This window comes from Lissotriton vulgaris, chromosome 9, assembly GCF_964263255.1.
Source record: "Lissotriton vulgaris chromosome 9, aLisVul1.2, whole genome shotgun sequence".
Lineage (NCBI taxonomy): Eukaryota > Metazoa > Chordata > Amphibia > Caudata > Salamandridae > Lissotriton > Lissotriton vulgaris.
The window spans coordinates 678640600-678712688 of NC_141697.1; the positions used below are offsets into that span (position 1 = coordinate 678640600).

The following is a 72089-nucleotide window of genomic DNA, read 5'->3' on the forward strand; positions in this document are numbered from 1 at the left end:
GGATCTTTTCCTGGTTTTAAAGTCAATGTAATAACTGCCTTGTTCCAAGAATCCGGTAGCAGGGAGGAGCCTCTCAGTATGTCATTAAACAAACTTATCCAGATGGGGATAACTTAATCTGCTAAAAGGCCATAAACCTCATTAGGGATCAGGTCTGGACCTGCCGCTTTACCCTTCTTGATTTTATTAAGGGCATCTAAAATGTAACTCCCTGTAATGTCTTGGTTAAGCAGCGATAAACTATCAGTGCCTAACCGTGGGAGCTGCTTTCAAGCCAACCAATGATCTAAAGCGAGCTCATCCACTTCTAAATACTCCTGATACAGGGTTGAAAGAATTTGATAAACTCCAACTCTATATCACCCTTATCGTCAGAAAACTGGCCACCATTTTCCAGTCTGATTTTCCTGATATAATGTTGGGACCTTTCCATTCTGCTCTTCAAACTAACAGTTTCCCATAATTCTCACCTTGGCCAAATTCTCTCATTTTACTTGCTTCCAATTTCTGTAGCATAATTCCTTTCATTACCAGCCTATATTCCCACTAAGGATCCTCAACATGCCCCACTAGGCTTTCTTTTTCCACCCCCTGGACATGATCCGCCTTTAGGTTTGCTTCAGCCTTTATTAGCCGCTCCTCCAATGAGGCTAGTTTTTCCTTTTCCAATCTGACCCAAGCTACCACAGCACCCTTCAAAAACCCTCTCAACTAGGCTTTAAATGAGTCCCAGACAATATGTCGGAGCAGACTCGAGATTTTGCTTAAAAGAAATAACCAAATCCAATTTAATCTTTTCCATAATATCTGATTTAAGAGCAACCTTCTATTCAGAGTCCATCTACTAACTGACGAACTTACACGAAGTTCCAAGTTTAATTCTATTGCTCTGTGATCTGACAGATGAATAGGCAGATACTCCATTTTTTTTATTTTGTTCACCTCTGAAAGATTCATAATGATATAATCAATCCTTAAGAAGTGGCCGTTCTTCTTACTAAAATAGGAATAATCCCTTGCATCTCCCCTTTTTATTCGCCATACATAGGTTTAAATTATCTAGCATAGCGGAAAGACAGGCCTTAACCCGAGGCGCATTGATTTGAGTGTTAGGCGATGAGCTATCCAACTTATTATTTAGAAGTAGATTGAAATCCCCACCGATTATCAAGCGGGCTTCAAAATTAAGTAAAGACGTACAGAGGTTGTTCAAAGGAGTAACATCATCCTCGTTTGGGCAGTAGTAACTAGCCAGCCTAAAATAGCTGGCATTAGTTTTTATTTCCGCTACTACCCAATGCCTTTTAGCATCCACTTGCATTCTATTCAATTCTATTCCAGTGTTTGCTTTAATGATTATCGCAACTCCCTTAGAGAAGCATTGTTGGTCTGTAGTGTTGTATATGAATTTAGGACTCTAGTGTAATTTTCCCGATTCATGCCCATATATAGGTATAAATCACCCTACCCTTATATAGGCATGGAAATCATAACCAAATTTAGACTTAGCCCATGCAGTCCAAATACGGCATGGCTACTTCGACTAGTTCCGAAAATCCACAACGATTTCTTGGAAGAACCCGCCTTCAGCAGTCAGGGACTTCCCCTTGCTTGAATATTAATTTATCCAAGAAATCATGGAGTTTTCAGAGAACTGAGTCTTTGATGACGTTATTATGTCCAACCTTACGTCAAACTCGGCACCTCAAAGGTATAAATATGCCCACACTTGCCCAGGCAAGGACACAGTGGTTTGGAGCAGTTCGACTATCTATCTACACGACACCGCTCATCGCAGCAAGTGCCAAAGGAAGCTGGCCCTCCAGCAGACGCACTGAGAGATGCGGTCTTTTCACCTGCCGAGAAATCCAGCTCCAGTGTTTCCAGGCTACCCTTGCGGGTTACTATGAAATCAAATCCTGAGAGATACAAGACCTCCTACATTCTAAAGCCAAGGTACGGAGCTGATTAGACCCTTAGAGAATTCTTGGAGAGATTCTTGGCAAAGAATACTAAACTTAAGCTACACCTCACTTACTTCTTCCCTTGTACTAGACCTAGGTTAGGTACACCGGGGTAGGCGTATTTTAGAAGCACCAGTTGAGTACTTTTAGTCATTATTTATTAATGTATTTATTTTATGTTATTTTATATGGCTTAGAAACCATACCATGCTTTTACAGTTTTATTTTATAATACTCTTTGTATTGTACACATTGTACTTTACAACCAGTATTACAATTGTAGCAGTTCATTCCCTCTGCATGAAAAAGAAGACTGTTCAATAAATACTTTTATTGAAAACGCCCGTCTCTCTATTTCTCTGCAACTCTGGTGAAACGAAGCATGCACGATTGACTGAGTGAAATAGCTATCTATTGTTTCTGCGACTCTAGAGATACATTTCTTATTCTTGGGAAACAAAATTGTGATGTTTATGCGGTTGTCGGAAACTAATCCCTTCTTGTGAATTCGAGAACGTTTCTAGTGACCTCTGAGCTAGCTGGACACTCACAATTAAGTCTAATATATTCAATAGAGACCTAGTCGACCTCAGTCCTATGTCTAACCTATAGGATATATTATTCCAATGCGCAGAGCCTATTGGGAATATAGGAACTACACTACATGGCGCCCAACATTTGGTAGGCGATAATTTAACGCTCGATACTAGAGTAACTCAGTCGTGCTTTACACGCCAATAGACGTCTGGATTGGGTGAAAGGAAAATATCCGCCAAAACTGAGTAGGACGAAAATCCTATGTATTAGTTTTTGGTTTGTTCAACGTTGAAGGATACAGTGTTCCAAAAATATTGTGCACGTAATCTTTGTTCACTTGAAACTTGTTCTGCAAACTTTTGGTCAACAAAATGTAGGATAGTGAAGACGAGAGGGAAAGAGCTGCAGCAGCAGCTCGAGCAGTTTTAGACGACACAAGTTTCCAACAAAATAACCCGGATGCAATATTGATCCCGGTAAATGTAAGAAAACTATAACTTACAAACTCATAAATAATGGAGTATCATCGAGAGGTGGTAAAGTAATCTTTGTTATAGAGGCACATGAATATCGGCAGACAGAGGTATTCTATTCATGGATTCAGTGTTCTCCAGCAAATCAAAGAACACACGAGTTCCACTACTACAAAGTAGGGGAACATCCAGCGGAATACGTTCCTTACGAGGATGCTGAAATTCCATTAACTTACCAAGAGCATCAGACCAAGTTGACCTCAGTCCTACGTCTAACCTATAGGATATATTATTCCAATGCGCAGAGCCTATTGGGAATATAGGAACTACACTACAGTAGCGACCACCTTATCCACCCACTTCTGTTTGTTACATAATTCTTAAACGATGAGTCTCCTGGAGCATGAAAACATTAGCAGAACTTCCCTTCAGGTATTGAAGGACCAATCGTGGTCTCCTTTTGACCCTCAATCCATTCGCATTCCAGCATAATATACTCATACATTCTCTTCTTAACGGCCTATCCCTATCCCCCATCCTTAATATTCCTGGTCACACTACTTCTAAGGAAGTTGGTTATATCAAAAGAGGACACTTTTTTCATTTATTTATTTTTGTTGTCATTTTACCCTCATGCTCCCCAACACCACTCGTGAACCCCCCTACCCATCCCCTCCCCTCCCCTGGGAACCCCCCCCTGACAACCTATTGGCTGCTGCCAATTCGAGCCGCTATCCGACAACCGCCCTCTATGGTTTACGATAGATAGACACTAACCCCAACACAAAAGGTAAAAGGAAAAAGAAAAAAAAAAAATATATATATATATATATATATATATATATATATATATACTCCTCGGGGTAACGGAGAGGCTTCGGCACGGTATCGATCGCGGGGAGACCTTTGCACTCATTTTTTTGGATTTGAGTGCAGCGTTCAATACTGTGTCTCATTCCATTCTTCTTGACTCTCTCCGCTCCCTTGGTGTTGCTGGATCTGCTCTGGCCTGGATTGCCTCCTTTTTAGGTGGGCGCACCTTTCAGGTGTTTTCGACAGAAGCTGAATCTGCTGTCTATTCATCGGCACACAGCGTACCCCAGGGGTCGATTCTCAGCCCTTTGCTGTTTAACATCTATATCAGACCCCTTGCTACCATCGTGGAGGACGCCGGTTTAACAATCTATTCGTATGCCGACGACACGCAGATTGTGTTCTCTCTCTCCAGCAGTGATGGCCATGAGGTCTCTGCCTTGAAATCTGGCCTGTCACGCGTTGCTGCTTGGATGCACGACCATCTGCTCAAGCTCAACGGTGACAAGACCGAGGTTGTTATCTTGGGCAAGAACAAAGATCTGTGGGGCCCTCGGCATTGACCCTGTGATATGGGTCCTCTGCCGAATCCAGCCCCCGTAGCCCGCAACCTCGGTTTCCTCATCGACGATAGGCTCTCTATGAGACAGCAGGTAACAAAGGTCGCTGCAAACGGTTTCTCCACCTTAAGATGGTTGCAGAAGATCCTATGGATGCTACCTTGCTCTACTCGGAGAACTGTCGTCCAGGCTCTTGTGATCTCCCGCATTGACTATGGGAATGTGCTTTATCTTGAGGCCGATAAGGCCACAATAAATAAGCTTCAGGAGGTGCAAAACTCGTCAGCTCGTTTATTGTGTAATGTACCCCGGAGATCTTCTGCAGCTCAGGCTCTGAGTGACCTTCATTGGCTTAAGGTCCTGAACCGCGTAACATTTAAAACCTTATGCCTTCTTTTTAAAATCCGGCAGGGCTCTGCTCCTAAATACCTGCAGAACCTGGTTCAAGTCTATAAGCCTGGTCGCACTCTAAGATCTTCCACTGGTGGAAATTTCCTGGTCCCCAGAATAAAATTGGCCAAAATGGGTGGCCGCACGTTTTCCTATCTTGGCCCAAAGATGTGGAAGTCTCTTCCGTCGGCTCTGAAAGCCGAGACTGATCTCCTTCCTTTTCGAAAAAAACTGAAGACTCTTCTGTTTAATTGATCCCTCTGCACTGTTTGTTCTGGTTTGGGCCTTTTGCTGGTTTTCTTTCTTCTATCTATCCCTGGCGCCGGGAAACCCATTGAGGGTAGCTGCGCGCAATACAAGTTTAAATAAATAAATAAATAAATATATATATATATATATTTTTTTTTCTTCCCCTTTATTTCCCCTTTTTCTTTTCTTTTCTTTTATTTACTAACTCAACTGCTTGACTTGTTGCTAGTCAAAAAACGCTCTACCTCCTCTGAGGAGTGGAAATTAAACATTTTATTGACCCACGTTACTTTAAGGAATGCCGGGAACCTTAGCTGAACTTGGGCACCCAACTTTTCAGGGGATTTATCCATTTACCTAGCTCCCACCGTCTGTCTTCCCTCGCTCTGGATAAGTCAGACCTTATTTTAAATGCTAAATCCTGAACTTGAATGGTTTTCAATTTGAGAGCGGCCCCTAATAATGTTTCCTTAAGGGAGTACAATTGTATGTACACCAAGATTTTCCTGGGCTTCTTCCGACCAGGGTTAAGCCTGAAGGGGTCCCGCTGAACTAGTTGGATTTCTTTGTTCCAAACCGAGGCAGAAGCAAGTTGTGGAAAAGATTTCAAAAGGATTTCTATCACAAAAGCTTTAATGTTGTCCCCTTCCACTCCCTCTTTTATATCAAGATATCAGGATGTTATTCCTTCTTGAATTGTTTTCCATCCTTTCTAGTCTATCTGAGAGTTCCTTTTCTCTTGTCTTGAGCATAACCAATTCCTTAGAGTTATCTTTCTGATCCGACCTCAATTCTAGAACTTTGACAGGTCATCCATACGGTTAGTTAGTACTGATAGACTTTCCTCCAGACTACTGCACATATCTTGGATTTTTTTCGGATTAGTTTCTGACGTGGCAAAGCGTTTTCTAGCGAGAGCTGACTCAGCATCCTCTGCAGTGCATCTAGACACAGGGTATCTTTGGTAACCTCCTTAGCTAATTTGCCTACGACCTGGTCACCCACCCCCACCAACACAAGGTCCCCTAGTACCAGAGTGGAAGTGGAGCTGCTCAAAGACGAAAACCTGTTCATTTATTTATTTTGAGAGTTTTATATAGCGCTGGCTTGACCCGGAGGTATCGGAGCGCTTTACTTAAGGTTCCACAGAATTTACAAAATTACATCAGTTACACGTTACATCAGTTACTAGATAAACATTTCAAGAGTAGATGATGATATAAATGGAGCTTAGAAGGGTGAGGGGGTGGGGTAAAGGGGTAGGAGGTAGATAGGATGGCGAGACGAAGGAGAGTTTAACTGGTATATCCGGATGCGGAATCGATAGGTTTTCTAGCACAACTGCTGCCTGATCACAGGGTTCCATATTGCACAGAGAATTTAACATGAAATAGGACCTAAGTGAGGGCATCACTCCGGAACCTAATGGCGCTGGCATCTTTTTTTTTCTTTTAGGGGGGTACTCTTTCCTAGTTTGCTAGGGAGGGCCTTATTTTTGGTCTTGCCCAGCAGGAGCAGAAGATTGTCTAGTTTGCAGGTCTATCTGAGAGCCACCCGTTTTGCAGAGAAAAGTGTTGGATCTTAATTTGTATCTTTTACCAAGTAATGCCTCACTGTCAGGTTTAGCAGGTGGACCTTTCCCCTGTGGTTGAGTTACCAACTCGCTCCCTTCCTTAGCATAATTTCCATTCATGGGACCGGGGATAACTGTATCCAAAAGCTGTGTAGTTATACCATACTTTAGGCTTACCTCTTTTGTCTGCTCTGCCCTGTGTGTGGTTATACTCATAGGAGCTGGCCAGAACTCTTTGAACCATGGAGAAACACACGCAGACTTTAATGGGGAAGAAATCGAGTCAGAGGCGGAGGTTCTAACTGCCCATCAAATACCTGACATGAAGCTGGCTCTCTGTGATTCTTTCAGGGAGCTGCAAGTACTGACTCTGCCAAGGCAGCAACCGGAACTGTAGTCAGGATTCCCAAGCTCAAATTGGAGTGAACGGTAACCTCTCTGCTCCTATAGTAATAGGGTGGGGCACCAGACAAGGGTGCCCGCTGTTTCCTATTCTTTTTGATTTATATATAGAGCCCTTAGCTCAAAGCCTAAGGCAAAACAAGGAAAGAAATTTCCTCCTTTGCAGTGAATGGGTTTTTCGAGGAAATTAGCCCTGTATGCCGATGACTTGATCCTGTTTACATCTAATGTCAATCAAGCCTTATCTGCACCATTTAGTGAAGTGCAGGCTTCCGGTAAAATGTCAGGATATGAAATCAATAGCAGTAAGACTGAAATTATGACTTGGAATTCACCAGTACAGGGGGTCAGGGTTTCAAAGGAGTTAAGATATTTAGAAATAATGATTACACCGGAGCTAAAAGAACTGGCCAAAATAAATCTGGCCAGAGTCTCCAGCGAGGTTAATATCCTTTTGAAGAGATGGCAGAATCTTCCACTCATACATTATGGGAGGACAAACTTGATTAAAATGTGTGTTTTGCCCAAGTTTGTTTACCTTTTTAATAATACCTCCTTGACTTTTGATAAAAACCTCTTAGTTAAAATCCAGGGAAAGATCTCTACTTTTATATGGGCTGGCAAGGGGATCAGACTATTGTGGAAAAAGCTTAGCCGGATGCTTTCACACGGTGGCCTGGGTTTGCCAGATCTGCAACTAAATTGCTGGGCATACTAATTAAAGAACTACAGGTTGCTTTTTCCCAGGCCAGATGATACCTTGATCGGTAGCTTATTTCAGGCTATGCTGCCGGATAACTTATACGAGGGTTTCATGTACAAAATTGGTGCCCCTACATTTTTTTTTAAAGTTCACCTGAAGGTTTTATTTGCTGCTTCCAAATGATGGTTTGGCTGCCACTCAATCTTAGGCATCCCATATTGCAGTGAGTGGGCCCCCAATTAACCCGCCTACCCCCAAGTGCCTGCAGGATGCCCGATCTCAGTCTTTGAAAGCGGCAAGTATTGTGCACTGGGGCGATAATAGTTGTAGGAGGGAGCTGCTTGCCCTGAGACACTTGGAAGAACTTAACCAATGGCAGGTTGTCTAGATTTAAATACTATCAAACCGCATTGTGGTGCAAGAATCAACAGTGGCATCATCCCGGAGATAATGCAATAGAGGATGACCTCCAAGACCTAAACTCTATCTCCTTACTGCTGCCGACAGGAAGCTTGATCCTCCTCATCTGGTCTGGGAGAAGTGCTTGCCGGATGAAGAGCAGCAAAATATATGGCAAGTATCTCTAAATTTCCTATACCCATTGATTAAATAAGCTGCACTAAGGAAGAACCACCTTTTCACCCATCACAGGATATATTGGTCCCCTCTTACGATATCCAAAATAAGGGGAGGTGGACGTGCCAGCTGTACAAGATGTCGAAGCCAAGCGGCAGATGACATTCACATGTTTTCTACCTGTCCACTGTTGAAGGAGGTGTGGGACAATGTGGGTAAGACCTTGACTGGCGCATTAGGCAAAAGAGTGGAAGTAAGCACTACTTTAATCTTTCTTGGCATTTTACAACCTTACGAGGGTGAGGCGGACTTTACGGGTGAGCAGAGTAAACGTATGTTTTATTTAATTCTGTTAGCAAGACAAGAGATTTGCAAGAATTGGCGCCAGGCAGACTCCCCAACTTGGAGGGGTTGGTGGAACTCAGTAAGATATTTTAGAGACCTAGAGCAAAAGGTTAATTCCTATAACAAGATAGAAATGAGCTTGGGCTATTCTGGAAACTATTAGACTTTGAGTAGCTGGTATACTGGGAAATGTGTCCAGTGATTACACCTCCTGGTCAGCTCACAATATGCAGCATGGGCTTGATCCCTCAGAAACATCAGCTGAGATTAGACCCCAAGACGTAGGCAATTGGGTTGGTTAAGACCGAGAGGGTACTTATTTTATGGAGGTTATATGAGGACTTAAGAAAAAAATCTAAAAAAAAAAAAAGAAAGGCATGAAAGGTGCCTATGTGAAGTGAGGTGGCAAACCTCCAAGGGAGTATGAAAGAGGTACCATGGGGCCAACCAGTGCACTAGCATGGTTAGCCACTCTGGCAAACATGCCGTATATCACATTCAGGAAATGCAACAGATCAGTGCCTTGAGCCGAAAAGGCTGGATATGCTGGAACCTGTACCACAGGTTCAGAGGCCGCTCGAGGAGGCAGTCTAATTGGCTCCGGTTGCACCGCCGGAGACACTGGAGCCGCGGGTGGAGTGGTCGGAGGCAAAGGCATCGCTTCTCTGGGCGCCTGTGAGAATCTCGGAGCTTGAGACTGTGCCGGAATCACCTGAGGCGAAGGGGAAGGAGAGAATGCATCCCTGCTGTGACATCAGAGTACCAGAGACCTCAACTTTGGTGTTTCATCCTTCGACAATTGACATCTGGATCCATAGCACCTCTTCTTTTTGTGCTTCCTAGATGACTTTGAGGTATGTGGAGTCAGAGACATGGACTTTGCTCTTGACCTCCTCCGACCCCTTTTCTGCTTTTTCGCCTTGACCATAAACAGCTTAGCCTCCCTCTCTTTCAAGGCCTTTGGATTCATGCACCTGCATAACCAACACCCCTCGACGTCGTGTTCTGACGAGAAGCACCATAAACAATCCTCATGGGGGTCAGTAATCGTCATATGACCACCACATTCCCAGCAAGGTTTAAAACCACACTTCTTGTGGGTAGCCATGATACTGCTACAATCACAGGAAGAGCCTGCAACAAAGACACTCTCGAAATGGAGGGCCCTGAAAAAAATATATTGCGCGTCAATGAAGCAGAAAAAAGGGAACTTACATTAGCATACCGACGAGGACTTCTTATGGCTCCTAAGACATCACGTGGAGTTGCGTGTGGAGCCTTTCCATTATGACGTTGATGTGGGAGTGCTATGGAGAAAAGTTTCTATTGGAATGCTGCGCATGGGGTAATTCAAAAGGTGAGGAATCCACAGGCAGATGTATTGACCAGAAAAAGACAGAATGAGCTCCCCAACCATGTGTAGGATGTGTAACTAATTAGTAGTGTAGGAAACATGAGATAGATACTGGGCTCCATAAGTGCTGGGATTAACTCCTGTACAACACCATTACCAAAGGTAAACCCCAACCCCATGCTTGAGTGAAGCCATCCAAAACAAATACAATGTGCTATGTGATTACCTACCAAAGATACCCCCAAAAAGTACTAGATATAAGTTTACAGAGAAAAAATGTTTAACCTTGAACACATTTACCAACCAAAATGCTCTTACAAATGTACCAATACAAACAATATCTCCTAAAGAAATAAGACATCCATAGTCTCTCATTTATCCCCCATTCCAACGCTTAACAAACTAACAGTGAAAGCACAAATAAACACAAGGGAAGGAGCAAACAACGTTAGTGCCCAAAAAGAGTTGTGCTCAGAACCCATGGAGGCTCCAGAGGTAACAACACCAAACGCGCCAGAGAAGCGTCGCGCATCAAGTCTGGGCTCATACTTTGGCATTGCGGTGCCCGACCCTGGGGCCAGCGATCTACCAGCCCTAAGAATGGCTAGTACGATCAAACTGGACAAGGAAACTACAGACAAAGAATTAGCGGAATGGCAACAAGGTGAACAGTCGATAGCCAAAGTTTATGCCAAACTGGAAAAATCGAGCACACCGAATTGCCCATCAAGCACTGAGGATCCTCTAAAGGTTGCCATAACACCAAAATCTTCAACAGACTCGAAAATACAGGTAGTACTCGACCGCCTAAGTACAAGCAGTCCAACCAGGTGCCAAGAGGGAAATGGTCAACCTTCAAGCGTCCCGTCAGGGCCATATCCCCGGCATCATACTACCTCATCACCATTCAAAGTAACTTCACCAAAAAACCCCGAGGCCAGGGAAAAAAGGTAAAACAAACACCTACTCCAGGCACATCACAGGGCGGAGACTCTCGAAATTCAGTCCGGCACAAACCAGGTGACAAAACTTGGTCCAGTCCCCAAATCAGCAGCAATCAAACAGACTCTTTTCCTCCTGCACAGGTTCCATTGTGGCCACCATTTATAAATATTATGGAAACCATTTCTTCAGCACTACTACAACATGCTGTAAAATTGGAGTTACAGATTGACCTTTTACAAATTTTGGCTTCCCACGTGGTGGGTATAGACAGAAAGATACTAGAGCTAAACTCCCTCATTGAAAGGGTACAGAATGATCTGCACACTATGCATCACGAATGCCGGTGCTCAGAAACAATGAACCAACTCAAAGTTCTACCGACCATTTTAGCAGACATTTTGTTAGTAGTAAAAAACAAAACAAATGAGCAGCACAAAACCATTGAAATTCCAGATACAGAAAACGATCTTGAACATTCGACAACAACAACCAGCTGTGATACAACAACTAGTGAGTACACAACCATGTACCCAACAGAAGGCTGTCCAATTATCCACTCGGCAAATGTCCAGACAGAATCCTTCGAAAACATACCATCCCAAATCATAGCCACTGATGAATCTGTAGATCACGGGAAAAAAGATGCTGGGCCACCAACCAAAGGGCAAGAAAATCAAACTTATCCTTTAACAAAACGAGAACGTAAGAGACTGAGGAAATCCAGACAAAACAAGCACCAAGGCAAAAAAGTAACAGCATTGCCTAACGGGCATAAGAACCAAGAGCCCCAAACGGCCAGCAGTGAAATAACAAACTTGACTACAATAACTTCACCGAAAGGACCGAAGGGGAAAGAGTCAAGTAAAAAGGACCAGGAAGAGCAAGGTGAAATTTGGCTGGACCCCCAAATACTAACCCAGACTCAGGCAGTGACAGCAATAGAATAGTCCAGTAGTCAAAGAGTCCTTAAACCAACAAAAGAAAACACAAAAACGCAACCTGAGGTTAGCGTACCCTTACAGAAGACTCCAGCAGAACAAAAAACCATTTCGCATTACTTTTCAAAAATGGAAAAGGCACAAAAAGAAAACCTCTTGGCCATTGAGCAGCAGCAAAGAGTCCCCACACAAGGCCCAGAACGTCCAAGACCCTATGAACCTGTGCTGGATACTGACCCAGCAGCCCAGCCCACCTCTTCAAACCAGGGATACCCAGCGATTCATCTTAAAAAATTCACTCAAATTAGGCCCACAGATCAAACAGCAGAAATAGAAACAATCTACCCTGTAGGCGCATTAAAACACAAACTCATTCCGCACTATAGCTCCAGGGGGAAGCATGATATCCTCAACCGGAGCGCCATTCTAAAACTTACAAATTCGATTGAAACTCTGAGACATTTCAACACAAATCACATAGAGAGCATTGAATTCAAACCAATCCCTAACGCAAATGGGAGAAAGATGGCAGTGGCAACATGGAAGGATCCCATGAAAGCCAAAGAATTTTGGCATCACAGAGAAGAGTTTGCAAAATGGGGAATTGAAATAAGACCAGTAGAAATTGAAAGATACTCGGTCCGTTATCAATATTGGCAGAGGTAAGATCACAGCCTAACAGTGGAATACTCCGAGGGGCAGTTGGTGGCACGGACAGCATCAAGGGAGGTTGGACCAACCTTCGCATTATTCATCAAGTCTGGTCAGGAGGTTCCAGCGAAACCCGGAAAGTTCTACCCCTAAACCCAAACCCTGCGGACAACATGACGAATGAAGCATGAAAACTGAATTTGAAAATATGCTCATGGAATATCAATGGACTGGGGGGCAAAACAAACGATGCAGAATTATTAGCATTTCTCAAACAATTCGACATCATATTGTTCCAAGAGACTTGGTCAACAACACCTGATCACATAAATGGCTTCAAAGAAATCCAACAAAACGCAATCAAAAGAGGCATATCAGGCAGGGCGGCTGGAGGCCTATCGATCTATTTGACCACTAGCATTCCTTGGTCCTATGTCATAATTGACACGGGACAAACATGGATCCAGTGTATTAAAATCAAGCCACCGCCTGACCCCAGCCCAGGATCGCAGAGGGCCCATGAGTCTCGGTCACTGGTCATTTGTAACGTCTACATACAGCCGGAAGCCAGGAAGAAACCAGAGAAAATCCTGACCCTGAAAGCACTCATCAAATCTATGCAAATCACTTATCCACAGGCGGGAATGGTCGTGTCAGGCGATCTGCACATGTTCCTATTACAAAGGAATACGCACAAGATATTCAATATAACAAACTGAACAGCAAAACTATTCCCCCAATGCTATCAAACCATCGGAAAAAGGACAAGCACGGCCAGCAGTGTGCTCAAATGTTCGCCGATATTGGAATGATCACCTTGAATGGTCGTTTTCCGCAAGATCAGCCAGCAGTTCCGACCAGAATCGCCAAACAGGCCCAAGCAGTCCTAGACTACACCATAGTGGACCTGGAAGTTTTTCAAACAATCGTCACCTACAGAATAATCCACAAACTGGAGAGCGATCACAGCCTGCAATCAATCGAGCTTTGCTACCAACACACAATGGCCTCAGTATGCAAAGACTTGATCGAAACTTCGAGCCCCTACAATCTCAAGCGATTAACATGGAATGGAAAGAACATTGAAGAAATTATGACACATGTGAAAAAGGTGCAGGAAGAAGTTACTGGGAATAGCCCATTAGCATACCAGGGCAATTGGGAAAAGATGATCACCAGCCTCAATGACAAATTTGGTCATCAAACCCATATCCACAAAAGTAAAACAAGCAAAGCTCACCAGGCGCCTCTGGGATCAATAGGGTCGAAAAAAAGGATTTTCAATCAGGAAATCAGAAAGTTACAAGCAAATGATACGACGAAGGGAGAACACACTAAGCAAAAAATCTATAACTTAAGGCAAAAATACAAGAAAGAGGTTTGGTTGGAAAAATCCAAATACCACACAGAAATCTGGCAACAGCTATTAGAAGCCAGCACATCCAACAATAACAGGAAATTTTGGGCAGAAATCAACAAAGTAGCAAACGGAGCAGCACACGTCCTGAATGCAAACATACTACAGGAAGACTGGGTCAAGCATTTAGAGCAAAGCCAAAGGATCAAACCTCAAGCAAGGAACTTAGATCATCCCACCTACCAAGAAAACGAAAAGGAAGAAGCAGACCAAAATTTCGGTGAAAACTGGATCACGTTGTTTCAAGTACAGATGATCTTAAAAAAATTGAGGACAAAAGGTGCGCCTGGCCCAAACGGTTTGCCAAATGGGCTTTTTAAGTACGATCAACCGTTTTGGGCTGAATATCTTACCCCCTTGTATAACAACGCTTTTCAAACAGAACGCATACCCCCATCATGGAGAGGGAGCATTCTTCATCCAATTTTTAAAGCAGGTGTTCGATCAGACCCAGCGAACTACAGGCTGATTGCTCTCATTGATGTAGAGGCCAAAACATACGCATCAAATCTCCTGAGAGCACTGGAAGACTGGGTCAGCTTGAATAAGATTCTTCCGATTACCCAGACGGGGCTCAGGCCTGGAACCAATACGTCATGCAACCTGCTCGCGTTAAATCTTCTTATGGACAGAGCCAAGGAAAAGTCAACAAAATTGTACACCTGCTTTGTAGACCTAAAAGCGGCGTTCAACACAGTCCCAAGGGAGACCCTATGGCAGAAGATGGCCAACTGGGGTATTCCATCAAAATTGTTGTGGGCCATCATAAATCTATACTCATCCACTTGGGTCAAGATAAAACTAGGCAATGGTGACAGAACAACAGCGAAAATCCCCACCCACATCGGCCTCAAGCAGGGATGCGTATTGGCCACCACCCTCTTCAACATCTTCACTGCGGACCTCGACAAGTGTATTTCGGAGATACAAAGTGACCCTCCAAAGTTAGCTAACTTCAAATAAAGAGAATGCAGTATGCTGACAATATTGTACTCTGCAGCCAGACCCCTTTGAGGCTACAACGTTCCATCACAAGGTTGCATGAATACATCACCATGCACGGGTTGCTATTCAATTACAAAAAAACGAAGATCGTTTGTTTTGCATCAAGGACAGGGCAGCAATCTTTCAAGTGGCATATTGCCGGCAACCTTATAGAGCAAAGCCTCTCTTACAAGTATCTGGGAGTAGTGGTGGACTCAAGGTGGACACTAAAATATCATTTACTGCACAGAAAAGCTCAGTCCAACAAACTCCGTTTTGCTCTAAACTTACTAAAAACAAAATTGAATTGTCCATCCAATTTACACCTGCTGAAGGTGATCGCAGCAAAGTTTCTTCCATCACTCACATACGGTTCCGATTTATTCAAAGGCAAAGATGCAAACTTCCTGAATTTACAACAGTCAGAGCTGTTTAAATACATCTTTCAGATTCAGAACTTCGTTTCACAAGCGCAAGTACGTCTCGAATTTGGGTTATTGAATCAACACCCAGTCAGACAAGCGCCCATACTAAAAATGTGCTAGAAGCTAAGAGTAGCACAAGAGGATTCGTTGATAGGTCTCTGTTGAATGGAAATAAATAAGCAATAAAAAGCAAAAATGCATGGAAAACTGTACTTGAAGAAGCATTGGCAAAGCTCAACATGCAATAGGCATGGAATACCAATTACATCTTCGCGGCCTTCAAAAAAGTAGCCAACGGTGCGGCAAAACACAATTCCTGGATTTCAGACAAAGCCGCACTAGCAAAGAAAAAACATGGCTGGATGGTACTGGCCTCGTACGAGAGATGTGCCCCGCAACCATACCTAGTCAATCACATAACCGCATCCATCCAACAAATGCTTCTACGAATACGGCTGGGAACTTACATTACAAAAGACCAGATCCCCGCATGGAAGCAATCATGGCCGACATCACTTTGCAGACTTTGTGGCCAATCAGAAGAAACCTTGATCCAAATATTATGCATTTGCCCATCCCTGACCAACCTGAGACGCTATTATCTGTTTCATATATTTCGTTCTCTACAAATCCGAACATGTCGGCCCGCTGTTATGTTAGCATTGAACAGTCAACAGCTGCAGTCAGCTTGCAGGGCCACTAGATTTCTCCAGAAGGCGAGCCTGTTAATATCGAAAACTGAAAAAACGGCGACTAACAGCAGAATGCCGAAGACCTGAAATGCAGCCAAAGGCTCAGAACTCGGACAATGTAAATTTGTTTTGTTAAAGAAAAAGGACATCATAGAATGTCAAAGTATTTTTATTCAATGCTATTTTGAATCCCTTTTTGATGTATCAACATTGTAAAGATTTTAATTAACCACACACAATAAAAACGTACTTACTTACCCTTGGGATGCAAGGTGTTCAGCAACTTTGTTCAAACTATTTATCTTCGGAGAAGTTTTATGTTATTATCAGTTTTTGGATTGCAGTTGACAATTTCCAAAATCTGAAAATGCAACTGGCTGATGTTATGTCCATGTTCTATCCAGTGTATAATACTGTTGATCTCGCCAACATAAAAGGAACTTTCAAAAAGAGAATTTTCAACAGTGGGTACCTGAATCAGTTCTGTATAGCTCCATTGAGCGTGCGAAGAACATCAACAGAGAAACATCACCACAAAAGTCTGGAAGAGTAAAACCATCCAGAATTACCTTTGGGTCTAAATTCTCCACCAAGTCCACCATCATTAAGGAAATCATAAACAGGAGATGGGAAGTATTACAAGCTGAACCAGAATTTGATTGGCTATTTGAAGACAAACCATTCTTTGCATACCAAAGCTCAAATAACATTAAAGAGGTCCTCTCATCTAAAAACAATAAACCCACAAAGAAGCATTTGGGCACAGTGAAATGCAATATTTGTGCACTGCAATAATGTCATTGTTGGCAACACTGTCACTCACCCCCATAAACAATTCAAGATTCCTCTATGATGCTCAAGAGATTGCAACACCAAAAACACTAGATACTCATTGAAGTGGGCGTGAGTTATACATGGGCAGAACTATAAGAAAAATCTAAATTAGAATATTGGGACATAAAAGTAACATTTGAAACGCTCACAAGAAATCCAGTGTGGCAACAGATTTTGGAAATTGTCAACCACAATCTAAGAACGGACCATAACAAAAAACTTCTCCAAAAAGAAATAGTTTTGACAAAGTTGTTGAACACCTTTCAAGGGGATGAATAAGAGACTGGAGATATTTTTAGGTAATTACATACCATGTTCTATTTATTTTGGTTTGATATCACTCGAGCATGTGGTGTGGGGTGAAGTTTATGGTTGATAAAAGGTGTTTTACAGAAGTTCATTCCAGCACTCAGGGAGCTAAGCCTCTCTCTGTTTTCTACCCCATTAATTAGTCACACATCCTGCACATTGTTGTGGAGCCTTTTCTATCATTCTGACCCTCGATTCTAAACTCTTAACAAGATGACACCCGTTTTGTTTATTTTGGTCACATGTTTCTCACTTCTGGGTCTCTTTCACTTCTGGGTTATTTACACATGCTCTATGTATAAAGATAGTGGATTGGCTCGCATTGACAATGTTGGTTTCTGTACCCAAGGTCTCCTAATGCACGTGGAAGGTAAATATCCTATAATTTAAACACTCTCTATGGTTACGTTTTTTCAGTAATGCGTATTGAGGTTCTTATCACTTCTTCATATTTCAATGTTCGTGAATACTCACAGTTCGGTGGCAAAGCGTACCATTTATTTGCAATCATCACTGGTGCTAGCGCTTAGCATTTTATCTTTTACACAGGCATTTCCTACTTATTGGACCATTCTTTTCTTGCTTATATATTGGGTGATTTCAGGATCTCAGCATGCACACGTTCTGTAACTGGGTGAAGTGCATTAGCGTTCGTTTTCCACTCAAACTGTGTTATATAGTTTTAATTATATTGTATGTTCTTCATAGTTTGGTTCTAGTATTCCCCAGATGAAGGGTCTCAGTGAGAAATGCATTGGGAAACGTTGAATATTTGAATTTAACAGAGACACCCACTTGTCGTAACATAATGAAGTGAAACATTCACAAGATTTGCTTTGGAATTTGAATATCATGAACAAATATAGGAATAGGAATAGTAAATAATGATTACTCACTGAAGATTTTTGCTTATATTTTGCATGAGCGCCAGTTGTTGCCTTGCTTTAACCAGCACTAGCCTTCAGCCCGTTTTCTTTGACAGTGTGTTGGGACTAGTTATTCGTTTTCTGCAATCAGCAATTTTTTGTGGCAGAAATAGACCATGTGAAAGCCCTAACTGGACAGAAAACTAAACACTAGGGACCTTTGTTGGAACCCACGGAACTGTGGGAAGACCAGGACTTACCTTTCAAACATCACTCATAAACTGTGTTGTCATAGTTTTACTTGTGGAGGACCAAGGCTGTTCTGTAATGGTGCACCTTAGCTGTCTAAAAACTGTCCGTTTTGCATCTTCTGGGCTTTTCCAAGCAGGTTTAAGCCTAATGTGAAACAACCAAGGAGAAGTATGCAATTCTCGTGAGTCTATGTCAGTCTCCTGTCTGGCCTCCCCGAAGAGGTCTGAGAACCAAAAAAAGGGACAGTCTGAACATAGATGTTGGGAATAGGACAAGAAGGCAGTCATCCCGGCTGTGAAACAACCTTGGCTGCTACAGAATCCCCCTTTGTTCCTCCTTGAACAGAAATGGTGGAAAGGCACTCACCTCTGCATGTCCATTTAATTAGCCCTCAGTGGGCCTAACAGGTGAAATCAAAAATAAACGGAACATTTTCACCTCGGAGGCACAGCACAGAAGCCTACTAAAGGAATTTTGAAAGTGCACTACTGATCCCAGCAAGCAACACTTAGTTGATTTTACCTGTGAGGACCACAGAAATACTGCACCAACTTATTTAAATAAATAGACTACTTTTGACAGATGAAATATCGTACTGCATTCAAACTATGATAAAACTGTCAAATGTTTATCCATCCCTGTTTAACATATGGGCCTAATAATACTAAACCAGGGAATGTTATCAACGCTAGAGCCAGGGTCCCAAGGAAAAAAGGACTCAAAAAAATAAAATAATGTCCATTCTTCCAAATGGGGAACAGTGGCCACGGGTGACATTTCCTTCAAGCCTTGATGTACTATATAAACCACAATAGAGTCCCACAAGTGTGCAAAGGAAGAAGGTTGCACCAAAAGCAGAACACGTTCAATCGTAACACAATGAAGGCAATGTGTATTTTTTTTTTTTTTTTTTTAGCAGCCTCCACTCACCATTTCTTCATCAGCTTCTTGTTCTGACCCTTCTCCAGCTCCCTTAAGGAAAAGGGTTTTGTGCTTCTCTGCCATTTCATATGCTGGGAGCACTTCATAGTCATCCCGCAGTGTGTCCAACTTCTTGTGAAACCTCAACCACTTAGCATCTTTGCTGAGGTCCTCAAAGATGTCCACCACATTTTCAGGACGCTCATCCAAAATCTTAGTGAGAACTTTGGCTAGGTGATCATATCTGCAAGCAGGAGAAATAGACAATGGAGTAAGCACACAAAACTCTATCTACCCTGTGTGAAAAGAATATGCGTTAGTTTTACTGCTTTGCTACTTCCCTTTGCTCCTACCTAGTAAGCACAATATCAGGCAGCTCTATATTCACCTCACCCTCAATCCCTGTAGGTTGCAACATTTCCTGGAGTCCACTTTTGTACCCTTTCTTCCAGGGCACTTTACCGGGTTCTTTCATCTTCCACAACATACTGCGTGGTGTTAATTCTATCCCAACTTCTCAGTTCTCCACTAAGTATGTTGTTTCCACTTAGAGAACATCCCATGCTCGTGTTTCAATAAGACTTCTCGATTTGCATGCCTACCTTCCTAGCAGTGCCAATCCACACTGTATTTATAGTTCTAAAAATGCTACAAGGGGGGCGTGGCCGGATCGAGGACCGAAATGGCTGCTTGGAGCTGAAGCTCTGTGCAGACCCTGCGCGCCATAGCCCAGAACTGCATCCAGTTACAATCAACCCCGGCATAAAACTGAAAATCAGCGACCAGAATGCATGCAGAAACAGTGGAGCCAGGAACCGCTGCCTGAATTAAGCAAATAAGCCTCATATAGGCTGTGACGCGATCCAGGACCCGGCTGATAAAATGGATCCCAGGACAGGCTGAGAACGGAACCATCCTGCTGGCTTAGCCCAGTTACTGGGACGGACCCTGGAAAGAATACTTACAAAGATTGACACTCTGCACACCAAATGAGAATCTAGTGCTCTATGCTGTGTACAATTATTCCTATATATAACCTTGGTGCTGTCGCTTAACCTGACTGGCTCGCGTCAGTGATACAACCAATAACACAAACAGAGACTGTTTGAAAGCGACGCACTATGCACAAGCCCCCGCGGGGTGCTCTATAAACCACAGTTATACATGATACCACATGTTAATGTTTCAAAACAATGTATATAAAAGTTCATTCTGCCAGAGTATTGTCCATATTCCTCTGCATAAAAAAGTATAAGCAAATCAAATGAAGAACATCATGTTTTAATGGCAATTTTCTTTTCCTGTGTTTTGTTCTTCCTTCTTTTAGTACATTACTTCATGTACATCCGTTCATCTTTTTCAGTTAATCCCAATGCATTTCGGTATGACAATACCTTCATCAGGGGAATACTGTAATCAAAATCAACACAATAACAATAATCAAAAATTAGGATTAGGGAGCCAAAGACTCCACCTCATGTGCATGTCAATTCTAGTGCAAGTTTGTCATAACGAGTCCCAGCTTAGCTTAGCCTCCACCTAGGTGCCTGAGAACTGAGTATTAAAACTACTGCGTAACACACTGTGCCCATATCCAAGTGGATAATATAATGAGCGCATACCTGACTTGATGAGACATACGACTGATGGCTGTGCTGTGAAAAGTATTGTTTTCCTAAAGTCGTAAGTAAAAAAGCTAGTGACAATCTGTAATGACCATTCCTGAAAACTCTGAGAACTCCACAATAACAAGATGCCGCCTACATATGCCGATGGGCGTCCTCCCATATGTGTAAGCTTCGATCCAGATGGCCAGGACGCCGGCCAGGAGTACTGACGGTTAGAGCGGTGCTTCATTTTCCCCTCAGCCACTGCCAGGTGGGGTGAGGCCATCTGACCTTACATGTTAAGTGTCTTGCACAGACTGTAAGGACACCCAGAACATACAGGTGACTGTATGCACTTGTTTTGTGTTTCTAGGGTGCGACTTTGTTCACTTGGTGTAGTAGCTTTCATATTTTAGTTGTTGGTCCTGAAGAAAGCAATGACAAAATCAGTCCTTTAATTGCTGAAACTAGTCGACCATCTTTTGTCCTGAGGCTGTCCACATAATTAGACAGTCAGCGGGCGCACTGTTTTTAACATTGGTATGGTAAGCACAATTGAAATAAATCTTTGTCTGGTGCTTATTCTTAACCAATTTTAAACCCACTTCTTTTGGTTTCTCTCCTATACACCTTCTCTTGCACTGCACTCCCCAGTCCCACCTTTTTCCACCACTCACCTACATCGAGTGGTATACCACACTGTCATCTCTTTACTCTAGTGAGGATACCCCCTACCACCGGGTTGACCTCCTAGGAGAGTACCAATAATCTCTGACGGGTGGTACGGATAAAATCCCAAATGATGAAGGGCGGATCCGAATGGTGACTGATGGGTATTTGTCCTCATCCACGGAGAGCTCTCTGTGACATAACCTGGTTGTAAGGGTGAGTTCTTGACTGTTTTTTTGTGTTTATGGGCACGTTTACCTCAGACCCTCTGGTACCTTTGTTGTTTATAAACTTCGATCCAGCCTGGCCACTCGCGTTCTTAACTGAAAAAGACACGGTGCCGTTAATACCCCGCTAACGAGTCCAATGATCTCCCCGCCTTAAACCCGCACCCGTGCCTCCCCTTACCTTCCCGCTTGGAATCTAACACTTCTCTCGTCGTCTTGCGTTCAGATCGCTAGCTCTCCTCCGTCCTTATGAGCTGCCGTCTATTTCCGTGTTGACACAAAAAACGGACTCTGTAAGCTCAACACTTTGACGGACACCATTTTAAGCTAGTCAAGGATCCACTTGTGCGTGTGAACTTACATATGGGTAAATGAAGAAACCTATTGGGCACTTTTAAAAATGTGTACGAAAAAACTGTGTGTTCCAAAAATGGAATTAAAATAATACATGTGCCTCCACTAAGTAAGTCCTGGTCGTGACAAAATTGCTGTACATGCTATCAAAGATTATATCATTTGTTACACACAATACATATACTTGTTACAGAAAACACGCAAATTCAATTTTGTCATTGAGCCCATACGGGTCTAGCGTATTCAAGCTGCGAATCCAGTATGTCTCTCTTTGTGATAATTGGCGATTGGCGTCAGCATGTACCTCCTGATCTATGCTCTCTAACACAGTGAATCACAATTGTGGGATTGTGTGTTGTCGCTCTTTCCAATGCTTAGCTAAGTTGGACTTCGGATTGCAAGTTCTTATCATGCTTTTATGCTCCGTTATGCGGACCTTTACTTTTCTAGTGGTTTTCCCCACATATACCAGCCCGCAAGGGTATTTAATGGCATAGACTGCCATACTGGTGTTGCAATCTGACGTATGTCTCAACTGTATGTGCTTGCCTGTCTGTGGGTGTGTGAACACATCCCCTACCATTGCATTGCTGCAATGGCCACAATTATGGCACTTCACCATGCCTCTATGTCGAACACTGCCTGTGCTGTTCTGAGTTTGTTTTAATATCTCTTTTAGATTCTTGGATCTGGTATGTGCAAACAATGGTTTGTCAAAAAACACTTCTTTAAAATCAGTCTCTTGTTCAATCACTTCCCATCTTTTCAAGATGCTTTTCTTGATGAATCTACTCGATGTGGAGTGTTTGATGACAAATACCTCCCTCTGGAGTGGTTGTTTAACGGTTTTTACCAGCGGTTCTTGTCTGTCTTTCTGACTAGCTTTGAATTTTGCCTGTTGAAGTACCTCTTCGGGATACCCTCTCTCTTTGTATGCCTGAACCATAATCTCCATGGAAACTGCTATAATGTAGTGCATTACATTATAGCAGTTTCCATACCTTGTCTTTAAAGAATCACTTACCTTTTTCACAGTTCTTACGTGCACGTAGAATTTGCTCACAGGAGGAACAAGGTATTCATGAGATGGAGATTGAAAAGATGGGAAGTGATTGAACAAGAGACTGATTTTAAAGAAGTGTTTTTTGACAAACCATTGTTTGCACATACCAGATCCAAGAATCTAAAAGAGATATTAAAACAAACTCAGACCAGCACAGGCAGTGTTCGAAATAGAGGCATGGTGAAGTGCCATAATTGTGGCCATTGCAGCAATGCAATGGTAGGGGATGTGTTCACACACACACAGACAGGCAAGCACATACAGTTGAGACACACGTCAGATTGCAACACCAGTATGGCAGTCTATGCCATTAAATGCCCTTGCGGGCTGGTATATGTGGGGAAAACCACTAGAAAAGTAAAGGTCCGCATAACGGAGCATAAAAGCATGATAAGAACTTGCAATCCGAAGTCCAACTTAGCTAAGCATTGGAAAGAGCGACAACACACAATCCCAAAATTGCGATTCACTGTGTTAGAGAGCATAGATCAGGAGGTACATGCTGACGCCAATCGCCAATTATCACAAAGAGAGACATACTGGATTCGCAGCTTGAATACGCTAGAACCGTATGGGCTCAATGACAAAATTGAATTTGCGTGTTTTCTGTAACAAGTATATGTATTGTGTGTAACAAATGATATAATCTTTGATAGCATGTACAGCAATTTTGTCACAACCAGGACTTACTTAGTGGAGGCACATGTATTATTTTAATTCCATTTTTGGTACACACCGTTTTTTCGTTCACATTTTTAAAAGTGCCCAATAGGTTTCTTCATTTACCCATATGTAAGTTCACACGCACAAGTGGATCCTTGACTAGCTTAAAATGGCGTCCGTCAAAGTGTTGAGCTTACAGAGTCCATTTTTTGTGTCAACACGGAAATAGACGGCAGCTCATAAGGACGGAGGAGAGCTAGCGATCTGAACGCAAGACGGCAAGATAAATGTTAGATTCCAAGCGGGAAGGTAATGGGAGGCACGGGTGCGGGTTTAAGGCGGGGAGATCATTGGACTCGTTAGCGGGGTATTAACGGCACCGTGTCTTTTTCAGTTAAGAACACGAGTGGCCAGGCTGGATAGAAGTTTACACATATGGGAGGACGCCCACCGGCATAGGTAGGCGGCATCTTGTTATTGTGGAGTTCTCAGAGTTTTCAGGAATGGTCATTACAGATAGTCACTAGCTTTTTTACTTACGACTTTAGGAAAACAATACTTTTCACAGCGCAGCCATCAGTCGTATGTCTCATCAAGTCAGGTATGCGCTCATTATATTATCCACTTGGATATGGGCACAGTGTGTTACGCGGTGGTTTTAATACTCAGTTCTCAGGCATCTAGGTGGAGGCTAAGCTAAGCTGGGACTCGTTATGACAAACTTGCACTAGAATTGACATGCACATGAGGTGGAGTCTTTGGCTCCCTAATCCTAATTTTTGATTATTGTTATTGTGTTGATTTTGATTACAGTATTCCCCTGATGAAGGTATTGACATACCGAAATGCATTGGAATTAACTGAAAAAGATGAACGGATGTACATGAAGTAATGTACTAAAAGAAGGAAGAACAAAACACAGGAAAAGAAAATTGCCATTAAAACATGATGTTCTTCATTTGATTTGCTTATACTTTTTTATGCAGAGGAATATGGACAATACTCTGGCAGAATGGACGGATCCTGGAAAGACCAGAAGGTGGGCTTCTGCTTATATCTCGGAAATGACCCCACCGCGTAGGTGGCGCTGAAACCGAGGACTGAATTTCGTGGCCTTGGAGCTGGGGGAGTCGGTGCAATGCTGAAACACAAGAGACTGGCCCAGGCGTGGCGCAGCAGCGCAGTAGGCCGAGATCAAAGCTGAAGGTGGCGGAATTAACGCAGCTCTGAAACACCACCTGTTTAGCCTGTTATAACCATTGGGGGTGGCGAGCGCCCCGCTCAGAACCGTGGCATTCATTGAAGCTGAGGAAGCTGCTTCATGACTTCTTAGCCGCATAGAATTATAGAAACTGGAGCTAGGAAGGCGAGAAACATGTTTCAAGTCCCCCGGGTCCCAGAATCACAGCATTTAGAACCGGGGCAATCTAGCAGGTGCCAGAGAAGCCCAAACTGGATTGACGCGGGCAAGATACCTTGCAATTGCAAGAATTGTTAATAGCTGACTGGGCAACTATTAGTCCAGGGCACCGGTGCACAATCAGACAACAGAGATGCTTGGATACAGCAACTGTTGAGTGGCTTCCCTCCCTATACCAACCCTGAGAATGAGGGATTTAAGGCTTTAGAGGCGGAGGGGGGAAGCACACCACGACATTGCCTGGAACATGGGAGGATGAGAAAACACTTGGGGAGGGCTACGCTGACAGTGCATGTACATCCATCCCCGAACACCGGTTGCCAATCCTGGGTGACGCCTTTACTCTCAATCTGTGACCACTCTGCTGTGGGAATCTGTGGATGTGGGAATAACTACCTGCTTAAGAGTGAACCCTGCACTGCGTAGCAGAGGTAATCGGAGAGCCTGACACTAGTTGGGGATGCTGCCGCTGGAGGCACTGCACCACCGGATAACTCAGCCCTGTTGTTGGAGCTGTGCTCTGGGTTTAAAGCACTAGATACCAGATTTGACGTGCTGGACCGGCACCTCGATGGCCTGGGAGAGAGGACTGACCGCCACAACTTCAGACTGGACATGGTGGAGGATGGAGCAGCTCAAACTACCAAGCGGGTAGAACGATTGGAATACATACTAAAGACGGTCGCCGCAAAGAATGAAGATTTGGAAGCAAGAAGCCGGTGCAACAATGTGCGCATCATGGGAATCCCTGAACCGACCAATACCGGAAGGCTGGGCCAATTCGTGGAGCGACTACTGAAGGACCTGTTCGGAACGGAGCACTTTACAAGCACCTTTACTGTATAACGAGCCCACTGAACACTCGGTCCCCGTCCTAACCCGGGACTTCCACCAAGACCTATCATGGCACGCTTGTTAAATTTCAAGGTTAGATACACGGTGCTTGGACTTGCCAGAGAAGCTGGGACATTGACATAGCAGGACTCCAATGTTTCCTACTATCCGGACTTTACTGCACTGGTACAAGAAGAAAGGTGTGAGTTTGAGGGGGCCAAAGCAGCGGTTAGGAAATTGGGTCTCTGCTATGGCATTTTGTACCCTGCCCGGCTTAGAATTTATGTTAATGGCAAGGCGAAAATGTTTGACAATCCGGAGAAGGTCCAGAACTTCTGCAAATATTAAGCTGGAACTAACGGCACAAAAGGCGGATCCGAAGCCTGGGGGAGCTTCTCAAGAGTCCCTATCGGGGATGAGTGCAGAATTATTTTCAGCAAGCTAGTGGCAATTACTGGGTGGATGAATAATATGCAGCAATGAACACTACTTGCCTTGTCTTGACGGTAACATTCATGGGCATAGATTCCGACTAACACTACAAACACTACAAACACTTATTAATATATTTGACTTTGTTAATGAGGGGTAATTCATTGCTTGGTGCTCGTGGTCTCACGTGGCATTGCCACCCCCACCCAGTGGAGACACAATGATTCTGATCAGGGGAGAATTGCCATATTGGCGTTTTGCACAGCTGCTAAGTGAGGGTGGGGGAGGGCCTTAGAATTGTATTGCCATTTATTTGTTGAAGGTTTAAGATTGCACTTGTTAGATTATTGTAATACTCTACAGATGCAGGAGTAGCACACACACAAAGAATTCCCGATATGGCCCACAAGATATAAACTCGGTGCAGCACAACTATTACCCTACTGAGCTGGAATATCTGTGGTCTTAATAGCCCAAAGAAATGTAGACTAGTAATTCAGTATATGGGGCAACACACGGCCGATATAGTATATCTTGAAGAAACGCACCCATCACCTTCCTCCACGGCTAAATTTGCGTCTACTTGGCGATCGCATCGATATTTCTCCAACTACAGCTCATATGCATGGGGGTGGCCATATTGATTAGTCGTCGGGTACTGTTCACATACTTAGCCACATCTGACACGGGTGGACGGTTCTTGATAGTAACAGGCCCACTAGTGGACCATAAAACTTCACTGGTTAATGTGCATGCCCCAAACACTGATAACGTAACCTTTTATGTACAGCTGCAGACACACATAGACAGGCTATCGACTGATCACATAGTTTTGGGAGGAGATTTAAACATACTACTGGACCCACTACTAGACAGCACTACAAAGACCCCAGCTACTAAACCCTGCTCTCGCACAGTGTTAAGAGACATGTGTCAAGACCATGACTTAGTGGAGGCATGGAGGTATTTGCACCCCACTGACACTGAATACACCCATTATGCACAACAGCACGGCCCATGGACGAGGTTAGACTATTGGTTGATCACCAGGCCAATTATTGCATGGGCCAAAACTCTGGAGGCACTTACCATTGTATCTAGGAAAATACGCCACAGCTCGAAGGTACGGGGAAGGGGAAAGACCTGGCTGTACCTTGGCAAAACTACTCAGGCCCCGGTATACCCAGAATTACATTACCAAGCTGCGTGATGAAGAAGGGCGTATAATAACCGGAAATACCACAATCGGACACACACTCTTGACAGATTATACACATTTATACACTAAGAAGTCAGAAGCCAGCATGACTGAGATTAGGGAATACTTGGGCGAGATCACCATGGTATGGCTCCCTGATGCACATAGGAAGTTTCTGAGCGAACCCTACTCGGCTGAAGAGACAGAACAGGCCATTGAATCAATGGATGGATCCAAGGAATTTTTTACAAAACAAAACACTCCTAGCCCCACAACTTCTGGAAGTCTATGCAGAAGCATTGGAATCTGGCATTCTCCCACCCTCATTCAGAGCAGTGGTATCGGTGCTCCTCCTTAAGCCCGGCAAGGACCCGGAGCAGCATGAATCATATCGTCCACTTACACTCTTGGATTTTGGTTATAAAATCCTAGCCAAGATGATGGGGACTAGACTATTACTTCTAATGGAACAAATGATAGCTCCCGCTCAGGCTGGGTTTGTGAAGCACAGGTCCACTGCGCTCAACCTTGACATTCTTCTCTCAGAAGTTAACAGAATAAATCTCACCACACCTACCATTGCTGGCTTTCTGGATGCAGAAAAGGCGTTTGACTACGTGGTGTGGCCTTTTGTACATGCAGTACTAGCCAAAATGGGCATTCCCAAAAGCTTCACAGACCTGGTGAAACTACTTTATGCAAGCCCACCATCAGCTCGCATCCACTTCAATGGCGCAATAACGGAACCATTCAAAGTATCCAGGGCACCTGACAGGGTTGCCCGCTATCTCCATTACTTTTCATTACTCCATTACTTGTGGAGAAGTGTGGCTCATTGGTTAGAAGAGGCAGACCTGGAAGCAGAGGTCAGCCCGGGACCAGGGTTCAATTCCCGGCTCGGCGGGTTCTTGAGTCCTAAAATGTCCATGGACTCGACAGTTCTCGCTCCGGTGCCTACTCGATTCACGGGTTCACACTCTGCGATTCTGGGCAATAGCTTGCTTAATCTCCACAACGGCCCCTCGCGGCGGGATGCCTGGCTTTCACCTTGCGGATACCCTGCCGGGGGTATCTCACAGGGGAATACCAGGACGGGTTCCCTAAGCAAGCGCTTAGAAACCGCTTGGTGATTTGCGCTATATAAATTCCTGTACATTCATAATCACTATGGACCCCCCATATGCTATTTTCAGAAGGTTAATTTAGATAGAGGTTTACAATTCAAACACGGCCCGGTACTAGTAACATTATATGCAGACGGTGTGGCCCTGTATGTTAGGAAACCGGAAGAAAATTTGCAACTGTTTCTAACTGAAATAGAATGCTTCGGAGCCCTGTTGGGTCTAAATGATTGATTGGAGTAAATCGGAACTATCCCCCATAACAGACATACAGAATCACGAGTGTGGAGACTTCCCTGTGCAATTGTGCAATGCAAAATCAAATATTTGGGAATATATTTGCATAGAGACTGAGAGCAGGTGTTACACTTAAACTATGGCCCTGCTCCGAGTCGCTTGCAGACCCAAGTAGACACCCTGACGCACGCATACCGTACGCCATACCAGAGAGAGATTTTGCACACCACACACCACTCAATGCAATATTACCCAATGGCATTCCTCGGGACCCACGCAATATTCAACCATTATTCACTACATATTTATTGGGCATGGAAAAAACTATTCACGAAAACAGGAGGGTCAGCATTGTACTCTCCAGCGCTACCACTGTCAGCAAACCCCTGGCTCCCCGCGGTAGAAAATGGGACTGAGAGTACTCTCTCATGATTAGGAGATCTCTTCCCTGGAGGCCATGCATTTTCCTGCTACAAGGACCCGTGTTTTTTGTCGGCCACATTCATGGATCATTTCGTACTGGCCCGTTTGCAAAGCGCGCTTAGAAGCATAATAACAACATATCCGATAGAACCGGCAGAGTTCAGTCCACTCACATTAGTAATTACAGACACCTGCGGGGAGCATCTCACTTCTAGACTGTACAAGGCCAGCCTCGCATTGATGCCACAACGAGATAGTAAACTCAGAGAAGCCTGGGCTGCTGATATAGCTCAACCACTTACTGATGACATCTGGAAAGGGTGCTGCAAACAGGTTAAACTAGTTTCACGCACAACAGACATACACTATTACAATTTAAAATACTTAGGAGGGCCTAAGTCAAACCACAACAAATGGTCAGGATAAAGAACACCACTTTTACTCATTGCTCTTAATGTAATCGACAGGCAGCATCGTTTTTTTTCACATGACTTGGTCCTGCAGTACAATCAGCGCTTATTGGCAAAAGATACATGATCTAGTACAGCAGATGGTGGGGATACAAGTGTTGGTGTCCCCACTGACTACACTGATGGGTCATGTAGACCCGCTACCAAAACCAAGCGTAGATTCATAGCAATTGCCATGCTGCTGGCGAAACGAGAAATAGTTATTTGCTGGGGCACCATGCAGCAACCCAATGTGAAGAGTTGGCTTAAGAGTATGACATACTTCGACACCATGAGCGAACTATACGCAGGGCTACAACCACCCACATCGCGACCCAAGGATATATGGCAAACCCTTAGGGAATACCTTTGTCTGCAAGGGACACCAGGCATACCACCCAATCAAGAAGAGCAGGGAGCAAGACAAAGCGCACAATAGGTGGGGCAACGGAGTGGAGCTTAGGGAAGGTACAGACTTGCTTACAACAGCACATTGGCATTAGATTGACACATGGGGCATAGGAACAGGGAAATAGGACTTCATGCAACACACTTGAAAAAGGCCACTAGATATGATAGATAAGGGAATGTAGCAGTTCATCTATAAGTGTTTTTATTATCATAGCACTGCAGGCAAAAGCCAGCGAAAATAGCCGCTCAAGGATTGGGAGCGTCTTTTGAAAGTCAAAAACTGCCCACTGAAGGAAGGACCAAGGAGGTCAAAAGTGAGCAGGGGCTTACCTTGACCACAACTGACCCTTGCCTCATTGCCTCCGAACCGTCGCTGGAGATGACTGACACCGGGAGGCCAGTCGCAATGTCGCCAGCGAGAACGCTCGGGGAAGAAGCCACTCTCTGTTTCCCAGAAGATGAAGGAGCGGTTGCCGGTGACATACCTGGGAATTACCGACTGGTTGTCGGTATGCAGATGACGGCAGGCGTGGGCACACAGCAATCGGAGGAACAGTGCAGCTGAATATGTCGCAGACTTGGAAGCAGCGGTGTTGGCGCATCCCAGGACTTTATGGTGGCCAGAGTCAGCACCCGGCTGCACACATAAACAATCAGGGTGAGAATCCAGAAGCAGGAACTGCAGTGGCTTGAGAATAGAAGCTGAACACCTAGCGGTAAGAAGCAACAAGGCTCGAGGGAGTGATACGTGCCTGAGCACGGGCCCGTAGGGCAAAGGACATGGCGAGACGGAGAACAGAAGGAGGCAGACAGAGGGAAAGGTCAGCGCGCTTTCAGGAGTAAGCGGCTGGTGAAGAAGAGGATGGCCGGCTAGAAGGAGGCAGAGCACGACTCTAGAAGAGTCCGACTCTCAGCTGGACAATGATTTGCAAGCCCTTCTGGAGAAGGCAAGGGCTTTGGTAGCAAAAAATAGGAAAGGCTTGGATGGACAACCAGATTACTTTGGGCCTGGGAGAAAGGTCAGCAGAAAGACCCAGGAAAGCACCAAGGGGGAAACAAGTTCAGAGAAATACCCTCTGGGGCCCAGTAGGAAGGGGCAAGCAGCCAAAATGGCGACCTCCCACCAAGCTGGGTTCCAAGGTGCAAGGGCGAAGGGGCTGTACCTCCCAGCAACAGGCAGAATGACCAGGGCAAGACCACCAACGGAGGGTAGCCTGGGCACAGTAGGAGTAAGACACCATAGCCTCTGATGGAAAAGGAAGACAGCAGCAATCCGGAGGGGCACTTCAGCGAAGATTCAGAAGGGGGGGCCTCGGGCCGAAACAGAGGGCCCCCCAGTGGTCAGAGAGTGCAGAGGACCACAGCCATTGGGTCTGGTGAGCAACAAGCGCAGAGCTGAGGAGCTGGGTCATGCGCAGGGGTGCGAGAGCTGTCACAGGGGCTCTAGGGAGCATCAGGGAGCACAATAAAATATGGGACTCAGATGTGGGTCACAAACGCCACAGCACAAGGGCCATGGGGACCTCCATACCCCGGCAAGCGTTCCAGAGGGGCAGACATGGGGGAAAGGGAGGTTCAGGGGGAGGCATGGGGGGTTGTACCCTTGCAACAAGACCCTCACCCATCGCCATTTATGCCATGGAGGCCATGGGCAATGTGGGGCACGTAATTCAGCACAGGATATCCCCCAGCAATGATATTCCCCAGAGAAGGGGCAAGTTCCCCAGAGAAGGGGCAAGGAGTCCAGGAAAAAAGGGCCTGGCCAGGCAGAGCCTTGAAGGAAAGGGAGCACTGGGCATGAGAGCACCACAGACAAGGGGGCGAAGCGACTGACCAGGGCTCCCCAAGGGGTGCAGCAGTGATTGTGGAGGTAGGGCAGACCAAAGCGGGAATAGGTGAGAGGGTGCCAACACATGATAAAAAAAGAGGAGAATAGGAGAGATAGGCATAAACCCAGAGTGGAAAGGTCAATAAAGAACTGGTTATGGGTCTTCAGAACCCTGGCATGTGTGTTTGTAAAGAAATTTCTCCAGAGCTCAGTGGCCCTGTTCCTGCATGAGCAGAAAGTGCAAGACGGGCCGGGGCAGAAATACCAATGGTAAGTATGACTCCACTATGATGAGGACTTCAGGGAGAAGACACAAATATGGCCAGTCATAGAATGGGATTACCAGAACATAGAGGGCTTCATGAGTCACATGGTGGTTGCCAGGGAAGGGCTAGGCTCGTGTACAGTTTTTTCAGAGTTAGGAGATTAATCCAGTTACTGACAGATACCCCAAGATCGAAAAGAGACAGCTACTGGAGGCCAGCTTCACAGAAAGCTTCTCAAAAACTTTTAAAGGCCCTCTAGCCCCATGGCTGAGCAGAAACCTAAAATCCATAAGAGACAACCCAGAAGTTGCCAGGAAGAAGGTGGGGAAGGAGGTCCAGCCAGGGAGAGTGGAAGGCCTCTACAGCAGCACTGCATTGGAGAACCTCATATGTCAGCCAGTTGGGGGTAGTGCCAAAGAAGGAGGTAGGGAAATACAACCCCTATACACCATTTGTCATCCCCCTAAGGAAATTCAGTAAATTACTGTCTGGAACAAGACAGCTGTTCAAAGTTGTACGCCACCTTAGATGAGGCTGTAGATTTGATTAAGCAGGTAGGAAGGGGGGCCTGCTAGCTAAAAAGACATGAAGTATGTTTTCTGCCTACTACCAGTGCAGCCACAAAGCTGCCACGTGTTGGGTTTTCAACTAGATGGGGCTTATTAATATGACAAGTGCCTATTGATGGGGTGTACAATTTCATGTGCCTATTTTGAGGCCTTCAGCAGTTTCTTGGAATGGGAACTGGGGACATGCCCTCCAGCGCATACACTACTTGAACGACTTACTTTTCATTGGCAAACCAGAAACAGAGGAATGTGAAGCTAGGCCAGAAGATCTGGGAGTTCCTCTAGCTCCAGGTAAAACGGAGGGCAGTCACTAGGCTAATATTCCTGGGAAATGAACTGGACCAAGTGGAAAGGATATACTGGCTGCCCTGCGACAAAATAGGTGAGTGGCCTGGCTGACCACAAGCATGACAAACAGACATCACAGGGTACATCTCACACAAGGGAACAGGAAGACCTAGAACAGTGGGACACATTCCTAGCGGAGTTCAAGGGCACACTCATGTGGAGGGAGCCCTGGGTATCATCCGAGCAATTGGAGCTCTTCACGGATGCTGCCGGGAGCCACGGTTTCGGAGCAATACTGGGAGACACATGATCAGCAGCCTAGTGGCCAGCCAGCTGGCAAAGCACAGGAATCATAGGAAATATCAGACTCTTGGAGCTCTTTCCCATCATAGTTGCCTTTGTAATATGGGAGATAGACCAGCGAACAGGCAGATCACGCCATGATCACACAATCATGCAGTGTTGCTGGCAAATACCTGGGCATGGCAAAATGCTCAGCAGTGGTACGGCTACTACAACATTTGGTAGGCTGACAACTGAGGGCGAATAAAGCACTTAGGGCGCCAGACACATTGCAGGGGTGGACAACTCCATAGCTGATGCGCTCTCTCATTTTCAGTGGGACAGATTCAGGGATTCTGGAATCTTGTGGACCCAGAATAATGTTGCTGGTGGACAATGCGCTGGCCCCCAAGACAGCAAAAAGACCGTAAACGCTGGGAGGTATTTCGAAGTGTGACTGAAACTGCAAGCCCAGACAGTGTCACCCTGACAAAGGTAGCGGTTTTCATAGAATGGCCATTCAGAAACAGGAAGCCCAAGTCATGGGCAAGAACACACCTTTGCGCTGTGTCACATTTTACCAAATTTGCAACGAGGAAGGACTCAACTGGGTCATTTTACTGTAGGAAAGCAATGAAAGGCTGGGGTAGACTGCAGTCCAGGGCCTCGGATAGGAGTAGACCCATTGACTACACAGTTTTGAAGGCGATACTGGGCACACTAATAGGGATATGTGCAGGATACTACGAGGTGCTGTTGTTCAGAGTAGCTTTTGCCTTAGCTCTCTTCTGGGCTTACAGAATTAGCGAGCTGGAGGCACCGGCCAAAGGCACTCTGGGTATAGCATGTGTGTACACAGAGAACATATGCATGGGGAATGTATACATGCTAACACATCTGAGACAGTAAAAGACAGAACAGGAAGGCAGAGGAAAACACAGAAGGATCAACTGCATAGAGGACTAGGCGTGCCGCCCGGTATGCCTCATGCAGGCATTTATAAGACAGGGGGTCCACACCGCAAGGCCACTGATCTCACACAGGGATGGGTCATGCCTCAGCCGGTTTCAATTCGCAGAAGTAATGAGTAAGGCTTGGGAAAGGCAGGTCTCCATCCCAGAGAGTTTGGGTCGCACTCATTTCGCATAGGGGCAGCAACCACAGCGGTACACGGCTCAATGCCGAACGGATTAAGAAACTGGGCTGGTAGGCATTGAGTGCGTTTAAAGGATACATCCGGTTGGGATCTGAACTATCTCTCTCCACCAGCAGGTCCAATGGGGGTTGAGTGTAAGGTGTGGATACAGGGACTTCGTCATTACAAGGGCACAACAGCGGAAAGTGGTGCAGAAAGATTTCAAGAGGATCCCACTACAGAACACAGCGGTGACATGTTGGGACGATCGGGCATGAGGTGGGAGCAGCTGCTCCCTGTCGTTCAAGAGGCACTACGATTCGGTAGGGGGCCAGATGCCGTAGTTATTCACCTAGGGGAAAACGACCTGGAAAACATGGGAAGGAGAGAGTTGCTAGGGGTAATGAAAGCGGGGCTAGAGGCCCTTGCAAGGCTGATCTGCCCGGCAGACATCATATGGTCTGAGTTTATAGCCCGCCCGGTATGGAGAGGCACAGTCAACCAGGGGGCAGTTGAAAGGTCAAGGCATAAACTAAATCTCACATTGAAGGGAGAGAATATAGCCTTATGGCTAGAGCGGTCGACCTTGAAGCTGGGTAACTGGGTCCGAGTCTCGGCAACGACGCTCAACATCATGCGGTTCTGGGCAAAATCACTTAATCTCCGTGTGCCTAACACAAAAGAATGTGTCCATGCGTAACAAAACCGGTGCTCATGTAAAGCGCTCTGATATCTGATATCTTCGGGTAAAGTTTGCGCTGTACAAAACTTGAAAAATAAATGTGTAGAGCCAACGGCTGGGGTTTTGTGCGTCACTGGCTGATCAATCTCAGGACACCAGGTTACTGTTATATTCTAGGCACAATATTTATGGTAGTTTATGCTGTATATATTAGATTAGTCCTGTTAGTCAATATTACTGATGTTAGGTCATTGCTGTCACTGGGTTTGTGATGTCATTACATATAGAATGTAATGTTTCAATGCTGGAGGATAACTGTACTGGAGTGGACTTGAACAGCAGATGATGTGCTGTGTAGAGATCTATAACTACAATAAATCTACCACTTGTAGAGATCGATAACTACAATAAATCTACCACTTCAAGCTCACCTGTTTCCAGTATTTATTGAGGTTACTACAGTTACCACTTGGAAGATGAGGTACACTTAACCGGGGTTGGCATGGACATGTTCTTACTTAACATAGTTGGGGTCCTGGAACAGCGGGGTTTCTCCTGAACGGGCAGAAGGGTGAGCTGCCACCAATTAGTAAACTGCTGATAGCGTGACAGAGACAGCACAAAAGGGGACCAAAAGAAAAGAGTAACCTAGTTTAAAAAGTTGCTCAAACAGTGTCTTTGGGATGCCTAACAGCCGGGACAAGGGGGAGCCGGTGACAGCACACAATGACAGCCAGAATAGAAGAGCAGCTCAGACATTGTCCTTGGGATGCCACAAGGCAGGGACATGAGGAGCAGGCGAGTGGTCAGCAAGGGTCCAGGGAAGTGGAACGGCACCTGCAGCCCGGGCCGGGTCTGACGGTCACCCACAAGGTCGGTAGCAAGGTAAGCCTAGAACCTGTAGAACCTGAGACACCTGCAAAGGGGGCCATCGCACAGGGGCAGTGCTGTCAGACAGAAATGAAAGCAAAACCAGTGGACAATATTCAGAGTGATAAGTGTGATATGTAATAAACAAACAGGTGTCTCAAATGACCAACCAGTAAGTTGCAAAATGTATGATCCATGTTCTGTAATAAACTGGGGCTTTATGAACCACAAACCGTTGTCCCCTGAATGATTGGAGGGAAGAGGACGATGCATGGTACGGCCAAGAAGGAAGGGGGGAACTCACACGCCTGCGAGGGGTTCTGTAAAGTCAAACCTCAACAGAGAGTAAGGTCGGGAAAATAAAGAATTAGTGTGTGAAAGCTTCACTTGGGGCATCTGAAAAGTCAAACCTCAACAGAGAGTAAAGTCGTGAAAATCAAGAATTAGTGTGTGAAATCTTCACTTAGGACTTCTGTTTCTAATCCCTCCAAAGGCCACTACCCAAAATCAATAGATACTTGATTTGGCCTAAATCTCACGATAGCCCGTTTCAAGCTTTCCCTTGTTGGAAAATTCCCCCTAACCCCGTGCATTTCCCTCTCCTCGATGCTGTTTATGCTGCTGCCTTCCTTGTCGTGCCTGGGATTATTAACCTCGGTCCCACACGACGTCTCCTTCGGACACACACATACTTTATAAAAAAAACTCATCGCCTCCGCAGAACACCTCACTTAGACTCGATATGTCACACCACCTCCCCCCTCGATTGCTTACAGACTGAGGCCGTTACTCCCTTCGGTCTTCAATAGGTAGGCCTTTGCGTTCTGTATCGCCAACTCTCTGGGCACCGGTGGTATCTCCAATTGTTCCTCCGACATCCTTGCTGAGGAGCTGTATCCATTTAGAACTTGTAGCATCTCCAACTGTCCCCCTGACATCCTTATTGAGGGTCTGTGTTCGCTTGCAGACGGGGATACCTCAAATTGCTCCCCTGATGCTCTTGCTGAGGCTCTGCGCCCACTGCCAGATGGTCTCAACTGCAAATGCTCACCAGACGCCCTGGTTGAGGGTATTTGCCCACTGCCAGATGGTCTTAAGTGCAATTGCTCGCCAGATGCCCTCGTTGACGTTATATGCCCACTGCCAGAAGACCGCACATGCTCGCCTGACACCCCCGTTGAAGTTCTACGTTCAGTGCCGGAAGGCCGCAAATGCAGCTGCTCGCCTGACACCACCGCCGAGGTTCTACGTTCACTGCCAGGCGGTCCTAGCTGCCACTGCTCTCCAGGCACCCTCGTTGAGGTTCTACGTTCACTTCCAGGCGGTCGTAACTGCTCGCCTGACACCCCCGTTGAGGTTCTACGTTCACTGCCAGGCGGTCCTAGCTGCCACTGCTCTCCAGGCACCCTCGTTGAGGTTCTACGTTCACTTCCAGGCGGTCGTAACTGCTCGCCTGACACCCCCGTTGAGGTTCTACGTTCACGGCCAGGCGGTCCTAGCTGCGACTGCTCTCCAGGCACCACCGTCGAGGTTCTACGTTCACTGCCAGGCGGTCCTAGCTGCGACTGCTCTCCAGGCACCACCGTCGAGGTTCTACGTTCACTTCCAGGCGGTCGTAACTGCTCGCCTGACACCCCCGTTGAGGTTCTACGTTCACGGCCAGGCGGTCCTAGCTGCGACTGCTCTCCAGGCACCACCGTCGAGGTTCTACGTTCACTGCCAGACGGTCTTAGCTGTGATTGCTCTCCAGGCAGCCTCGTTGAGGTTCTACGTTCACTGCCAGGCGGTCGTAACTGCTCGCCTGACACCCCCGTTGAGGTTCTACGTTCACTGCCAAGCGGTCCTAGCTGCGACTGCTCTCCAGGCACCACCGTCGAGGTTCTACGTTCACTGCCAGGCGGTCCTAGCTGTGATTGCTCTCCAGGCAGCCTCGTTGAGGTTCTACGTTCACTGCCAGGCGGTCGTAACTGCTCGCCTGACACCCCCGTTGAGGTTCTACGTTCACTGCCAGGCGGTCGTAACTGTGTTTGCTCGCCTGAAACCACTCTAGTTGGGGCTCGGTGTCCACTGACAGACGAGGGTATTTCTGATTGATCAACCGACGATCTTGTTGAACCCTCGGGTCCACTAGTAGCCGTTCGTATGGCTGACTGCTCCTCTGGCACCACCGAGGCTCTCTGTCCTCTGCCGCTAGGTGGAATAACCGGTTTCTCCCCAGACATCCTTGCTGAAGCCAAAGCGTCTCCAAGAGCCTATCCGTCTCCCCGGCAACGGACGCACAGCACAGTGGGCGAGGCGTCGCTAATGTAAACCGTCTCCTAGCCAGGTGACGCTGATGGGCGTAACGGAATGACGTACTACTACGGAACACTGCCTACGCGTGAAGCAATCGAGATGCTAAGCAGGGAGCAGGGGCTTTTTCTGCGCATAGCTGCCAAGGTTTTAGCGCGCTATTATGAATCACATTTAAAAGACTACTATGAGGGACACTTTCTCGCATGCAACAATCAAGCAATTTAGACGAGGGAAACAAATAGATAACAGAAATACCTATTTGAGCAACAAGACACTCTAAGAAGATGTTAAAAGTTCTTTAAAGCACCAGAAATGGAAGGGCACTGCCAGACTATTAAAGAAATGTGTTAAAGAAATGTGCAACCATGATATACAGACTGGCAGACAGTGACTGCAAACAATATAGAGGAGCTGCAAGTTTACTTTCAGTACAGGCTGAATGATGACACAAGGTGTAATATTTCGAGTGCTAGTCTGCCAACAGGAACTGTCCCAACGTCATCCGCATGCCAGGCGTGTAGAATAAAAGGGGAGAGCCCGCATGTGGGGTCTGTAATGAAGTAAGCATAGCTGCCAAGGTTTCAGACTGCTTATGTGTGACACTTTCATAATTTCAGTGTAATGAGTGACATTCAGGGAATATGAGTGACACTTTCTCGCGAGCAAAATCAAGCAATGAAGATGAGGAAAACATAAATAACAGAAACTTCACCCATTTGAGCAACAATAAACTCTAAGAAGATCTTAAAAAGGCTTGCAAAACACCTAATCGTACTGCAGACAGCGACTCACTGCAATGCAGAGCTCTCAGCTGTACTAACTTTACTTATGCGGCTGAACTCAATTTTGTGCAGACTGAAGATAATGCGATTGCTGCAACGTAGAGCCCTCAGTTATAGCTGCCAAGTTTTCGCCACCTCATAAGCGACATTTACATGTTTTCAGTGTCCTCATGCGTGACATTCCAATGCCATATGTCAAACTATGAGTGAGACTTCATTGCAAGAAGAACAAATGCATAATCTCACCCGCGTTGAGATAAATTACAGAAATGACTCATTTGTTGTGCAATATAATGGTCTAGAAATGCCCATAACAGAGATCAACATCTTTCATGTGCTCATTTAAGGGCAATACCTTAAATCCTTCTTCCAATAAGATATACCTGAATTTTTAAAAGAGTGGTTCCGAAGCAAAAACAGAATGGTGTTGAGACACCGCTTGAGTTTGTGTCCCCTGCTCTTTGAAAATTTTTAAAACAATTTATGGAGTATGGTGACAAAACGATGGGTGCAATGTACAGCAGGCAAGAGAAAAACAGTGCTGTTCTATTACAGGCCAAAACAATCACTAAATATGTGAAATCTGCCCATTAGTTCTGTTCTAGCATTGTAAGGTGATGGTTCAAACATAGGTAACAGGATAAAGGAGCAGTGCTTTACAGAGTGCAAGTTCAGGTAATGGAAATAAATGCCACCTTCAGAGATCAGCACACTTGCTAACTGGAACCAGCTGGATGCACTGAAGCTGGCCTACTTCTTCCCACTCTTTCTGTCCAATTTCCCTCATCCCATTCTCTCACTAGCGCTCTCTTCACTGGCTCTTTCATCCACTCTTCCTTTCTCAAACTTCTCTCACTGTTTGCTTTTCTTCCTCTTCTTTTCTCTTCCCTGCATTCTCCTTCCATGCGCTTCCACCCATTCTTCTCTTTTCTCACACTGTTCTCTCTGCTCGCTTTTTCTCCTTAACTTTTATTCTCTCTCTGTATTCTCTGTTCATCTGTCTCCCCTCCATCCACTTTTCTGTTTCTTCTATATGGCTCTTTTCCACTCGATTTCCTCTTTTTATGGGTTCACCTACTTACTTTCTTTTGTCCCACACTTTCTCTCTCTCACTCCTCCATTCCCACTCTCCTTTCTCAGACTCCTTTTCTTTCTCTCATGCTTTCTTTCCTAGATCTGTCCTCTCCTCTCTCCCTCGATTCCTCCTACATCTTTTCTTCTCACTCCTTTAGTATACTTCTGCAGCAGTGCTGGCATTGCTCACTGTAATCTGTGATGGGCCAGTACGTTGGTTCATGCACCCCAGCAACAAACTGCAACTCCCACAATAAAAACGTCTTCATTTTTCATAGTAATTTGTTTTTTGTAATGTTTCGTCGCCAGTGCTTTGGTAGCCATAGTTCATTCAGGTCCCCTGTTCTCTTCTAACATCCTCGTCATTGTTGGATTACAATTAAACATCACTGAGGTCAAGGAGCGAGGCCTAAAATTTACAGCGCTTTTAAACTAGATGTGCTGTGAACATCGAACTCCCAGGTCTTTATTAATTGCTGGACTGTGACCAGCACATAAGGAGACAGGCCTTTCTGTGTCCCTGAAGTAGTAAGGAAACTGAGCGCGCCGCTGAATGCTGTAAAAACAGCTGATGGCAACAGGGAAGGAGCCCACCCACCCAGGGTATTAATGTACTTATGCAAGGAGTAACTACGGAGGCCTCACAGCCATGGTGTCATCTGAGCTTAATCAATGTCAGTTAGGTCACTTGAGCCCAACCCACTGCGGCACCAGCGCGCAGTTCTACTTAACGTGCAGGCTCAGGCAACTTGCTAAAACTAAATTAATATGAATGTTGTAAATCAGAAAGCAGCATGAATTGTCAGACCCGAGTTGCAATGGGACGAGGGTGATCTCTTCTTTCAGCACGGCATTGTGGAGGCACTCAGATTTCTAGAGATCTTCCCTCTGCACAGGTGACTGTCCGACCTCTGCTGAGTGCTCTCCCTGTGGTCCCTCATGATGATGGGGCAGCAAACTACTGGCGGCACACAGGCTGTTAGAAACATTACTGCCCGCGTTTAATTGTCGCCTTACTACTAGTGGCATCCCGTTGGAAAATCGACAGTCACGTGACGGCACTAGCTGAGTGAGTCTAAACAGCAGCTGACTCTGTGAATGTTGAATATGCCGCCTGCGCAGCTGAGCCCCCTGGAGGGCGCGACCCACGACATTGCAGCTTTAATCTAGTCTGCACCAGCCATCCAGCTGCAAGTGAAGTCTGCTGCGACTCAGCGACCCGGCCCAGGTTGGCATAGGCAGCCAGTTTCAGCGTTGTCAGCAGAGTGCCAGTCAGGGGCAAAATGCGTGACAATGCATTTCAGTGCGGTGATGCGGAAACACCACACTGAAATGCTTGGCGTCACACCCGATGCCTGACACTTGGCAGGACTGAGTAAGTTTCATGAACAACAGGAGACTTAAGTAAGTTAACTGTAGTTTATTCTCCGGAGTGCCGGGACCACGTCTGAACACTGTGCGGTTGGCGCCAGAATAAAATGGCCGCCTACAACTTCCGCTACACCCCTTCCGGTTCCGGTCAAATTGAACACTAGACCGATACCACATATCTCACCCCTTTATTCACAATATAATATTTCAAATCAAATTTAGGAACAGTCTTACTTGTAGTCCATTTCAAAGTCTTTGAACCTCTCCGGTGTTCTTATGGTTCTTCCAGCTCTCGTCTTTACAGCTCCTTCTCTTCTCCCCTCACTCTGTTCCTCCAGCTCCGGTTCACCTGTGTCTGTACCTTCCACAGTGCTTCCCGCCTTTTCCTTCATCGATCTAAACTTGCTCCTGTCCTTTGTGCTACTGGTTCCTCTGACTTCCTCGTCCTGCCTCATTACTCTCTCTTCCACTTGCTGCGTACCTTCTTCTACCTGCTCCGTGCTCTTTCCATCACATTCTTCTTTGCCTCCTTCGACATCCTCAATCTCCTCGTCAGTCTCCGCTCCTCGCTCCAATATCTTGCTGCACTTGGCCATTCTGTCTTGCGACCAAACCTTTGCATCACTGAGGAGTGCCGATCTGGTATAGAGTTCTAACACTTGGAGGGGTGGTGTGAATTTACTCTCTCCTTTCCTCTTTAAGGTCGCCACTTTCACCCTGACCCAATCTCCTTTCTCTAACTCCACTCCCTGTACACCTCGTTTCCTGTTGAAGTGTTCGGTGTAGGCCTCCTGTGCTCTTTCTAGATTTCTCCTGACCACCGCTAGAGACCACTTACTTTGCACAACCATCTTCCTCCATACTGTATTGTCTTTGGTAAATGGTTCTCTCCCTCTCAGTACTTTGAAGGGGCTGTACCCCGTGCTCCCTGGCGTGATGCGGTACACCCACAACATTTTGGGCACTTCCTTCTCCCAGTCCAATCCGTCATTTATGGCTGCCTGTATGGTGCCCATGATCACCCTGTTAAATCGTTCTACTTGCCTGTTGCCGGCTGGGTAATAAACGGGTGTGTGCTTGAATTCGATCCCGTTTCTGGCTACCAAGGCATCCCATTTTCCTGACGTGAACTGCGACCCATTGTCACTTATGATGGTTTTGGGAATTCCTTCTTTGATGAACGCATCCCTTAAGAAGGCTATCACGGTATCTGTGTCCACTGTTTCCTTTATGACCACTTCTGGCCACTTGGAGTACTTGTCAATTAATACTATGGCATACTTTTGAATGCCCTTGGCGTTCAGTACTGGTCCCATAATGTCCACTGATACCATCTCCCATGGTCCTTCAGGCACCGGAAACATTCCCAGTGGAGGCCTCATCAGGATTTGGGACTTATCCGCCTTGGCACACAACTCACATTGTCGCACAAATCGTTCTACTTGTGTGTCGATTGCTGGCCACCAGTAAGCTTGACGAGCCAACGCTTTAGTCTTTGTGATTCCTTGGTGTCCCTCATGTAACAAAGTCATCAAGTGTTCAATGATCCCTTGAGGTGGGACCACCTTGTCACCTCTCAGCAGAAACAGGGGATTTTTCCCTAGAGACAACTCGTCCCTCACTTCCCAATACCTTCTTAAGGTCTCCTTCAAGTGTCTTTTCTCGGGCCACCTGTGGACCACGTACCCTTTTATCGCCTGCAGGTCCTCGTCCGATTTGTATGCCTCTTCCCATTCCTGAGCTCCAATCACCTTCTCCATGTCTTCTACTGTTGCCACCACATAGTTGTCCCACTGGGAGGACTCTTGCTTGTCCGCGTCTTCCTTAGCTGCTGCCCGGCTCAGGAAGTCAGCTACCTTGTTTTGGGGACCCGGTATGTGTTCTACATCATACACAAAATCCAGTAAGCGTAGTGTCATTTTGGCTATTCTGGGCATGGCGTGAGCATGTCCGTTGGATTTTAAAACCTTTACCAGGGGTTTATGGTCAGTTTTCACTAGAAACCTTGCACCCCACAGGTACTGCCTAAACCTTTCCATGGCCCAAACCACCGCCAGCCTCTCCTTTTCAATGACGCTGAATTTTTCCTCGTTGGGTGCCAGGGATCTCGAGGCGAAGCTGATCATCGAAATTTCCCCTAGTGGTGACCTCTGCGTGAGCACTTCCCCCAAGCCTCGTTCACTCGCATCCGTGGTGAGGATTGATTCGGCATCCGGGTCAAATCCTGTTAGTGGAATTGTTTCGCTCATTTCCTTTTTCAATTTGACAAACTCCTCCTGCTCCTCATTGGTCCATCTGAAACCATTTCTTTCTTTGAGCAGTTGTCGTAAACAGTGTGTCGTGATCAAAGAGGGGGAGAAGGAAAATCCGTGATCCCACCAAGTTCCTTGGCTTCAGTTACTGTTAATCAAAAAGAGGGAGGGGGGATCACTTGTCCTGTGTAACCTGGGTACAGTTCTAACTAGAATGACCCTTGTTTAAAAGACCCTCATACACGTGCAATCATGGTGGTATGGGCGGTGTATCTTGATTCTCCGCCTTCGTTCACACGTCTGTGCAGAATCACGGGGTCAGTTGGTATGCACCCTCCACCCGGAGGAGAACACCCTAGGTTAAAACAGTAGTGATCAGTGATTTTTGGTGAGGTGACAGTGCTCTACTTAAAAGCAATCCAATCTTGCCGGGAAAAAATAATTTTATTAGTCGGGATTGAATTGGCAATGGAGGATACAGTTGAATACGTGTAAGAAGAATTATTAGGATTCATACATATTCAATCCTCCTGTGTACAAAGATGGTCGACATGTTTCAGCCTTTGTCGCCCAAAGGGTCGGTACGGCTTTCTTCAGGACCAGGTGAGTTCGGTGAAGGAGGTGGCTAAGGCCTACTCTCTATTGTCGGTCGAAAATGGACCTATAAGTAAAAAAGAGGTAGTGTTGCTAGGGTGTGGGTCATAACAATTAATGCAAAAAGAAAGATAATGTAGTGTATTTTTACAGATTAAAACTACGCTGTCAGACTCCCTGACTGTAGGGGACGAAAACCACCTACTCAGTACTGGCAAAACAAGGTAAGAATGGGGAATTTTAGAAGGCATTTCGTTGAAAGGTAGGTGCCGATTTTTAGATGCTCCTCCCCTTCGGTACATTGAGACATGAGTAAATCAGTGGAAAATGCAAAGAACTCTGTAGAAGGCAGCTACTGAGAATTCCCTGCATGAGTTCCAGGCATGCGGGATAATGTTAAAAAACGCTTTTGTTAAAAAACGTTGATTTATACTACCTCCAAAAAACAGAACACTCCCTTCGAAACACATACCTTCCATTGGTTTTTTGTAACTTTCCTCGGGTACCCAGAGGCTTGGAAGAGGGGCTCCTACAAAAATGACAAGGTTACAGTTATGGTGCCCAACGAGTACTTAACTCTATCAGGTGGTTCGAGCCTCCGTCCTGAACGCGCCATACCTTGTAGCTCCACTCGAAAACCTGCAGCTTGTGCTGTCTCTGCCTCTCGCGGTCCCGGATGCGGTTGTAGCCTGCAGTGCCGGGTTAAATGACCGAGTTCCGCGTAGAGGTGGAGAAAAGACTTGTGAAAGTCATTTAGTCAATCATTAATAAAGCGAAATGGATTTAAACATAAAAACGAAGTTTTTCCACAAGGGTGTGATATTTTCTTGGAATATGACTTACGTTTTTAATTTACATATAGAAATAGGTGGTGATTTCAAGTGAGGGAATAACGCTGATAGAAAACAGACTTCCGTATTAGGGTCTATCTTACATGTGTTAGAGCTAGCCATTTAGTTCTAGTACTCTGATTAATTTGGGGCACTCACTAGTATTAGGGGTATGGTAAGAAATAGGGAAGTATTCTAGGTTCAAACATTGAACATTGGAATTAACTATTCATTAGTGATGTCAGGATTTCATTCATGTGGTTCTCGATCTTTTCTTAAAAAATCGTAGAAGCATAAGTCATTTGTAGAGGCTTAGCCATGGGACACCATCGTTCAATCCCCGTTGATCTGTCCTCAAACGGTGAACCCACCTCTGTTCTTTTTCGAACAGGATGCGCTCAGCGTTATGGTCTTTGGTGGTCAGTGTTTCTAAAATGACCCATTTGAGGTCTTCCACAGTGTGTCCTTTCTCCAAATAATGGTTGGCCATCTTGGTTGTTGCCTTCTTGCATTTGACATTGCTTCTGTGTTCACAGATTCTTTGCCGTATTTTCCTGCATGTCATTCCGATATACTGCATGTTGCAGGGGCACGTGATCATATAGATCACGTGACTGGAATTGCAGTTCGTGTGGGATTTCAAGTACCATTTCAGATCTGGTAACAGTTGAATTGTTCTAGTTGGCATCGTTAGGGGACATACTGAACAATTCCCACATGGAAAGTGTCCTTGGACAGGTGGTAAGTCCCAGAGACGTGTTTGTTTAGTTCTCTGTTCCAATCGCGGTCTAGTATGTACTAGGATGTCCTTTAAGTTCTGTGTTCGTTTATTAGAGAATCTTGGTTTCGGCCATGAAAGATCTGCCGAGGTGAGGATTCGCCAGTGCTTATTGATTATTTTCTTGACCTGATTCGAAGCCGGACTGTACGTTGTGACACAGGTCATGAGATCTTCTTGGATTCTTGGGTTGGTCTCTAGGAGGCTTTCACGGTTCTGGTTCCGTGCTCTTTTTTTGCACTTCTTAATCACTCTTTGTGGGTAATCTCACACTGTTCTCTCTAAACGGAGGAACTGTAGCAAAACTGAAGAATACCAACTCCAAGCCAACGATCTATGCAAAAAATTGTCAGCAAGAGATTACCCACAAAGAGTGATTAAGAAGTGCAAAAAAAGAGCACGGAACCAGAACCGTGAAAGCCTCCTAGAGACCAACCCAAGAATCCAAGAAGAAGATCTCATGACCTGTGTCACAACGTACAGTCCGGCTTCGAATCAGGTCAAGAAAATAATCAATAGGCACTGGCGAATCCTCACCTCGGCAGATCTTTCATGGCCGAAACCAAGATTCTCTAATAAACGAACACAGAACTTAAAGGACATCCTAGTACATACTAGACCGCGATTGGAACAGAGAACTAAACAAACACGTCTCTGGGACTTACCACCTGTCCAAGGACACTTTCCATGTGGGAATTGTTCAGTATGTCCCCTAACGATGCCAACTAGAACAATTCAACTGTTACCAGATCTGAAATGGTACTTGAAATCCCACACGAACTGCAATTCCAGTCACGTGATCTATATGATCACGTGCCCCTGCAACATGCAGTATATCGGAATGACATGCAGGAAAATACGGCAAAGAATCTGTGAACACAGAAGCAATGTCAAATGCAAGAAGGCAACAACCAAGATGGCCAACCATTATTTGGAGAAAGGACACACTGTGGAAGACCTCAAATGGGTCATTTTAGAAACACTGACCACCAAAGACCATAACGCTGAGCGCATCCTGTTCGAAAAAGAACAGAGGTGGGTTCACCGTTTGAGGACAGATCAACGGGGATTGAACGATGGTGTCCCATGGCTAAGCCTCTACAAATGACTTATGCTTCTACGATTTTTTAAGAAAAGATCGAGAACCACATGAATGAAATCCTGACATCACTAATGAATAGTTAATTCCAATGTTCAATGTTTGAACCTAGAATACTTCCCTATTTCTTACCATACCCCTAATACTAGTGATAGTGCCCCAAATTAATCAGAGTACTAGAACTAAATGGCTAGCTCTAACACATGTAAGATAGACCCTAATACGGAAGTCTGTTTTCTATCAGCGTTATTCCCTCACTTGAAATCACCACCTATTTCTATATGTAAATTAAAAACGTAAGTCATATTCCAAGAAAATATCACACCCTTGTGGAAAAACTTCGTTTTTATGTTTAAATCCATTTCGCTTTATTAATGATTGACTAAATGACTTTCACAAGTCTTTTCTCCACCTCTACGCGGAACTCGGTCATTTAACCCGGCACTGCAGGCTACAACCGCATCCGGGACCGCGAGAGGCAGAGACAGCACAAGCTGCAGGTTTTCGAGTGGAGCTACAAGGTATGGCGCGTTCAGGACGGAGGCTCGAACCACCTGATAGAGTTAAGTACTCGTTGGGCACCATAACTGTAACCTTGTCATTTTTGTAGGAGCCCCTCTTCCAAGCCTCTGGGTACCCGAGGAAAGTTACAAAAAACCAATGGAAGGTATGTGTTTCAAGGGGAGTGTTCTGTTTTTTGGAGGTAGTATAAATCAACGTTTTTTAACAAAAGCGTTTTTTAACATTATCCCGCATGCCTGGAACTCATGCAGGGAATTCTCAGTAGCTGCCTTCTACAGAGTTCTTTGCATTTTCCACTGATTTACTCATGTCTCAATGTACCGAAGGGGAGGAGCATCTAAAAATCGGCACCTACCTTTCAACGAAATGCCTTCTAAAATTCCCCATTCTTACCTTGTTTTGCCAGTACTGAGTAGGTGGTTTTCGTCCCCTACAGTCAGGGAGTCTGACAGCGTAGTTTTAATCTGTAAAAATACACTACATTATCTTTCTTTTTGCATTAATTGTTATGACCCACACCCTAGCAACACTACCTCTTTTTTACTTATAGGTCCATTTTCGACCGACAATAGAGAGTAGGCCTTAGCCACCTCCTTCACCGAACTCACCTGGTCCTGAAGAAAGCCGTACCGACCCTTTGGGCGACAAAGGCTGAAACATGTCGACCATCTTTGTACACAGGAGGATTGAATATGTATGAATCCTAATAATTCTTCTTACACGTATTCAACTGTATCCTCCATTGCCAATTCAATCCCGACTAATAAAATTATTTTTTCCCGGCAAGATTGGATTGCTTTTAAGTAGAGCACTGTCACCTCACCAAAAATCACTGATCACTACTGTTTTAACCTAGGGTGTTCTCCTCCGGGTGGAGGGTGCATACCAACTGACCCCGTGATTCTGCACAGACGTGTGAACGAAGGCGGAGAATCAAGATACACCGCCCATACCACCATGATTGCACGTGTATGAGGGTCTTTTAAACAAGGGTCATTCTAGTTAGAACTGTACCCAGGTTACACAGGACAAGTGATCCCCCCTCCCTCTTTTTGATTAACAGTAAACAGTGTGTCTTCATGGCAAAGTGGGGTATGAATTTACTATAGTACTCGGCCATTCCCAGGAACGACCTGACGTTCTCTTTTTTACCTGGGGCTGGTGCGTCTAATATCGCTTGCATGTTGGATTTCTTGGGGTCAATGCCTTGTCCACTGACTTCATGGCCGAGGTATGTAACCGATGGTAACCGGAGTTTGCACTTAGACCACTCTGCCGTCAATCCATTTTCATGTAGTGTACGCAGTACGGTGTGTAGCTTTTCATTATGTTCTTGTTTGGACTCGCCCATTACAAGGATGTCGTCCTGAAAAAATTGAACACCTTCCACCTTGTGAAGGAGTCTGTGCATCAACTTTTGGAATACTGCGGCCGCTGATGCCAGCCCGAATGGCATCCTGACGAATTTGTAGCATCCGAAGGATGTGAAGAATGATGTGAGGTGGCTACACGACGGATGAAGTTTTATTTGGTGGTAGGCAGACGATAAGTCCACCGTCGAGAACCATTTTACGCCCTTGGTTTTTGCCAACATTTCACTGATGCGTGGAATGGGAAACTTGTTGATCAGGATGTTTTTGTTTAATTCCCTGAGGTCAACGCACAGCCTAACCTTCCTGTTTGGCTTTTGGGCTACCACCAACGGCGCAAGCCATTCAGCATTCTCGATGGCCTTTACCACTTCGCACTTCTCCAGTCTGTCAAGTTCTACCTGCACCGCCTCCCTGCTGCGGAAGGGGATGTTCCTCACTTTGTGGATGACCGGTTTCGCTCCTTCCTTTAGCTTGATTAAGTGTGTGTACTTCGTTAGTTCTCCTATTCGCCCATCAAACACCTTGGGATATCCTCTGCGCCCGGCCTCTATCTCTTCCTTGTCCTCCACATTCATCAGCATGACCTTTTCTGCGCCTCCAGGGTTCAGCAGTATTCCCAGTGCTCCTTGATCTTTCCAGCTGAGCACCGACGGTCCTTTCTCCGCGTCGTATAGTTTGCACTCTGCCTTGCGTCCTCTGAACTGAAATAGTAGCGGACAATACCCTAACATCGGTATTTTCTGTCCCGTGTACGTGACTGGCCGTAGATCCATGGGACGTAGCGCTTCCTTAATAATCGGTTCAAACTTCTCCTTCCACACCTGTCTTTGCACAATGGTGATGGGGGCTCCTGAGTCGGCAATGATCTCGATGGGCACTCCTCCAATATGCATGTCGAGCCGTGGTTTGTCCGATTCTGCACACCCTACGTCCAAGATTTGGGCATCGATGTAGAGGACTTCCTCTATTTCCTCTTCCCCAGTTAGGTTTTCTTCATTTTCCTGGGTCTCCTGCTCTATGTACTTGACTGTGGCTCCTTTCGATCTCCTGCGGCACACTTTTTCATAATGTCAGAATATGTGGCAGTACGCACATTTCGCCCTGAACGCTGGGCACACCTTGTCGTTGCCCAAGTGCGACGAGCAGCCGCATCTGTAGCAGCATGGCCGTCCTCCTCTTCCTGTCTTGTTGGCTGTGCCCCCTGGGTGAGTGTTCTGTCTGTGTTCTTGCCCTTTCTGTGGTTCTCTCTGCTTGTCCTTCTCATTCTTATTCTGTTTCACAATCCTACAGACCGTTTGCGTCGCCCCGGTGTCCTTCCGAGCAGCTTGGGCGCATCGCTTAGACATTTCCGCCTTCTTCACCAGGGCCCAAACCTCCTTCAGGGGGGCATCTCCATTCACCCATAGTTTTTCTTGCACATGCGTGCTGGACGTGTGCATTATGATCTGGTCTCTTATCAGATCGTCATGTAGCACGCCAAACTTATAGGTTAGCGCCAATTTCTGCAACAACGCTACATACTCATCGACTGTCTCTCCGCCCTCCTGTTTCCTCTTGAAGAAGTTGTGTCTGTCTATGGCTACGCACACTACGAGTCTGTAATGCGCGTCGATGTCTTCAAGTGCGTGGCTGAACACATCGGTGTCGGCCGCATCTCTCGCTTTCTTGACGATGGTGTCATATACCCTGAGACCTTCCGGGCCTAAGTTATGTAGCAAGATCTTCCTCCTTCTGGGGCCTGCATATGCTGCTCCATTCTCATCTTCCAACGCGTCCAGGTAATTGAGAAAATATCGTTTCCAATCTTCCCACGGCATCGTAGGTTCCCCCCTTTTAGGGAGGAACGGTACTAGCTGGGTTAAGGAGGAGGACTGTGTCGCCATTTTGCCGTTCCCTCTGGGTCCTGCGTGCGTCGGGACTGGCCTGCTCGGCGGACTGCCTGGAGCTTGTCTTTCGTCCGTGTCTTCTTCACTATGCTCGCCGCTGGCTGAGCCGCCTCCCTTCTCGCCGTCTGTGTGCTGTGGCGTTTGCAGGTCGTCTCCGACCGCTCCATCAACAGTGTTCGTTCCTTCCTCCTTTTCTCGCAGTGCTGCCAGCTTGGTGCGCGGGTTTCCTCCCTACTGCGGAGTGGGGTTCGTCGTGCCCCGGGTGGTGAGTCGCTTGTGTGGTGTTCTCGCTCTGCCACCTTTCCTGCTGCGGTAATGCTGCTCGGATGGAATTGCGGTTCAGCTTACTTGTGAGTTCGCCACGTCGATTCTCGTGCGGGCCTGATTGTTTCTTCTTGGCCTCTCCCTTGTCCTCTGCTGCGCTCCGGGTTGCCGTTAATGCACCATGGGCTCTCTTGTCAGATCCCTTGCCTCGTCACCATTGTAATGAAGTAAGTTTCATGAACGACAGGAGACTTAAGTAAGTTAACTGTAGTTTATCCTCCGGAGCGCCGGGACCACGTCTGAACACTGTGCGGTTGGCGCCAGAATAAAATGGCCGCCTACAACTTCCGCTACACCCCTTCCGGTTCCGGTCAAATTGAACACTAGACCGATACCACAGGGTCATCTCCCAACTAGGGTGATCAACTGGCATAGGTGCAAATTCAGGACAGTGAGTCTAAAAATTCAGGACAAAGGGTCAAAATTCAGGACAACAATTCAGGACGAAAGGTCAAAATTCAGGACAAAACTTCGGGACAAAAGGTAAGTTTTACAGATACGTCAGAGGAGGTCGCGCAATAGTATATATGTAAGTAAATAGACAACCATCTAAGTACAAGTCAAAATAGGTTTATATTAGGTTGAGACAATCGTGCACTTCACGGTTTTTCAGTATGGCTGCAGCTTGCTGCCTTAGACAATTCAAAATTCGCATCTCACTCCAGCAGGTACATTAATCACCAGACAATGGTGAACCACATCTGAATATAAGTGAAGCCGCTTTTGTTGTTGATTGAAAACTACTGGATATATAAGGAACTTTGCCGTGCCAGCCCCCTGTAACAAAACCGCCCCCCCCCCCCCCTTTCCACGATCCCTAGGAAACACCCGATGCCCAGTCCGGCCAGTCCTGCCTTGCTTTCACCCTTCAATGGTGCCCCTCATCTTCACTTAGACCGTCTCACATGCGTATTTAATTTCTCTTATAGCGTTACTCATCCCAATTATGTAGGGCAGGGTGTCAGAGTGCGTTACATCACACACATTATATAGAAACAATGACCCATATTAACGTGAAAGTCAATGTATAGGAAATGCTACTTAAGATAATGGGTGCTACAAGGTGTAATCATTCTTTTATCTATTATTTAGTCTTTCACCATTCATTCTGTCCTTTCATCTATGTGCCCATTTATATCCAAACATATTCAACCATTTGCAAACCTATCCACCATATATCCTTCCATCCATCATTGCACTCATCCATCCCTCCATCCCTCCATCCACCCTTTCACTCATCCATCCATTATTCATCTACCCACCATTTCACCCCATCCATCCGTACAGTCATCCATCCACTCTTTCACCCATCCATCTATTCCCTCATCCATCCAGCCATTTACCCTTTCACCCATCCAGCCATTCATTCATTCACTTACTCATCCATCCACCCAGTCACTTATCCTTCCACCCATTCACCCTTTCAACACAACAGCTTTGTCGTGGGAAAAGCACCACCCAGGTGCAATGAAGGAGGGAGCCTCAGGAGAAAGGGGCCGTCAGACCAGGACTTTCCAGTGGTCTAATACACGGCGCAGCGTTTGGTGAGAATTGTCAAGGTGGAATCAAATACCGGGGCACACTGGAGTGCTTTAATTATCACAGTGGTGCCGGATTCAACCACTGTGATCTTGTGAAATATAACGGCAAAACGGAACCCACTGTGGGTGTTTCAAACACTGAACTACATGTCCCAATATTCCAAGCTATAAAGCTGTTACGCCTACAGCTGACACTACTAAAGACAGCTGCAGCAAGGACTGTGAACAGTTAAATATACTGATCTGCCGGAGCCCAGGACGAAGGAGCAGACAGCTCAGAAACGCGTTGGCAAGCAAGTTAAAAAGATGGATTTGAAGCCACCTTCGGTATGCCAATAAATGAGGTGAAACCTTAAACGTTGTGGAGTGCTTTTCTAAAAGCTGAGCCTTTGTATTAAAAACATTTCAACACAACAGCTTCGATTTGGGAAAAGCACCACCCAGGTGCAATGAAGGAGGGAGCCTCTGGAGAAAGGGGCCGTCAGACCAGGACTTTCCAGTGGTCTAATACACAGCGCAGCGTTTGGTGAGAATTGTCAAGGTCGAATCAAATACCGGGGCACACTGGAGTGCTTTAATTATCACAGTGGTGCCGGATTCCACCACTGTGATCTTGTGAAATATAACGGCAAAACGGAACCCACTGTGGGTGTTTCAAACACTGAACTACATGTCCCAATATTCCAAGCAACAAAGCTGTTACGCCTACAGCTGACACTACTAAAGACAGCTGCAGCAAGGACTGTGAACAGTTAAATATACCGATCTGCCGGAGCCCAGGACGAAGGAGCAGACAGCTCAGAAACACGTTGGCAAGCAAGTTAAAAAGACGGATTTAAAGCCACCTTCGGTATGCCAATAAATGAGGTGAAACCTTAAACGTTGTGGAGTGCTTTTCTAAAAGCTGAGCCTTTGTATTAAAAACATTTCAACACAACAGCTTTGTCGTGGGAAAAGCACCACCCAGGTGCAATGAAGGAGGGAGCCTCTGGAGAAAGGGGCCGTCAGACCAGGACTTTCCAGTGGTCTAATACACGGCGCAGCGTTTGGTGAGAATTGTCAAGGTGGAATCAAATACTGGGGCACACTGGAGTGCTTTAATTATCACAGTGGTGCCGGATTCAACCACTGTGATCTTGTGAAATATAACGGCAAAACGGAACCCACTGTGGGTGTTTCAAACACTGAACTACATGTCCCAATATTCCAAGCTACAAAGCTGTTACGCCTACAGCTGACACTACTAAAGACAGCTGCAGCAAGGACTGTGAACAGTTAAATATACCGATCTGCCGGAGCCCAGGACGAAGGAGCAGACAGCTCAGAAACGCGTTGGCAAGCAAGTTAAAAAGACGGATTTGAAGCCACCTTCGGTATGCCAATAAATGAGGTGAAACCTTAAACGTTGTGGAGTGCTTTTCTAAAAGCTGAGCCTTTGTATTAAAAACATTTCAACACGACAGCTTCGTCGTGGGAAAAGCACCACCCAGGTGCAATGAAGGAGGGAACCTCTGGAGAAAGGGGCCGTCAGACCAGGACTTTCCAGTGGTCTAATACACGGCGCAGCGTTTGGTGAGAATTGTCAAGGTGGAATCAAATACTGGGGCACACTGGAGTGCTTTAATTATCACAGTGGTGCCGGATTCAACCACTGTGATCTTGTGAAATATAACGGCAAAACGGAACCCACTGTGGGTGTTTCAAACACTGAACTACATGTCCCAATATTCCAAGCTACAAAGCTGTTACGCCTACAGCTGACACTACTAAAGACAGCTGCAGCAAGGACTGTGAACAGTTAAATATACCGATCTGCCGGAGCCCAGGACGAAGGAGCAGACAGCTCAGAAACGCGTTGGCAAGCAAGTTAAAAAGACCGATTTCAAGCCACCTTCGGTATGCCAATAAATGAGGTGAAACCTTAAACGTTGTGGAGTGCTTTTCTAAAAGCTGAGCCTTTGTATTAAAAACATTTCAACACGACAGCTTCGTCGTGGGAAAAGCACCACCCAGGTGCAATGAAGGAGGGAACCTCTGGAGAAAGGGGCCGTCAGACCAGGACTTTCCAGTGGTCTAATACACGGCGCAGCGTTTGGTGAGAATTGTCAAGGTGGAATCAAATACCGGGGCACACTGGAGTGCTTTAATTATCACAGTGGTGCCGGATTCAACCACTGTGATCTTGTGAAATATAACGGCAAAACGGAACCCACTGTGGGTGTTTCAAACACTGAACTACATGTCCCAATATTCCAAGCTACAAAGCTGTTACGCCTACAGCTGACACTACTAAAGACAGCTGCAGCAAGGACTGTGAACAGTTAAATATACCGATCTGCCGGAGCCCAGGACGAAGGAGCAGACAGCTCAGAAACGCGTTGGCAAGCAAGTTAAAAAGACGGATTTGAAGCCACCTTCGGTATGCCAATAAATGAGGTGAAACCTTAAACGTTGTGGAGTGCTTTTCTAAAAGCTGAGCCTTTGTATTAAAAACATTTCAACACGACAGCTTCGTCGTGGGAAAAGCACCACCCAGGTGCAATGAAGGAGGGAACCTCTGGAGAAAGGGGCCGTCAGACCAGGACTTTCCAGTGGTCTAATACACGGCGCAGCGTTTGGTGAGAATTGTCAAGGTGGAATCAAATACCGGGGCACACTGGAGTGCTTTAATTATCACAGTGGTGCCGGATTCAACCACTGTGATCTTGTGAAATATAACAGCAAAACGGAACCCACTGTGGGTGTTTCAAACACTGAACTACATGTCCCAATATTCCAAGCTACAAAGCTGTTACGCCTACAGCTGACACTACTAAAGACAGCTGCAGCAAGGACTGTGAACAGTTAAATATACCGATCTGCCGGAGCCCAGGACGAAGGAGCAGACAGCTCAGAAAAGCGTTTGGCAAGCAAGTTAAAAAGACGGATTTGAAGCCACCTTCGGTATGCCAATAAATGAGGTGAAACCTTAAACGTTGTGGAGTGCTTTTCTAAAAGCTGAGCCTTTGTATTAAAATATATATATATATATATATATATATATATATATATATATATATATATATATATATATATATATATATATATATATATATCCCAAGACGGTTCCGCTCTCCTCTTGTATTTGGGCGCTGCTGGCAAGTGCGTCGCTTCACGCGGTAGAACCAAACCGCAACGTATTCAAACTGTGTTTGTCCCCAGGACCTCCCGGGTCCAAAACAAAAGAAGCCGCCACTGCAGTCAATGCGTTTTTCAGAAACTTATAGATTTATTTTTCGAACCTCTACAGCATGTAGTCACAGCGAAAACCAACGCGTTTCGTGAGCTCCCAACTCACTTGATCACGGTTGTTACAAACACTGTTTGCTGAGAATAATTTAAAAGGGAGTCCCTCCCCCCATCGGTCACATGATTTCGACCAAGTGTCTCCTTGACACTATGGCCTTCTGGGATTCGTAGTTTTTTGCAAAATATTATTTCATATTATTTTCACAGAAAAAACAGTTAAACACCCATTCCTATGTTGATTAACATTTTTTCAAAATATAAATTCCTTTCATGATATTTACATTAAGGATTTCTTGTGACCTGGAAAACTTTAAGATTAGAATTGACTTTTTAGTACAAATAAAAGCCCTCAAGTGGGCTGACTCAGTCATCTAATACCTTATACATTCATTGCTTGCTTCCAGTCTCTCAAGCATTGCACATTTTTGTATTTCCAGTCTTTGAAATTAAATAATTTTCAACTTATAGTTAATCAAATTTAAACAAACAAACAGTGCTGTGTTTATATTCAAGTCTATTTTCTTTTAGACGTATTTAAAGCCCTCTGGTGGGCTGACATTGAATAGGGTTTTCAATTGTGGCCCAAAATCACTCGGAGTTTGGTTCTCATATATCTTGTGCCGTGGTTTTGTGGAGGGAAAAAGTTAGTTATGGAGTTCGTTCAGAGAGGCGTTCTTGGTTTTCAAATGTGTACATAAAGTTCTTCGGACTGGTTCAGACCATAAGGGGTCATTGTTCGAAAGTTCAAGATGTGGCGTGATTCCTTTTGGCGCAATAATTTTTCTCGATGTCCCCCCCGATCAGTCGGGGCCAATGTTTCCAAACCTAGAAATTTCAAAAGTCGCCAATTGCCATCATGATTTGTCTCCATGTGTTTGGCCACTGCATTTCCTCTGTCTTTGTTAGTTGTGGCCCTGGTGTGTTCCAAGATACGCTTCTTAAGTTCACAAATAGTGCTTCCAATATAGCGTAGCTTGCACGGACATTCAATTAGATAGACTGTATACTGACTTTTGCAGGTGATTAGTTCCTTGATCTTCCAAACTTTTCCATTAGCCATTTCGATTTGTTTCATTGGTCTGGCTATCTCGCAAACCTTGCAGTTGTGGCATTTGTTAAATCCAACTGTTTTCAGCCAAGATGTTTTTTTGCGGTTCAAAAAATGGCTATGGATCAATTGGTCCTTCAAATTTTTTGTTCTGCGGTATGTGACCACAGGGTGATCACCCATTTTGTTACCAATTGTCGGATCCAGTTTCAATAATTTCCAGTTTTTTCTTAGAATCTGGATTACTTCTTTTGCTTCTTTACTATAATCCAGTATTAGTCTTATTGGTTCTTCCAACTCTTTTTCTTTGATCTGGGGTTTCAAACAATCAGCCCTCGATTTTTCATTAGCTCTTTCCCAACATTTTTTCGTCAGGTTTTTTCCATATTTTCTCTTACGGAATCTCTCCATCGTTGTTGCACTGTGCTTCTCCCATTCTGTTTCTTCGCTACAGATTCGTTTCACACGGAGAAATTCCCCATATGGTATGCTTGATATTAGGGCAGGTTGATGAAAGCTTGTGGCTTCCAATGTTGAGTTTGTGGCCGTTTTCTTCCTATGTAAAGTCGTTTCCACTTTATTTTTTTGGATATAAACTTCTGTATCCAGAAATGTAATCAATTGCCTGCTTTTCGTGTAGGTGAATTTCAAGCCTCTTGTACTGTTATTCAAAAGTTCAAAATATTCTTCGAATTCACTCTCACTGCCCCCCCACACTATGAATAGATCGTCAATGAATCTTTTCCATTGTACGATGTGTTGGGTATATTTGGCATTTCCTTGATTCCAGGCTATCTCTTCCTCCCACCACCCCATTGCTATGCAAGCATAGCTTGGACTGAATGAGAACCCCATTGCCGCGCCATTTCGCTGACAATAGAGTTGTTCTCCAAAGAAGAAGATGTTGTTTGAGAGTAACATTTTGATCATTTCATACAACATATCATTATGTTCCTTATAATGTATGTTGCGTTTTTCTAGGAAGTATTTGCAAGCCATCAGTCCCAAATCATTGTCAATATTTGTGTACAGTCCAATAACATCCATGGATATTAGCCAATAGTTATCCTGCCAGACCAAATCAGATATTGAGCACACAAAGTCTGTGGTATCTTTCAAGTATGATTTTAAATTTTCCACATAAGGTCTTAGAAAGAAATCAATAAAATTTCCCATTGGTTCCATCAAAGAGCCGTTTGCTGACACTATTGGTCTTCCTGGTGGTCTAGTGGGATTTTTGTGAATTTTTGGCAGGAAGTACATGGTTGCCATACGTGGAAAATCGACTGTTAGGTATTTCCTTTCATCATAGTCGAGTAGATTCCCATTTTCCCATGTTAAGAGTTTTTGGTCTAACTCTCTCTTTAGTTGATCTATTGGGTTCTTCCCAAGTTGTTCATAATACTCGGGGTTCGATAGTTGGTTCATCGCTTCCTCCATGTAGAGGTCCTTATCCCAAATCACCACGTTTCCCCCCTTATCTGCCATTTTTATTTCCACATTTTTGTCATTGATAAGGGTTGTCAATGCTGCTCGTTCTTGTGGGGTTAGATTGTCTTTGAATTTCGTTTTAGGAATGTTGTATAATTCCTGTATGACCGCCTCTTGGAAGATATCGATTTTATTGCCTGGAGTGAGTTGTGGATAGAATTTGGACTTGGCTTTCATTTTGCTTGTCCCAGCTCCTAATTGTGGTATAGCTGTGTTAAGAGTTATTTCATTTTCTTCCTCTGTATTTAAGTTGAGAAGGGTAAGGTACCCGTCTACATCTTTTACCGTTAGATCTGAGGATGGTTTCATGGGGTTTCTGTGGATTTGAGGTTTATTTTGTCTCTCTAGAAAATGTTTAGCCAGTTTGATCTTTCGAATATATAGATATAGGTCTATCCTCGTTTGTGCTAAATCCATTTTTCTTGTGGGACAAAAATTGATGCCCCTTTTAAGTAGAGTCGTTTCCGCTGGTGTCATTATCCTTTTGGATAAGTTGACCACTTGCAATTCTTCCATCATTTGCCCCTCTTCTGTTTCATGCCCCTTGTTTCTGGGCCACTTTGTTGATTTTGTGCATTTTCGTCTCCAGCCCCTTCTGGTTTTTTTTGTGGTTGTTGCTGTTGGCTTTTTTGTCTGGGTTGCCAAGATCTTCCACGGCCTCTTCCTCTTCCTCGTGTTTGTCTGGGCGCCCCTTGCTCCTGTTCCCATTGCCGCTGCTGGAGCACGAGGCGCATATCCCCTAAAAAACGCTTCTGTTCTTCGTCTAGGTTTGTATCTTCATCTGCCAATTCATTTGATGTAATAGAAGATAGGCTGGAGGATGAGATGTTTTTGGCTTGTGATGGTTTTTTATAGAGATCATATTTTCGGGCAAACGTGAAGATTCTACCTTCTGCATAGTCGTTTGCGTCTCGTACAAATTTATTATGTTTTCTCAACCTCACAGTTTCCTCATGTTTCTCTATTTGTTGTTCCAAATCCTCTTTGAATTTAGTCATTTCTTGATTCAATTTCAGAGCTTCCAATTCTTTTTCCACTTCCTTCAGTTGTTCCTTTATTTTTTCCAGTGCTATTTCAATATGCCTAACCAGTATCTTTATTAGACCCAATGATGAGTTTAGGATGTAAGCCCCCCATTCCTGTAGCAGCTCATTGGTTACATCCTGCTGGCTCGGCATCAACATTATTCTTAGGCCTCTTGGGACCCTTTCTGCTTCCAAATATTTGCGTAATGCAATCACTTCCCACGATTTATTGATTTCTTTTCTGGTTAGTTTTTCCCAGGCTCTGATTTTCCCTTTTGTGTCATCCTTTGGTGTGTCACTCTGTTTGGCTTGAGCTCTCTCCATGTTCCCCTTGTCGAACATGTTCGTGACAAGTTCCTTTCTTTTCGCCTCTCTTTTCTCCATCTCTTCAGTGCTGTGAAATACTGCTTTGGTTCAGTTGTTCAATTTGTTATCTTCGTTCTGTTTCTGTAAATGACTGCCGGCTATTAAGAAACTGATTGGGCTGATTTCTGGTTCCCTAATGGGTATAAGCGTTTGTTGGATGAATGCGCGTGTGTCACTGTGTGTCACGCGCTCTTTCCAAAAGTTTTAGCATCAGAAACATATGCCCCTCGTTCTAATTTGCCGTTTGCGTAATCGCCAGGATTCTCCTTAACTTTTTAGGTTTTTCTGCCGTTAGGAAATGTCCGGACTCCACGTTTATTTTTCCGTTAATAAAGAGAAGGAGAGAGGGGGATCCCTTCTTACCTCGGATGTGTTCTCCGGGCAGCGTGGGTCTCCGTCCTCCACCAACGTCTTCCGAGTCTGTTATCCTTTGGCTCACGATTTCAGTGCGATGAGCACCCCAAGAGGAATTCCAAAATAATCCCAAGACGGTTCCGCTCTCCTCTTGTATTTGGGCGCTGCTGGCAAGTGCGTCGCTTCACGCGGTAGAACCAAACCGCAACGTATTCAAACTGTGTTTGTCCCCAGGACCTCCCGGGTCCAAAACAAAAGAAGCCGCCACTGCAGTCAATGCGTTTTTCAGAAACTTATAGATTTATTTTTCGAACCTCTACAGCATGTAGTCACAGCGAAAACCAACGCGTTTCGTGAGCTCCCAACTCACTTGATCACGGTTGTTACAAACACTGTTTGCTGAGAATAATTTAAAAGGGAGTCCCTCCCCCCATCGGTCACATGATTTCGACCAAGTGTCTCCTTGACACTATGGCCTTCTGGGATTCGTAGTTTTTTGCAAAATATTATTTCATATTATTTTCACAGAAAAGACAGTTAAACACCCATTCCCATGTTGATTAACATTTTTTCAAAATATAAATTCCTTTCATGATATTTACATTAAGGATTTCTTGTGACCTGGAAAACTTTAAGATGAGAATTGACTTTTTAGTACAAATAAAAGCCCTCAAGTGGGCTGACTCAGTCATCTAATACCTTATACATTCATTGCTTGCTTCCAGTCTCTCAAGCATTGCACATTTTTGTATTTCCAGTCTTTGAAATTAAATAATTTTCAACTTATAGTTAATCAAATTTAAACAAACAAACAGTGCTGTGTTTATATTCAAGTCTATTTTCTTTTAGACTTATTTAAAGCCCTCTGGTGGGCTGACATTGAATAGGGTGTTCAATTGTGGCCCAAAATCACTCGGAGTTTGGTTCTCATATATCTTGTGCCGTGGTTTTGTGGAGGGAAAAAGTTAGTTATAGAGAAACATGAGGAAACTGTGAGGTTGAGAAAACATAATAAATTTGTACGAGACGCAAACGACTATGCAGAAGGTAGAATCTTCACGTTTGCCCGAAAATATGATCTCTATAAAAAACCATCACAAGCCAAAAACATCTCATCCTCCAGCCTATCTTCTATTACATCAAATGAATTGGCAGATGAAGATACAAACCTAGACGAAGAACAGAAGCGTTTTTTAGGGGATATGCGCCTCGTGCTCCAGCAGCGGCAATGGGAACAGGAGCAAGGGGCGCCCAGACAAACACGAGGAAGAGGAAGAGGCCGTGGAAGATCTTGGCAACCCAGACAAAAAAGCCAACAGCAACAACCACAAAAAAAACCAGAAGGGGCTGGAGACGAAAATGCACAAAATCAACAAAGTGGCCCAGAAACAAGGGGCATGAAACAGAAGAGGGGCAAATGATGGAAGAATTGCAAGTGGTCAACTTATCCAAAAGGATAATGACACCAGCGGAAACGACTCTACTTAAAAGGGGCATCAATTTTTGTCCCACAAGAAAAATGGATTTAGCACAAACGAGGATAGACCTATATCTATATATTCGAAAGATCAAACTGGCTAAACATTTTCTAGAGAGACAAAATAAACCTCAAATCCACAGAAACCCCATGAAACCATCCTCAGATCTAACAGTAAAAGATGTAGACGGGTACCTTACCCTTCTCAACTTAAATACAGAGGAAGAAAATGAAATAACTCTTAACACAGCTATACCACAATTAGGAGCTGGGACAAGCAAAATGAAAGCCAAGTCCAAATTCTATCCACAACTCACTCCAGGCAATAAAATCGATATCTTCCAAGAGGCGGTCATACAGGAATTATACAACATTCCTAAAACGAAATTCAAAGACAATCTAACCCCACAAGAACGAGCAGCATTGACAACCCTTATCAATGACAAAAATGTGGAAATAAAAATGGCAGATAAGGGGGGAAACGTGGTGATTTGGGATAAGGACCTCTACATGGAGGAAGCGATGAACCAACTATCGAACCCCGAGTATTATGAACAACTTGGGAAGAACCCAATAGATCAACTAAAGAGAGAGTTAGACCAAAAACTCTTAACATGGGAAAATGGGAATCTACTCGACTATGATGAAAGGAAATACCTAACAGTCGATTTTCCACGTATGGCAACCATGTACTTCCTGCCAAAAATTCACAAAAATCCCACTAGACCACCAGGAAGACCAATAGTGTCAGCAAACGGCTCTTTGATGGAACCAATGGGAAATTTTATTGATTTCTTTCTAAGACCTTATGTGGAAAATTTAAAATCATACTTGAAAGATACCACAGACTTTGTGTGCTCAATATCTGATTTGGTCTGGCAGGATAACTATTGGCTAATATCCATGGATGTTATTGGACTGTACACAAATATTGACAATGATTTGGGACTGATGGCTTGCAAATACTTCCTAGAAAAACGCAACATACATTATAAGGAACATAATGATATGTTGTATGAAATGATCAAAATGTTACTCTCAAACAACATCTTCTTCTTTGGAGAACAACTCTATCGTCAGCGAAATGGCGCGGCAATGGGGTTCTCATTCAGTCCAAGCTATGCTTGCATAGCAATGGGGTGGTGGGAGGAAGAGATAGCCTGGAATCAAGGAAATGCCAAATATACCCAACACATCGTACAATGGAAAAGATTCATTGACGATCTATTCATAGTGTGGGGGGGCAGTGAGAGTGAATTCGAAGAATATTTTGAACTTTTGAATAACAGTACAAGAGGCTTGAAATTCACCTACACGAAAAGCAGGCAATTGATTACATTTCTGGATACAGAAGTTTATATCCAAAAAAATAAAGTGGAAACGACTTTACATAGGAAGAAAACGGCCACAAACTCAACATTGGAAGCCACAAGCTTTCATCAACCTGCCCTAATATCAAGCATACCATATGGGGAATTTCTCCGTGTGAAACGAATCTGTAGCGAAGAAACAGAATGGGAGAAGCACAGTGCAACAACGATGGAGAGATTCCGTAAGAGAAAATATGGAAAAAACCTGACGAAAAAATGTTGGGAAAGAGCTAATGAAAAATCGAGGGCTGATTGTTTGAAACCCCAGATCAAAGAAAAAGAGTTGGAAGAACCAATAAGACTAATACTGGATTATAGTAAAGAAGCAAAAGAAGTAATCCAGATTCTAAGAAAAAACTGGAAATTATTGAAACTGGATCCGACAATTGGTAACAAAATGGGTGATCACCCTGTGGTCACATACCGCAGAACAAAAAATTTGAAGGACCAATTGATCCATAGCCATTTTTTGAACCGCAAAAAAACATCTTGGCTGAAAACAGTTGGATTTAACAAATGCCACATCTGCAAGGTTTGCGAGATAGCCAGACCAATGAAACAAATCGAAATGGCTAATGGAAAAGTTTGGAAGATCAAGGAACTAATCACCTGCAAAAGTCAGTATACAGTCTATCTAATTGAATGTCCGTGCAAGCTACGCTATATTGGAAGCACTATTTGTGAACTTAAGAAGCGTATCTTGGAACACACCAGGGCCACAACTAACAAAGACAGAGGAAATGCAGTGGCCAAACACATGGAGACAAATCATGATGGCAATTGGCGACTTTTGAAATTTCTAGGTTTGGAAACATTGGCCCCGACTGATCGGGGGGGGACATCGAGAAAAATTATTGCGCCAAAAGGAATCACGCCACATCTTGAACTTTCGAACAATGACCCCTTATGGTCTGAACCAGTCCGAAGAACTTTATGTACACATTTGAAAACCAAGAACGCCTCTCTGAACGAACTCCATAACTAACTTTTTCCCTCCACAAAACCACGGCACAAGATATATGAGAACCAAACTCCGAGTGATTTTGGGCCACAATTGAACACCCTATTCAATGTCAGCCCACCAGAGGGCTTTAAATAAGTCTAAAAGAAAATAGACTTGAATATAAACACAGCACTGTTTGTTTGTTTAAATTTGATTAACTATAAGTTGAAAATTATTTAATTTCAAAGACTGGAAATACAAAAATGTGCAATGCTTGAGAGACTGGAAGCAAGCAATGAATGTATAAGGTATTAGATGACTGAGTCAGCCCACTTGAGGGCTTTTATTTGTACTAAAAAGTCAATTCTCATCTTAAAGTTTTCCAGGTCACAAGAAATCCTTAATGTAAATATCATGAAAGGAATTTATATTTTGAAAAAATGTTAATCAACATGGGAATGGGTGTTTAACTGTTTTTTCTGTGAAAATAATATGAAATAATATTTTGCAAAAAACTACGAATCCCAGAAGGCCATAGTGTCAAGGAGACACTTGGTCGAAATCATGTGACCGATGGGGGGAGGGACTCCCTTTTAAATTATTCTCAGCAAACAGTGTTTGTAACAACCGTGATCAAGTGAGTTGGGAGCTCACGAAACGCGTTGGTTTTCGCTGTGACTACATGCTGTAGAGGTTCGAAAAATAAATCTATAAGTTTCTGAAAAACGCATTGACTGCAGTGGCGGCTTCTTTTGTTTTGGACCCGGGAGGTCCTGGGGACAAACACAGTTTGAATATATATATATATATATATATATATATATATATATATATATATATATATATATAATACAGCAAGTATCATTACACCAACAAAAACCAGGACTATTGGCTTTGTCAATGGTTGTTAGTTGCTTAAAATAAAAAAAAGCAGCAACCATGGCTTTGTTGGATATAATATTGAAAATGCTTCAGTTAAAAAATGATGAGACAGTGAAAGAATGATAACCCATTCTTTTAAACTCATTTTACAGGCTTCTTTATATACACTGTTTTCTCATGTTGCTAAAGTTGCAGCATTAGCGTTTTGCTTTTTATTTTACAGAATGCCCTGCTGTACACTGAGGCAGGAGGAGGCCACCACATGATTTACCAGCCCAGACTTCCCCATTGACATTCTGTATGTGGCAATCAACCCCATACAGAATGACAATGGGCGGGGAGAGGCTGCTCTTGTGCTCAAGGAGGAGCGTGAGGCGCCCAATCAGGAAGGTGAGGCCTCTCACAGGGGAGCAGTGCTGCTCCCTGTGATGGCCAAAATTACGGACAAAAGGCGCCCGTAAAAGGTTTCATCATGGACAACAGACGTGAGGCCCAAATTCCGGACTGTCTGTGAAATTTACGGACGGTTGGTCACCCTACTCCCAACACTGGTGAACTGCATGCGTGTCAGTTTATTTTATAAGCGCCATATTTAAACATAAGTTCGGCTCTACCTGATTGCTCCAGTTTCAGGCCAGCACATTGGCGACGAGGGTGGCCGTTACCCTCGCCTCAATCGGCTGCCCCATCTGTGACGACTGCTGTGCCGAAGAGCTGCAACAGCCACGGTGCCCGGATCATCATTGGTGTGGTGTCGCAACCCTGCAGGTGAGTGCTGCCCACTGTGATGTCCCGCTGTATTGAGGAGGCTCCCCAATGCCCACCGGTGCCTGCCCTGCTTCCCAGATGAGCCGTTCTGCTGATGCGCCGGTCACCGGTCGAGCGCTATCTCCACGGGGGTGGTGCGCAGCGATGGGAAGGCTACCACGCCCCGTGAGACGAAGACAAGCCTGTGAGCTGGCGAGCTCATGCAAGAAGTGCATTGTTAGGCCCTGAGGAGCGCAGAGGGAGCACATGAGCCCCTGCACATCTGGAGTGCTGCTTGGGAGGAAGTGTGTGCCCTGGAATCTAGCCTCCAGTAAGTTTGGGCACAGGAAGTGGAAGGTCACAAAGGAGGAAAAAAAACACCAAGAAAAAGAGGAAGAAGTCAAACCCAAAGGAGAGGCAACAGAAACACAGACTGACAAGGTAAAGAAATGCCCCAGTTGCAGAGTAGGAAGTCAAGAGTGATTTAACACAGACCAAGACAAAGAGGAGGCATATCCCACTGGTGGAGCGGACAGGCAATACAAGACAGTGGGAGCACAGTCAGCGTGTCTGCAACACTACACACTAAGGCGGAAGACAAGAGGGAACACAACCAAATAGGAGACACCAGGGAAAGTGTCAAGACCACTGCACAGAACAAGCGGACAGGAAAAAAAGGAGAGGTAAAAAGCCACCTACCCACAGGAAATATGAGTGATGAAGACCAAGCTCAGGCACCACATAGAATCCCCATCCAACATGCACTTACCGGGGTATTGCTACCCTTCAGCAAACCGGAAGATCTGGCCACAGCATCCCGAGGTGGGAAATATGGATAGAGCACCTGAATAACTATTTTGTAGCCACCAGGGAGACCGACGGAGCAGTAAAGAGGTCGCTACTTCTCCACTATGCCGGAGAAAAATATTCAAGCTGTTTAAACACTTGTTAAATACAGGTCTTTATACGGATTATGAAGCTGCGGTGGCAGCATTAGACGCACACTTCGACCCCCAATTTAATCCTGATTTTGAACGATTCAAGTTGCGCCAGGCCCGCCAGAGAGAAGGGGAGTCAATTGATGCGTTTTAGGCTTGCCCGCATGAACTGGCCAGCACATGCATGGAGGACAATCAACTAAAGGAGATTAGAGCCCAGCTCATCCAAGGGTGCCAGGTCAAGACGCTCTGAGGCCTCATCCTGCACCAGCCAAAAATCGCCTTAGAAGACATACTCATACTAGCAAGGACCCACGATCTATCTGCAGCTAGGGCCAAGGACGGAGACCATCAAAATGGAGTGGGTTTACGCCCTCTGAACGAGACCGCGGAGTGAAACACCCAGGAAGACAAAGCCTGATGCGTCCAAATGCTCGGTGTGGGTACTGTGGGTATGAACCACATGCAGCAAAAGACTGCCCCGCACAAGGAAAAACCTGCACTAATTGTGGGATCCCCAACCACTTTGCAGAGTGTGCAGGAGAAGGAATCGGGGCAGAGACCCCCAAGGGCAGAGACCACCATCCCAGGCTGTACATCAAATGTCCCTAACCAACTCCGGACAGAGGAGGAGCCACCAAGGACGAGCCGAAGGTATCAAGGGCCGGAGGATTCATCCACGGAGGAAGACGAGGTAAAGACATACTTGATCTCATTCACACGAGAACTCAAACCCTGCAGAAGACCTCAACCTACCTGCATGGTGCGCATCCCAGGATCAGAGGTAAAGGCAAATATCAACACAGGGACATCAGTAAACATGATGGGCCTTCAGCAATACAGGCACCTCCGACCTCGACCACCAATCACCCTGTCCTGGACCAAGATATTTGCATAAAGCAGCCACACCTCTCTGCCACTGAGGGTCAAAATATCCATCCCAATCAGGTTGAATGACCAGGAGGTCACCATCATTATACATGTATTAGATTCTGAAGCAGACACCCTAATCAACAGTCACACAGCGGTAAACCTAGGCGTAGTATCTTTCGCCAGGAGCGTCCAAGCACACTAGGTCGATGAGATCCTCGGCCAGTTCCCGGAATTTTTTCAAGGGCTCTGACACATCAAATGTGATCCTATCAAACTCCAAATTGACAACTCCGTCACACCAGTAGCGCTGCAACACCAGCGAGTCCCTTTTCACTTGAGGTCTGTGGTGTAAAAAGAACTAGAAAATCTTGAGAAGCAAGGAGCAATTGAGAAGGTTTCGGGACAGCCCTGGGTGTCCCCGATGGTTACAGCGGAAAAGCCCAAACAACCAGGCGCCATACGCCTCTGTATCGATATGAGGTTGCCCAACAGGGCTATCAAAAGGGAGCACCAGATCACGCCAACAATGGAAGACATAATTTCAGATGTCAACGGATCAAAGTGGTTTTCTAAAATCAACCTGAATGTAGGGTACCACCAACTGCCTTTAGCGGAAGAAAGCCGCTCCATTACAACATTTAGTACCCATTTAGGGTTGCATCGTTATAAACGACTGAACTTCGGCAAATCCTTAGCGGCAGAGGTATTCCAGAACACGATTCGCAAAATGCTGTCCGGGCTGCCCGGCGTGATAACCGTCAGCGATGATATCTTGATCCACTCTGCCACGGCTGCTGTCCAGCACAGATATCTGAAGAGCACACTGTGTCGCCTTAGTGAACATGGCGCGGCACTCCACAGAGAGAAGTGTAAATTCTTTCAACCATCTATAGAATTCTTTAGGTACGTGTTCGGACAGGAGGGCATCCAAGTGGATCCCCAATAGTCACAAGCCATCCGAAGCGCTCCAGCCCCAACCACACCTACTGAAGTGAGGAGTTTCCTTGGCATGGCCACTTATTGCGGGAGGTTTATCCCCGATCTTGCTACTCGTGCCAAGCCATTGAGGGCACTCACAAAGACAGACATCAAATGACACTGGGGACCGCATGAAAAAGACGCGTTTCAGAGCGTGAAGGTGGCGCTACTGGGAGAGTCTCCCCTGGTCTATTTCGATCTGTCGAAATGGACAAAATAACTAGTAGTCGCAAGTCCCATAGGGCAGGGAGTGATGCTTGCCCAAGAACAGGAGCCAGGTCGTTGGGCAGCCTTATAGTTTGCCAGCAAGTCGCTGACCTCCCCTGAAGCAAGGTATGCCCAGATTGAGCAGGAGGCGCTCGCTATAAAGTGGGTTGCAACCATTTCCACTTGTACCTGACGGGCCTGCCATTTACCGTGGTCACCGAACATCAGCCGCTGGTCCACCTTTTTGAGGGGACAGCCCCTCACCCACCTCCCCAAATTGAGCGATGGGCTGTATAACTACAGCCGTACCAGATGGATGTGAGGTACCAACCTACTGCCTACTGGTGCTCAAAAGCAATGCCCTGCAGCACCTGCCTGCATGCCCCGCAGACCCTGCTGAAATGACCAGGGGGCAGAACGAAGGAAGTCTATGCTGTGCCTGTGGCACCTGATACAGCAGACAGAGACCACAGGAGACAGACCTCGACCCAAAGTGCGAGGGTGAGTCACAGCGCCAATACTGGAGCGCCCTCCGTACCTAAAGGGGAGAGGATGAGAGCATCGGCCCTGCAGCGGCTTCCGGCTCTCTCGCACGCAAACTGAGCACCAGCACAACAACAACCCCTGTCCACAAATGGCCTGAGAAGAGACGGCAAGCGTCACCAGAGGAATCCGGCTCCCAGCATGCAGAAAAGTCGGTAGTGCCCCTTTTACCATGCCCAAGTAGGAGCACCAAGGGGGAAAAGGGAACACTGACCTTCACAGCCACACCTCACTGTAAGAATGCGGAGGAGGCAAATTGGTTTTAAAAGTATGGATTTATTTAGCTCAATCCAAGGACCCACCAGAGCACAGAGCAAAGCGTCTAAATCAGATAAGCTCCAACCGCTTCTCTGATTTAGAACACAAAACGTAATACATTCTGAATTACATGGGCAACACTCTACAATGACATATTAAAGCTCTACAACAGAAAGAAAAGAAGGATATACCACATGTATCCTTTTACAGAAAACAAAAAAGAGAAGAACAAAGAAAAGTAAAACAAAAGAAAGAGAATCAAAGAAAATCAATCCAAAACATAGTCATCAAATTTCTTAGGCAACTTAACAAATCTTTTAGCGGAAACATGAGAATCTAGAACAGGTGAACTAGAAGCAGCCTCATCAACAGGAACATGTGAGTCCAAAACAGGGTCAGGACAAGGACTAGAAGACGAATCACATGAATCCTCAGGTGATGGACTGAGAGACGAATCACATGAGTCATCAAACCAGACATCATCCTCACCATCTCCCTTTGTATCAAAAAACAATTCTTGACCAGGTTTCAGAACAACCACAGAACTTTTACACCACCACCCTCTACCCTTGAGAAAAACAGAGGAATCAGAAACTCATTCCACCAGGAATGGCTTACTGAACTTTGACAAACCCTTAGGAGTATGAGAGGGATTAACAATCCTGACCCAATCACCAATATTTACAACTTTGCTCTTACAATGATGAAACTCGTCATGATAAGATTTGCCAGACAAACGTGCAGAGGTGATATTATCCCTAGCTTTAGAGACAGAGGACTCAAAATTCCCAGACACACAGCTCTTGTTTGTAAAATGAGGTAAAAACAAAGATTTAGCTTGTCTGCCTCTCATAAGACAAAAAGGAGAGACTCCTGTACAGGTATTGGGAGTAATGTGATAACTCCAAATTTTGTCTTTTAAAAAGTCAAAAATATCCAAATCACTCTCCAAAGCAGCCTGGATCCCCTCCTTAAAAAACTTGTTGGCCCTCTCAACCTGACCATTGGAACGTGGACTATAAAGAGGGGTCCTTTTAGTAGACACACCAAACTTTTTTAAAAACGCACTCATTTTACTAGAGGTGAACTGAACACCATTGTCAGACCTAATGGAGATAGGTGCCCCTTCAATTCTAAAGACATTGTCCAGGAAACCAATGACAGCTTCAGTACTAGGATGCTCCACAAAACAATAATGTAGCCACTTTGAAAAATCATCAACAAGGACAATTAGAAACCTATTCTCCCTGCCAAGACAATCGTAAGGTCCAGAAAAGTCAATAGAGACGTTTTCCACGGACCAGTAGGAGCCTCACAAACAGACAAAGGTTCAATGGACACCTTCCAATGTTTGTCAGACCTGACACAAACGGGACAGTTGTTGATAAACCTTTCAACAAAAGAATCCAGCCCAGGCCACCAATAGTGACACGTAAGTATCCTTTTAGTACCAGAGATACCAGGATGACCAGAATGAGCCAACCTGACAATCTTCTCTCTAAGGCTACCAGGTGGAACAAATAAATTATTCCTCAACAAAATATCATTTTCAATGGACAACTCACTCGCTACCTGCGCAAAACTCCTCAAAGAAGACTCAATATTCTTAACAGAAGGCCAACCACCAACCACATAAGACTTGACCTTAGCTAAAACATTGTCCTTGCAAGCATGATCGTTCCATTCACACGCATCAATACCAAAATTGCTAGATTCCACCGCATCCACAGCAGCCACAACACACTCATGCAGATCAATAACTTCATCATGAGTATCACCAAGTGGGGGCAACCTGAACAGACAGTCAGCCGCAAAATTCTTCCCACCAGGAATGTGCTGAATCTCAAAATTATACTCCTGCAGTCTTGCAATCAACCGAACCAACCTTGAGGAAGCGCTACCAGTCCTGACCCCATCCATCATATAGACTAACGGTTTATGGTCAGTCACCAAAACAAAGGGCCTACCCCACAAAAAATTCTTCAACTTCTCCACAGCCCACACACAGGCAAGAGCCTCCTTTTCGATCGTGCTATAATGCACCTCAGCACCTCTAACAGCCCTAGAAATAAAAGAGATGACTCTTTCCTTGCCATTAACCATCTGGGTGAAAACAGCTCCTAAGCCAATAGCGCTGGCATCCACAGTAACAAAAGATTTCCCCTCAGGATCAAAAGTTTTGAGACCCGGGGCATTAGTAATAAGCTTGATGACACCTTGAAAAGCAGAATCATGCACATCAGTCCAAACGAACCTAGCACCTTTCTTAAGCAACTGCCTGAGAGGCTAAACAACCAAGGCATAACCTTTAACAAATTTGGCGTAGTACTCTCCTAGCCCGAGAAAGGAACGTAAAGCATCCTTGTCCTGAGGCTTACT

The 72089-nt window shown here is 45.1% G+C and overlaps 1 protein-coding gene across 1 annotated transcript; it reads right to left on the reverse strand.

Moving 5' to 3' along the window:
* Positions 1-19164: 19164 nt before the first annotated feature.
* LOC147692096 (uncharacterized) lies at positions 19165-38446 on the reverse strand. The gene is made up of 2 exons (XM_086939495.1): positions 36976-38446; positions 19165-19417 (listed from the first exon to the last, which is right to left on the reverse strand). Exons 1-2 carry the CDS (start codon positions 38421-38423, stop codon positions 19165-19167), a joined length of 1701 nt encoding a protein of 566 aa, XP_086795621.1. The 5' UTR covers positions 38424-38446.
* Positions 38447-72089: the final 33643 nt, after the last annotated feature.

What these genes read in the sequence shown, in the direction of transcription:
- LOC147692096 (XM_086939495.1), bottom strand. Translation starts at nt 38,423, where the DNA reads ATGTCTGGGGAGAAACCGGTTATTCCACCTAGCGGCAGAGGACAGAGA. An exon ending in GGGAGTAACGGCCTCAGTCT is followed by an intron (nt 19,418 to 36,975) that starts GTAAGCAATCGA and finishes TCCTGCTTGCAG; the next exon opens with ATATGATCACCTAGCCAAAG.